Source organism: Mustela erminea, chromosome 3 (assembly GCF_009829155.1).
Source record: "Mustela erminea isolate mMusErm1 chromosome 3, mMusErm1.Pri, whole genome shotgun sequence".
Taxonomy (NCBI): Eukaryota; Metazoa; Chordata; class Mammalia; order Carnivora; family Mustelidae; genus Mustela; species Mustela erminea.
Window position 1 is genome coordinate 78,187,756 of NC_045616.1, and position 71,588 is coordinate 78,259,343.

The 71,588-nt window shown below is 38.7% G+C and overlaps 2 protein-coding genes and 1 long non-coding RNA gene across 5 annotated transcripts; 2 read left to right on the forward strand and 1 right to left on the reverse strand.

Annotated features, from left to right (window-relative positions):
- Window positions 1–14,023: 14,023 nt before the first annotated feature.
- Window positions 14,024–47,540, forward strand: MIER3 (MIER family member 3). Of its 2 annotated transcripts, none has more exons than XM_032336195.1 (13): window positions 14,024–14,130; window positions 15,579–15,603; window positions 18,639–18,784; window positions 28,246–28,380; window positions 29,986–30,106; window positions 31,302–31,387; window positions 31,587–31,659; window positions 33,154–33,305; window positions 35,651–35,732; window positions 37,128–37,222; window positions 43,081–43,208; window positions 43,292–43,434; window positions 43,539–47,540. In XM_032336195.1, exons 1-13 carry the CDS (start codon window positions 14,122–14,124, stop codon window positions 43,994–43,996), a joined length of 1,653 nt encoding a protein of 550 aa, XP_032192086.1. In that variant the 5' UTR covers window positions 14,024–14,121; the 3' UTR covers window positions 43,997–47,540. The 2 variants fall into 2 exon arrangements, with proteins under 2 accessions (XP_032192086.1, XP_032192085.1); XM_032336194.1 differs by having other exon boundaries at window positions 14,046–14,130; window positions 37,131–37,222.
- On the forward strand, window positions 22,137–25,559 carry LOC116586349. The gene is made up of 3 exons (XR_004283996.1): window positions 22,137–22,515; window positions 22,732–22,796; window positions 23,024–25,559. It is a non-coding gene; the product is annotated as an uncharacterized LOC116586349 (long non-coding RNA).
- Window positions 47,541–51,013: 3,473 nt separating the features above from the next.
- On the reverse strand, window positions 51,014–57,817 carry SETD9 (SET domain containing 9). Of its 2 annotated transcripts, none has more exons than XM_032336203.1 (6): window positions 57,694–57,817; window positions 55,918–56,285; window positions 54,613–54,736; window positions 54,214–54,329; window positions 53,191–53,296; window positions 51,014–51,498 (listed from the first exon to the last, which is right to left on the reverse strand). In XM_032336203.1, the coding sequence occupies exons 1-6, from the start codon at window positions 57,789–57,791 to the stop codon at window positions 51,411–51,413; spliced, it is 900 nt and encodes a 299-aa protein (XP_032192094.1). In that variant the 5' UTR covers window positions 57,792–57,817; the 3' UTR covers window positions 51,014–51,410. The 2 variants fall into 2 exon arrangements, with proteins under 2 accessions (XP_032192094.1, XP_032192093.1); XM_032336202.1 differs by lacking the exon at window positions 57,694–57,817 and adding an exon at window positions 57,273–57,465.
- Window positions 57,818–71,588: the final 13,771 nt, after the last annotated feature.

Sequence of the window (71,588 nt, forward strand, 5' to 3'; positions counted from 1 at the left end):
GAGGAAACTGAGGTTCAGATAAATTAAATGACTTACCCAAGGTCACATGCCAGTGACTTTTAGACTCAGGTCTGTTTTATTCTGATGTCCACTATGCTATATCTGGGTTGTACTTTTTCTCCCAAGGTACACTTCCCTGCTCCATAAAGTTATTGGCCTCTAACAATTTCTCCAAGTTAACCTACTTTGTTTTCTGGGCCAGTCCTGAACCTGTGCCATTAATTCCCTTGAACTCCTCCATGTGGCAGGGGCAGCAATTCCTATAAGCTCCATTTCCCAGGCTCTTAGGTCAGCTGGCTTCTTCTTGGCTTCAGGTAATGGGAGGCACTAGCAGAAAATCACAGAGAAGAAGAGAGATACCACGACACTCGTCCCTCTCTTTCTCTCTCAGGTTACATCTCCGGCACAGCTCGAGTTAGGCAAGTACACCATAGTTCCAGCTTCCTCCACTTACTGGGCCCTGGACTGTGGTGACATTGATTATTCTTTGTCTTTCCAGCTTAGGAATGGTAGTACTTTCTGCTTTTGCAAATCTCCAGATTACTTGACAGCCCTCTGTTTGGAATCTCAGCTCTTTTAGGACCTCCATAACCAATTCATGGTTTAATTTCCTCTATTTTATTTTTATTTATTTATTTGGATTTCCTCTCTTCAAATCTTAGAATGGTTTCTGTTTTACTATTTGGAACAGATGTACTTTCTAATCTTATATTTCATTAGGAGTGATGGTGAGACTTCTGAACTCAACGTATGTAATGCAGGACCATGTTATGGATTAGCTGATACTGCATTCAGGATCGGGCCCAAGATTCCTTGTCAATGTTTGTCTCTAATTACCACAATTTTTTTGGGGGGGGTCTCATTTTCCATTTGCCAAGTGTGCCAGTGTTCTAGCCCAGGTTCCTTAGAAAACAGAGCCTAAGGCAAGGATTAAGTGATGATGTATTTGGGAATAATTGGGCAATGCAAAGTCATGGCAACAAGAGTGAGGAAAAAGGGAAGTCAGATTGGGAAGGACAGGGAGCAATGCAAGGTGGTGCATAATTATGTTGTCATTGTTTCATGACAAAGTAACGGGAGGCCCAGCAGGTTGGCTGAGCAGGTGCATCTACTCAACTATGCTGGACATCTCAGGACAGGTTTCTAGGGTTCGAACTAGTACCCCAGAGTCATGCATCCAAAGGAGGGAAAAGAGGAAATCTAACTGCCTGACACTCTTCAGTCTCCTGTATCTGCATTCATCAAAATTTGCTTCATATAGAATCAAAACTTTCATGTTTCTGCCTTACACCATCCAGCCCCTCCAGTAGTTTACTCAAGAAGCTAGATTTCATGCTCTGCAGCTGGTGTATTGTCTGAGTACAGAAGGGGCAGGAGAAGCCAGATACCAGCATGCAGTTCCCTACACAAAGTTGGTCATCCATGGCAGAAGCTGTGAGTCTGAGAGGCAGACTGGGTGGAAAGAATCAGAGGGGGGCACATGTTATGGCTTGAATTGTGTGGACCCCCCAAATTCATATGTTGAATTTCTAATTCTGCAGTTTCTCTCCTGTGACTGTATTTGGAAATCAGGACTTTTTAAAAAGATGTGATTAAGTTAAAATGAGGCCATTAAGGTAGGCCCTAATCCCATCTGACTGATGTCCTTATAAAATGACTTTTAGATATACAAAGAAACATCAAGGATACATGCATACAGAGGGAAAGCCATGTGAGGACAGGACGAGAAAGTAACCATCTAGAAGCTAAGGGAAAAGGCTTCAGGAGAAACTAGATCTGCCAACATCTTGGTCTTGAACTTCCACTCTTCAGAACAGTGAGAACAGAACAGAAAATAAACAGAACAGAACAGAACAGAGAATAAATTTCTGCTGTTGAAGTCACCCAGTCTTTATACGGCAGCCCTAGAAGACTAATACAGCACATAATGCTTCTGATACAAACAATTCCAGAAAGTCCTTCTTTCTACATCTAAAAGTTCTGCCAAAGAATAAGCTTGTTCTTGGGGCACCTGGGTGGCTTAGTTAATTAAGGGTCCGAGTCTTGATTTTGGCTCAGGTTGTGATCTCAGGGTCATGATATCGAGCCCCATATGAGGCTGTGTGCTCAACGAGGAGCTGCTTGACAATCTCTCTCTCCCTCTGCCCCCCTTTCCTCCGTGCTTCTGTACTCTCTCTCTCTCTAAAATCAATCAATCAATCAATCACTCTTAAAAAAAATTAAAGAATAGACTTGTCCTTGTACAACTCTGACATGGTCATTTTGGCTTGAAATCCACTCAGTGGTGGGGAGGATTCATTTGTGTGTAAAGAAAAGGGTTAGGGTATAAGTATTTCAAAAGCTGAAATACAAGTTGGTGCGTGAGGAGAGCTGTTTTGCATTGTAGTTTTATAGTGAATTCCCTTACAGATTCCAGCACAGTGAGCTCAGTATGTCCCTTCCTCTCCCAGATGGAAGGCCAGGTAGAGCTGAGGTGGTTTGTGTGAATGAGGAAAAACTTGCATTTATGGGTGAGTGGAGTTTGCAGAGGGAACACAGAGGGTGGAAGCCAAAGAAGCATGTTCCAGTGAGTCATCAAGTAAGGGGACCTTGAGGAACATGACTGAGTGCTGTGACATCACGGGGAGTTAGGTGTCTGAGGTGGGGGAGGTGTCTGAGGTGGGGGAGGGAGATGGACCACAGCAAGTCAGAACAGGTGAGCAATAGGGCTGCCTGAATGCACTGTGAAGTCAGAGGGCCCGAGTCCCCGGCGGGACTTCCTGGCACGTGCATTATGGGCATGACAGGGGTGGGTCCAATCCAACCAAAGGCCAGGCACTGGATGTGATTTGTAAGTGGATTAACAAGTGAATGACTGCTGCGTCTAAAACACCCTTCCAAATGATGCATTAGGACGCATTGCCTATTATCATCATATTGTACACCTTAGGTCATTTGGAAGTGGCTATAGTTGAACTAGATGCTGATTCATTCATTCAGCACATATTTATCATGTCTGTGTGCACTATGTGCCAAGCAGTGTGCTAGGCCAAGTGTATGCAAAGAGGGACTCAGCTGGACATGTTCTGTGCTTTCTTGGTGTACTATCTCTTAAACACCATATAACTCAGATTATTTTACCTAATTGAATGATCATTACAATAAGTTGATATGATACACATTTTTTCTTTTATCCAGTTTCAAGGGTTAATCCCAAAGGGGTCCCTTAGTTTAGCATGTTTTTTGCTCCAAAAAGAGTTTGCTTAGTCTCATTCATAATTACCAAGATTTCAACCAAATGCTTTCCTTTTTTTTTTTTAAGTAGTTCTTGGTTTCCTCAATAACATCTTGTTATGAGGAAAAGAGCTCGGGCAGATTTGTGCCCAGATTTAACTCTATCATTTGCAAACTGGGTAAGTTTTAATTTCTGTTAGTTTCTATATCTATGATATAGAGAAGATACCCACCTCCAAGGTGGTTGAGAGGATTATATGAAATAATATGTACTTAAGGTACTCAATAAATGCTTATAATGTGGAATCATACTGCACTTACATTCAGATGTGGAAACTAAATGAAGAAAAAGGAAGATAAAATGGCATACTTTTTGATATTCCTGAAACATTTCTTATTTATTTATTTAAAGATTTTCTTTATTCTGAATTAATCTCTCCACCCAACATGGAGCTCAGACTCACAAACCAAGATCAAGAGTTGTGTGCTCCACTGACTGAGCCAGCCAGGCATCCACTTTACATTTTTTTAAATTTCTTTACTTTTTTTTTTTTATTAAGAGAGTGAGCACAGGGAGAGGGGCAGAGGAAGAGGGAGAGAATCTTATTTATTTATTTATTTATTTATTTATTTATTTGACAGAGAGAGAGATCACAAGTGGGCAGAGGCAGGTAGAGATGGTGGGGGGGAAGCAGGTTCCCTGCTGAGCAGAGAGCCCGATGCGGGGCTCGGTTCCAGGACCCTGGGATCATGACCTGAGCCAAAGGCGGAGGCTTTAACCCCCAAGCCACCCAGGTTCCCAAGGGAGAGAATCTTAAGCAGACTCCCTGCTGAGCTTGGAGCCTGACAACTTGGGGATTGTTCTCACAGCCCTGCGATCATGATCTGAGCTGAAACCAAGAGTTGGATGCTTAACTGGCCAAACCACCCAGGTGCCCCTACAATAATTAAAAAAAAAAAAAAATTGAACTGAGAAAAGAAGGGTTAGAAAACTACCTCATTGAGGCGCACCTGGGTGGGCTCAGTGGATTGGGCCTCTGCCTTCAGCTCGGGTCGTGATCTCAGGGTCCTGGGATCAGCCCCGTATTGGGCTCTCTGCCTGCTTCCCCCCCTCTCTCTGCCTGCCTGCTTGTGATCTCTCGCTCACTATCAAATGAATAAAATTTTAAAAATGAAAATCTAAGAAAAAAAAGGAAAAGAAAACTACCACATTGCGGTGCCTGGGTGACTCAGTGGGTTAAGGCCTCTGCCTTCGGCTTGGGTCATGATCCCAGGGTCCTGGGATCGAGCCCCGCATCCGGCTCTCTGCTCAGCAGGGAGCCTGCTTCTTCCTCTCTCTCTCTCTCTCTTTGCCTGCCTCTCTGCCTACTTGTGATTTCTGTCTGTCAAATAAATAATAAATAATAAATAAAATCTTAAAAAAAAACTACCACATTGAAAGTAGGCATAAAGCCTTTCAAAAAGTCCAATGGTGTCAATTTTCTTTCAGTACTAGATATCTCTTTAGATGAACACCAAGTGAAGGAGTTGACTTGTATTTTTGGGCCATGCTGTAGCCCTGCCCCCAAGATTGTACCTTTAAAAACCAGAATTGCACTCAGTACAGCAAGACGCTAACATTGTGAGAAGCCAAGCAAGAGTATAGAAAGTGCAAGTGTTCCATCTCAAGTTAACCCCAGAACATAGTCATTGAGGGGATAGAGAGCAAAGTCACTGGCATTCCTTAAATTGTGCATTTTCCCTTAAGATAATTTATAAGTCTAGTTCTGCTAATACCCTGGGAGATGATGATGATCCTCCATCTAGAGAAGACCCTCTTTATCCATTCCCTGGGCATTCCATTGCAGTTAGAGTTACTAAGATATAAGAAGAAATCTTAACAGAGCCCTTTTAGAAATACACATTAATGGCACGCCTGGGTGGCTCAGTTGGTTGGACGACTGCCTTCGGCTCAGGTCATGATCCCAGAGCCCCGGGATCGTGTCCCACATTGGGCTCCCAGCTCCACTAGGAGTCTGCTTCTCCCTCTGACCTTCTCCTCGCTCATGCTCTCTCTCACTGTCTCTCTCTCTCAAATAAATAAATAAAATCTTTAAAAAAAAAAAAAGAAATACACATTAAAATGAAGGTTTATAATAAGCTAATAGAACTTACTGAATGTGTGTTTGATCTTCCTGTCTCATATATTTTTTAGGTTAAGCATAGTATGAAGAATGGAGTATTTTGGTCCTTGTTGGGATTTTTTGGTATCAGACAGTATATTGTGGAGTATAGATAGTGAGAGGCAGAATAATTTTCATTTAATGACTTTCTTTCTTTTCTCTCCTGACCATTGTCAAAAAATGCATTGTTCTTGAAGGAGGGTTCTGGAAAGAACAAAATAAAGAAGCCAGCATTGATAGGCAATATTAATCACTATTTAAACAAGTATTTTCAACTAGTTTCAATACATATTGTAGGCCATATCTCCAAGAGGAAACTGAATTTTTTTCAGATTTCTACGTTTCTGTGAATACTAGATAGAACTCAAGGATAAAAATCCTTATGTTCCTTCATCTTATGATATTTTCCTACTTCCTATTAAAAAATAAAAGAAAAGCTAACTTCTAGACTGGTTATTTTTAGCAACACATATCTTTCTCTATCATCAAATATTACATTTGAACACAAATGAAATTAGTGGAATATTTCTGATTTTTTAGTCATAATTCTTTTATTTCCAAAGCAAATAACAAAGTTTAATACATATATGTACACATTTGCCAAAAAATTACTATGCCATTTACCACATCCTTTGCAATATAACTTATCAATTTTAGCTACACATTACATTGAATGAAAATAAATGAAGTAATGGGGAACTGCATATTGATTACTCTTGTTTTTTTTTTTTTTAAAGATTTTATTTATTTATTTGACAGAGAGAGATCACAAGTAGGCAGAGAGGCAGGCAGAGAGAGAGGAAGGAAAGCAGGCTCCCTGCTGAGCAGAGAGCCCGATGCGGGACTCGATCCCAGGACCCTGAGATCATGACCTGAGCCGAAGGCAGCGGCTTAACCCACTGAGCCACCCAGGCACCCTTGATTACTCTTGTTTTTATAACTTATGATACAATGAAGAAACTCTATTAGATGTTACATCATTTTAATCTTGAATTGCCTGCTTTTAGTAACCTGTTTTATAGTAACATGTTTTGTGATTTATTTCCCAATGGTTTTTAATATGCCTCAAAATAAGATTTAACACACTCATTAGAATTGGAAAATGAAGTCAGACTTCTTCTGAAAGCAAATCTGACCTGGCAGTTTGGTTTGAGAAAAGGGACAGTCTTTGCTAGTTGGGTTGTCTGGCAAATATTTCCCACAAACTAAATGGGCTGAATATACAGGTTCATGGTTTTGACAAAAATATATTTAAAACATGTGACAAGATAAAAAGGATTTTACTTAAAAATACTGTACTGGGATGCCTGGACGGCTCAGTTGGTTAAGCAGCTGCCTTCGGCTCAGGTCATGATCCTGGAGTCCTGGGATCCAGCCCCCCATTGGGCTCCTTGCTCGGCAGGGAGCCTGCTTCTCCCTCTGCCTCTGCTGCCACTCTGCTTGTGCTCTCTCTCTCTTTCTCTCTGACAAAAACAAACAAACAAACAAACAAACAAAAAAATTTAAAAATACGGTACTGACAAGAAAGTATGAAAATTAAGAATATTTCCATTTTCCCTCCCTTTTCTGAGTATGTTGGCTTAAACACGTGCCTCTAAGAGAGAGAGAGAAAAAAGTAACCAGTACTTATCAGTTGATAAGTCTTGGCAAAGTCTGTTTTGGTATTCATCAAGATTGAAGTGAATTATAATGAAGGACCATAAGGACTGGGTAACAAATCCTTTTGCAATCAGGTAGCTGTTAAGTCTTTGCTTTCAACAAAATTGAAGACAATCAGAATAACAGTGTAAGATTAGCAATAATGTTTGATGGAGATCACATATGATATATTACTAAGGGTTCAAAGAGTTCAGTGATGGTTTAACAACAAAACTCTTATTGTATGAATATAGTTTCTCAGAGTTTACTTCTTTTTTTTTTAAGATTTTATTTATTTATCAGAGAGAGAGAGAGGGGGAGAGAGCGAGCACAGGCAGACAGAATGGCAGGCAGAGGCAGAGGGAGAAGCAGGTTCCCCGCTGAGCAAGGAGCCCGATGTGGGACTCGACCCCAGGATGCTGGGATCATGACCTGAGCTGAAGGCAGCTGCTTAACCAACTGAGCCACCCAGAGTTTACTTCTATACACATAAAGAATAAGAATGGAACCAATGTTAAACTTGTTCTCATTCTAGTATCCTGTATAATTTGTCCACAGTACATGATCTAATTTTTTTAAGATCCCATTCATCTTAATAAGAGATTGATTTCAGTGCAATTTTGATTTCTGATCAATAAGCTTTAATCAAAATTTGTGATACATGTATATTGTTTTGATCAATTGTGAATTAATAATAGGACTAAGAATAATTGGACTGATAACTTAATCTAGAGGGAAATTATTAACTTTGAGTGCCAATTTACAGAGATATTTTTGTTGCAGAAAAAGATAGTGGGGCATCACCAAAAGATTTTTAGGCTTAAGCATATTACACGGGGATAAAATTCTTCGGATGAAATAGTATGGGAATATGAGATCTGAGAGAAAAAGGAATTAAAAATTTTCCAACTGTTAAAGAAGAAATATATTCTCTATTTTTTTAAAGTTTTTATTTATTTATTTATTTGAAAGACAGATCACAAGCAGACAGAGAGGCAGGCAGAGAGAGAGAGAGGAGGAAGCAGGCTCACCTCCGAGCAGAGAGCCCGACGTGGGGCTTGATCCCAGGACGATGGGATCATGACCTGAGCCGAAGGCAGAGGCTTTAACCCACTGAACCACCCAGGTGCCCCTATATACTCTATTTATAGAAGAGAATGATGGACATATCAAATTGCTATGGTATTTAGATTCCATTGCATACATTTTGCTTTATTTTTTAAAAAAGATTTATTTATTTATGGGGGTTGGTGGCAGAGGGAGAAGGAGAGAAAATCCCAAGCAAACTCCACTCCAGGCTTGATCCCATGACCCTGAGATCACAACCTGAGCTGAAACCAGGAGTCAGATGCTCAATCGACTACACCTCTCAGGTGCCATCCACCACTGCATACATTTTAAAGTGTTAAATAAAGACTTTATTTTTAAATGACCACCATTACAATACATTGGGAAGTATATCCTTTGCAACTCTTTAAACTTATAATGGAAAAATTAGATGGCAAGTTGGATATGTGCAAAGGGTTATAAATATTTACAATGCTTTTGAGAATATCCCTTAAATTTAAAGTTACTGAGTTGAAGATCTAATTGGGATCATCTTACAAAGGTGTGTTAGCCTGATGCATTGATCATATTTTAAGGACAGCCTTGAATCATGGGTCAGATAGATTCTCATGTCTGTGGACCAGGTTCTTCTCTTCTTTGTAATGAACTAAGGATTCACTCTCTTTTCATCTCTGTGAGTACTCTTTTCTTTTTCTTTTTCTTTCTTTTTTTTTTTCCTGAAGACAATCTCCCTTTCGTTAACAATTTTGGCTTAGTCAAAACGTATTATAGGGGCCCCTGACTGGCTCAGTCATTAGGCATCTGCCTTCAGCTCAGGTCATGATCCTGGGATCCTGGGATTGAGCCCTGAATTGGGCTCCCTACTCAGTGGGGAGCCTGCTTCTGCCTCTCTTACTCCCCCTGCCTGTGTTCCCTCTCTCACTGTGTCTCTCTCTTTCAAATTAATAAATAAAATCTTCATTAAAAAAGTATTATAATGAATTAGGCTGCTCAGAGACTAGTCATTCATTCTAACAAAAAAATTTTTTTTTTACTATCTCACAGAAGTGGATATATTTAGAAAAAATGCAAGTAGTCTGATCCAACAAAGCTGAATTGTTAGCATTGCAGTCTTATATGAAATCATTTTGAGAGGTAATATTAATTGGATACTCTAGGTTAGGGTCTGCAAACTGGAAACTCACAGCATGATTTACTTAATGTGACTTACTTGACCTAGACTGTGTTTAAAAATTTAATTAATTGACAAGTTTTTATTTTTTTAAAAAGATTTTATTTATTTATTTGACAGACAGATCACAAATAGGCAGAGAGGCAGGCAGAGAGAGAGGGGGAAGCAGGCTCCCCGCTGAGCAGAGAGCTCGATGTGGGGCTCAATCCCAGGACCCCGGGATCATGACCTGAGCCGAAGGCAGAGGCTTTAACCCACTGAGCCACCCAGTGGGTTTTTAAAAAAGTTTTTAAAAAGACAATTGATGGGACGCCTGGGTGGCTCAGTGGGTTAAGCCGCTGCCTTCGGCTCAGGTCATGATCTCAGGGTCCTGGGATCGAGTCCCGCATCGGGCTCTCTGCTCAGCAGGGAGCCTGCTTCCCTATCTCTCTCTCTCTCTCTGGCTGCCTCTCCGTCTACCTGTGATTTCTCTCTGTCAAATTAATAAATAAAAGCTTTTAATTAAAAAAAAAAGACAATTGACAAGTTTTTAAAAAGACTTAATAAAGATCCAACTTTCTAGTTGTTTTTGGAAAATTGAAATGTCTGGAAGCAGTGGGCCCACATCCTTACAAGAGCCGGTCTGAGATTAAGTTTATGGCTGCCCCATTTAGGCAGGATTATTATCTACTGGTTTGCTATTGCCCCCATTTTTGCCTTCATATTAGCCTATTTCACCCATTCATTATGCCTGCCTAACTACCATAGACATTAACATTCGATAGCCTATTATTTTCCCTTAGGTTAGATGGAATCTGTAGAAAGCTAAATATTTGCATTGCATTACCATGGCCCTAATAAAACTGCTTTCAGTAGGTCCTATGGCCATATAGTACTCTCATCTTTCGTAGATGGTCACTAAAAGAAACAGTGTTGTAAAACGTGCTAATGCTTTTGAGGATCTGGTAAAGGGTATGTCCCTCTAAGTTACTATGTAGCTCAGGCAAGATATTTCTTTTAAAGTGTGCTGAAAAGCTTTGTTGCCCTTGAAGAATTTGTAGATCTCTTTTCAAATATTTATTTATTTATTTATTTGCTTTTTCTTCAGAAAGCTGCAAGCCATATTTACGATTTAACTCTTGTATTATATTACATCTCATTACCTGAATAGTCTTGTAACTTTTTCTCTGGTGTTAACTTCCTGGTCCTCATTTTTCCTATTTACATTTTCTTATTTTATTTTACCTATTTTTAAAAGATTTTATTTATTAGACAGAGAGAGACACCGTGAGAGAGGGAACACAAGCAGGAAGAGTGGGAGAGGGAAAAGCAGGCTTCCTACCGAGCAGGGAGCCTGATGCAGGGCTCGATCCTAGGACTCTGAGATCATTACCTGAGCCGAAGGCAGACGCTTAATAACTGAGCCACCCAGGTGCCCTATTTCACCTATTTTTTGTAAAATGTCTCAAAGTACACATTTATAAACTTTTCTTGATTATTTCATTTCTTTTCAATTTTTTTTCTTTTATGAGAGTTTGTGTGCACACATTGGGGGAGGAGCAGAGGGAGAGGAGAATCTCAAGCAGACTCCTCGCTGAGCAAGCAAGGAGACCCACAACAGGTGGGGTTGGGGGGAAGGGGAGCTGCAATCTCACGACCCTGAGATCATCACCCAAGTTGAAACCAAGGCTGGATGCTCAACCTACTGAGCCACCCAGGCTCGTTTACTTCATTTCTAAAGATGGTTGGAGAATCTATTACATTTTGGTTCTCCTTGAAGGCTTACCATGGTTTCAGTTTTGAGTTTTCCTTCCTCTTGTTCCCGTCCACCACATACAAGAATACAGTTAGTTACGTTATAAGCTTTTGAGAGACTAGGAATATTATGGTGATCCTATAGTGCACAGTGTCCTGCGTAGGACTTGTTCTCTACATAATGTCATATGTTGTGTAGTGACAGAATAACAAAAAAACGGTAAAAAGCAATTTTTTATTCTACTTCCTGGAATGAGGAGAGTTTTTGTCTGTACTAACTCCTGGAAGTCTTGTCATCAAAAAGAATAAGAGGGGGCGCCTGGGTGGCTCAGTGGGTTAAGCCATTGCCTTCGGCTCAGGTCATTATCTCAGGGTCCTGGGATCGAGTCCCGCATCGGGCTCTCTGCTCAGCGGGGATCCTGCTTCCCTCTCTCTCTCTCTGCCTGCCTCTCCATCTACTTGTGATCTCCCTCTGTCAAATAAATAAATAAAATCTTTAAAAAAAAAAAGAATAAGAGATCCATGTACATAGGTAGACTTTACACACTCTATCATAAAAGGAATGTGTCATGTAAGACTGGGCAGTAAACTTTTCCTCTACTAATTAGAAGGTGAGAAAATAGCTTTGCTTCCTTAAACTGAAAATTTATTTAGCTTCACTATTTTTCTATAAATACTTATTTAGTACCCTGGACACAGATTACATAAACTATGAGAATATAAGCAGTCAAAATTACAAATACCTACATGGAATCTTCACAGTTTATTAAAAAAAAAAAAAAAGAATCTGCAGAAACTCTACTAAGTTCATGCAAATACATGAGTCTCTATACTTCCTGGACATGGCAAAATGGAATCTAAGACTACATTTATAGTTTGGATTAGCCAAGTTTTGCTATGAAGAAAATATTTTTCCTAGTATTAAGTACAAGGCAGGCTGTTGGAGACACTTTCTTCATGATTCAGATCCCTGACTTGGTCTGTGGTGGCTCATGCTGTGGTCAAGCATATCAGGGAACTGTTTAATGGCTCTGTCCACTGGACATGCTCACTGCATTTCTAAAGTTAATCACTTGCACTTAATTTCAAGCCTTTTTTTTTTTTTAACTTTGAAAACTCTAAACGCCTCATTGAGGACAGTACATATAACATGTGCCAAGCCTCTGGTTTCAAAGTTCAGCTTTGGCTGGACAAAAGGTCGAAAGATATCTTTCACAGCAGGGAAAGTGTAATTTTCCATGTCTTTACGATGTTTTGAAATGGTTGAGGTGATTTTTCCCTAAAATTTCCATAAATAAATAAAGTTTACCAGTGGAATAACTTTAATTTTTAAGATGCCTTGGCAGAAATGTTGAAAGTAATTCTTTCCCCTGCTATTCATAATCCAGTCTTCAGCCTCAGACTCCATATGTGCTCTTGGAGGGGAGAATCAAAGGTGACCCCAGCATAAAAGCAGAACTGTCATGTGTGGACTAAAAGTATGGGAGGTTCTCAACTTATGAGCAAAAACCTCAACTCTGTCATATAACATGCCATGTTTTAGCAACAATTGGAAGAACTCTAATGTCTGAGATCACTGTCCTCAGCAAGTCTCTGTAGGGTCCTGCCATACTACTCTGAGTATTTGCATCTGCCTTATCCATGGAGCTTACAAGAGACTTTTCTCTTCCACGTTTTTTAAAGAAGATTTTATTTATTTGACAGAGAGAGAGATACCACAAGCAGGCTCCCTGCTGAGCAGAGAGCCCGATGTGGGGCTCAATCCCAGGACCCTGAGATCATGACCTGGGCCAAAGGCAGAGGCTTAACTCTCTGAGCCATCCAGGCGCCTCTCTTCCACATTTTTTAAAACTTTATTTTCCATATATGTTGTTATTTCTGGCTTCCTGCCTCAAGACAATCCTGTACCACAAGGACTTGGCATAATGACTTGAACTTGCAGGATTTACTTCTGTGGGCTACCTGTGACTTGTTAGTAAATATTTCTGCACACTTGCTTAAAGTAGTTCAGTGTGGATATGGATCTGTCCGGAGTTAGTCTTACTTCTCCCAATGAAGAGCGAATGGCCAGAAGGCACGTGTTAAGAGTAGGTATATCTGTTAAGCCTTGTCCTCCCTTCTCCACCCGTCCACTTGCCTATAGGACTAGTTTTCTTTCTGACCATAAGCAAAAGTTTGGCCTTTTGGGTGGAAGAAGAGTTTCTGAGACTCGGTTCAGGGCCTCTGATATACTATTTTGCTCTTCCACAGGTCTATCAAGTGTCTACCCCTGGGTCATCCCCTGGACTATTTCGTAATTAACAACTCTTAGGATTGTTCTAATTTGGGGGGGTACATGCACGGTTTATTTTATGAACAACTCCTCTGAATTGTGCACGTCTCTTCAAATTCTTTGCCTTGATGATCTTTTTGTCCGTTCTTCTGTATGTCACTATCTCTGAAAGCCTGTATGGCAAATGACCACTTCCACCAGCCACTCCAAGAGCCAAGATATGCCGGTCTGCACCTTCCATTCCTCAGGTCTCTTCCGGGAAACCGCAAAATGCGTGGTCGCTGTCCTCTCATTCTGGACTGACCCTGCCGTCCATCAGTCACTTCTCCCATTTTCCAGGGATTTCTCTTGTCCGTCAGTCTAACGCATCGATCACCTTCTTTCTTTTTCACTTGGAGACGTCCGTCGAGTTGTCCCTCCACGTCTCCTGCCCGCCTCCTCCACGTCCTACCGGACTAGAGTGTCCGTCCAGCGATTCTCCGCTGCCCCGGCCGGCTCTTCGGCCTCGATTGCCTGGACGTGGGTCCGTCCCATGCCCGAGTTTCCATTCGTCCCCCACTTGCCTCCAATTCGGCAGCAACTTTACTCCTAGCCGAAAGGCGAAGGGCGGGTGAGCGCCGGTGCGCATCGGCCGGTCCGCAGGGGGCGCGGGGTGCGGCGTGGGGCTCCCGGCAGGGTGGGCGTGCGAGCGGGCCGGGGGCGTCGCGGGCCGCCCTGCCCTATAAGGGGCCGAGCCGCCTCCGCCGCCGGGCGGGTGCCGGGCGGACCGCGGCGGCGGCGGCGGCGGCGGCGGCTGCGATTGGCTCAGGCGCCCCATCCGGGGACTGGGCTCGGCGCTGCTCGTTCGCCCTAAAGGTACCAATATGGCGGAGGTGAGCAGAGAAACCGGGCAGGAGCTGCCGGGCTACAGCGGGCGCCCAGCGGCGCCCGGCGCCTCCGGAGCCGGTCTGGGAGGCCCGGGCCCTTTCCCGCGGCTCCACGGGGGGCGGCGCGGCGGGACGGGGGCTGCGGGGCGGCAACGGGCCGTGGCGGGGCCGGCCGGGGGGCGGGAGCGGGCGCGGGAGCGGTCTGCCTCCGGGACTAGGCCGCGGCGGCTCCGGCCCCGAGCCGGCTGCGCGACGGGGCCGGACCGGAGGTGGCGACCGGCGGCAGCGAGCCCCGGCCTGGGGACGGCGCCGTGCCGTGCTTCGGGGTAGCTGACGCGGGCCGCCGGAGCCTCCGCGCCGCTTTCTAGGGCCAGGGTGGGTGGAAACCGGCCGAGCTCCCCCCCCACTCCGCGGCCGGATTGCAAGGCGGGGAGCGGGCTGCGCCACTGTCCTGCGGGAGGAGTGCTCTGTGCCCCCGGCCCACTGGGTCCGGGCTGCGGCGCCAAGGAGCTTCTCGCTCCACTTTGCTCCGGGCACCGAGGCAAGCGGGATGTACGGTCGCCGGGCTTCGCGGTAGGCGAGCGGGACTCCTCGCCCCGCAGCCCTGGAGGTGCGGGAACCCCTGGGTGTAAAGGGGGCAATCCAAGACTCTCGACGTTATATCTAGGGGCTCTCGGTAACCCCACTTTCTTCTGGCCTGAAGGAGGGAGGCAGGGCTAGCAAAGCTGCTCCGGCCGTGTCCCCCGGGACTGGTGATCTGGGGGGAGGGGGTGGCGCAGCAGGAGCCCCTTCGGCTGGAGCTCGCTGGGGTGAGGGGCTCGCTGGCGGGCCTAAGGAGAGACTGAACATCCTGGAAGGAACTAGCATCTCTGGGACTGAGGGGCCGCGTCTCCAGTTTCGGGAGAGAGAATGGGGGGTTTGCGCTTTGGTTTGGGGGCGGGTGTCCAGTTTCGAGCTGGCCTACGCACAGGTCCGAGGACAGCCTCGGAATTGGGGCTCTCGGGCCTCAGGGGTAGACTAGGTGATCGGAGGACGATTCCCTTCCAGGAAAGGGTCTTGCTTTGGAAGATGGTGTTTGGGTCCGTGGAGAGCCGAGTGGGATGGGGGACTCCGCGATGCCGGGGAGTGGGGACCGATGCCGTGAGTCGACTGCTCTGGGTTTTGCTTCTCCGCTTTGTAACTTGCTGAGCTGCAAGGAGCGGCTTGGAGTTGCCTCTTAGACTCTGGGCTTCGTCCCGGGTCTGCGAGTTTGCACACTGGGGACTCGGGGAGGAAGGCGAGGCAGCCAAGAGGGGCCCGAAAGGGGCTGGGAGCGATTGGAGCGAAGCTACGTCTTGTACTTTTGGCAGCTGCGGAGGAGCTCTGGGCTCCGCCTCCTCTGCGCCCTGTTGCCGGCGCTGCCTCTTTCCCCCTTGGCTGCGCGATCTAACCGCACGTTTTCTTCTCTCTCCTAGGCTTCTTTTGGAAGTTCGAGCCCAGGTTTGTCCTATTTTCTTACCTCTTGATGGGTCCCAAAGGGTAATGGGGGGGGGGAGTGGCTCAGAGATATATTACTAAAGGTTTTCGCACAAAAAATTGTCCTGCGAGTTTTTTCATTTTTTTTTTAGAGTTTCAGCGTACATTTTGGTAATTGTTGTTTGAGGACGGAGAAGTTACACTTTTCTTTTTTTTTCTTGCATGTTTTAAAAAATAGCTTCTTACAAAGCTGCTAACAGACAAGTGTTCTTTTTAGTAATATATCTTTAGTTATCGCATACCGGTTTTTTTCTCCAAGCCTGAAACAGTTAATCCCGAATTAACTTTCCACTAACTTTTCCAGATTAGTTTAGGTTTTAATTTTTTTTTTTTTTTCAAGAAATCAGCTCTTTAATTTGTTGAAACTTTGGGATTGCTTACATCGCTTAGTAACTAGCCATGACTCCCCATCTCGCCTTATTTTGTCTCCTAAATTTTTTCATAATTGAGAAATGACTATAGATTTATTGAAATTGGAACTTGAGTGTTAGGTAAAGCTACCCACCTTAAAAGAAACAGAATTACAAGTTTGTCACGTGAAAGTGGTGATACAGAATTTTTGAGGTGAGACAACCTTAGATGATCTAGTAGTGTTTAACCTTTTAGAAATGGGAAACATTGTCAGGTTCTGATGAAAGCAAGGGACTGTCTCCTGAACTGTCTATGTAGCATTATTGCATACAGTTTAGGGTTTCTGGCTCCCTTGAATACCATAATGGAGAGGACAGTTTTGTTTCAGTTTCTCACCCCCTTTCCAGCCCTTTTTTGGCCGTCTCTTTTCCCTCTAATAGTCTCCAGGAAAAGTATCTCTGAACTACTCCAAGTCCCTTACTTTACACTTGAGAAGACTTTTAAATAACTCTACTGAGAGTCACCTAGTTAATAGAGCCTATAAAAGCTCCCAAATCTTCCCTTGCAGCATATTGCCTTAGTGAACAGCCCATTTCCTTGTGTATTACTTTGTGTATTTAGTTGACTTTTAAGGTCTCACTTGATTATCCTTCAAGGTATTAGAAAATAATTAGTCACAGAGTAGAAGAAATTTGTGGTTATTTTTTAAATAGCTGTCTACATCTTTACATTTAAAAGATTGTTTTAAAAAGTTTTTCTAATTTTTAGACAAACATTTCTTTGTCATAACTGATTTCAGGAACAGAGTATTTATATACATGATGCCAAACATCTGGATGATAATGGAATTTTTCCATTTTGCATCACTGTCTGTCTGCTTTTAAGAAGTTGCAATCCAAATAAAGAGCAAGAAGACATTGTGGCTTTGGTGTTTAAACAAATTTTTATAACCCGTTTTTAATCACTTAGCCAATTTTCAAGAAAATTTTAGAACTTAGAAGAGGCTCTTGAGGTCATCTAAGCCAACACTATGCATTTCACAAATGAAAAACTGGACTTGGGCCCAGAAAGTTTGAATGACTTGCCTCAGGTCTCAGCAGGCCAGGGACAAAGGCAGGAGTAGATCCTTAGGCCCTTTGATTTCTAGCCCTTAGCTGAATACCTTCCACTTTAAGAGGGAAGAGCACAGTGACCAGTGATATGGGGATTACAAAAGAGGACAGGGTTCTACCTTAAAGAGGTAGAAGAGTTACCATCTGTTTCATCCCTGACACTTTGGGTACCACAGGGGTTTCCAGAAATTCCTCAAAATAGGAAATTGATAATGGTGGATGATCTGCTTTTGAGCTCTTCAGTAACTATTCATTTTTCTCCTTAAAATTAAGTTAAACCGTCTGTATTTCAATGGGTTTGAAAATGAACTGATAATATCTTTCAACATTAAAAAAAAAAAAAAACCACCATAATGTAAGCTTCCTAAATAATTGAGTTCCACAGAAATTGTGTTATTTTTAGGACTAATTAGAGTTCTCCAAACTTAGAAACAAAATCATGGAATTACATCTGTATTTTTTCTCACAGTGAAAAATCTTTGCAGTAGGTCAGTACTTTGGGATGATCTCATACTGTCCTTAAATGTTTGAAATTCAAAATATTAAATAGCTTTATTAAAAACAGACCAAACTTTTTATGTTAGATGTATTTCCTTCCACTTTCCCCTTCCTCTACCCCAAGATTCTGGCACTTCTTTGCTTCCCTACTCCTATGTTAACTGGTCTAATTGAATTAGATACTAGAGAAAACTCTGTTTTTCATAGATTCAGTTTCATTCTCTTGGGATTATGAATTTTACTCATTTCTCAGCTTCATTTTCAGAGTATCCTGTAGACTTCACATTTGCCTTAGAAAAGCATTGCAATTTCATAAACCAGTATGAATTGGCCAGAACAAATTGCATCTTTCAAAAACCTATAGATATGATTTTTCTATATTTCCTTCGCATTATCTTAAAAACTAATTACCTTATTAGTCGTCCAAAGAAAAGCATGCTCTTATAATTTAATGCCTGTGTGGAGAGTTTGAAATACAGTTCTGGACATGAAAAGTGACATACTACTTTTAGAGACCTATTAGCTATATAGTTGCTTTTCAAAAACTTGAATTTTTTCCTATGAACCCGATTTCTATTGTGTTTTGTACCTTTGAGGGTTGTAAGTAGGGTAACATATATATTCTCTTTGCTTGAAGTATTGAGCTTTAGTGTATAACAGTTTCTTATGAAATCTTCCATTAACAAATAGTCTGTCATTTTTCTGTTGCTTTTAGACAAATGCATTAAACTGACAAGTTTGACTTTTAGAACATTTTTTTTAGGACTCCTCTTTAAATCATTTTGCTGCCAATATAGGTTCTGTTCTCATGGACTGGACTTTTATTAACGTGTTTTTAAATTACTCTGCCTTGTTCTTTTGCTGATTTAGATATCTTTTCAGAACTATATGGTCTTTATAACCTGTTAAGTATATAGTAAATGCATTTAATAAAGCTCACATATAAACATTAAAAGGAACTGGCAGAAGAACACAAATTATTTTTTCTTGTAAGTAGTGTTGTGAATATGTAAAGTGATTCAGTTTGTTTCATTCCAGTTGGGTCTTTGTCTTCTGAGGATCATGATTTTGACCCTACTGCTGAGATGTTGGTCCATGACTATGATGATGAAAGAACTCTTGAAGAAGAGGAAATGATGGATGAGGGTAAAAACTTCAGTTCTGAAATTGAAGACTTGGAAAAGGTAAAGGATTTTACTTTCATATTTTAATAAAAAACTTAGAGTAAAGATTTTGATATTGTATTATATATTATTTTATCATCTACCTGAAATAAAAATAGGTTCAGCGTCTTTGTTTTTGATCTTTTATGGACTGTCACTGATTTTCTCATTATTTTGAAGGAAAGCCTAATATGTAAATTTTCATTTAATCTTTAAAAATTATTTATAGCTCTTAATCTAATTTTTAAGTATTTGAAGCACAGTGAAGTAGGTATGTGTGGTCATCTTACAGATGAGAATCTTACATAATGAGATATAGAGAACTGTGGGTCCTAGACTTGTTGCTGAATTATAGTCCAGCCCAGTGCATTAAACCACATTATTCTACTGAGGGTAACACTTGAGTTTAATTAAACACCGCAGTAGATACAGGGAGAAGTCTCTTCCTTTTTTTTTTTTTTAAGATTTTATTTATTTATTTGATAGAGAGAGATCACAAGTAGAGAGACAGGCAGAGAGAGAGATAGAGATAGAGAGAGAGAGAGAGAAGCAGGCTCCCTGCTGAGTAGAGAGCCCGATGCAGGACTCAATCCCAGGACCCTGAGATCATGGCCTGAGCTGAAGGCAGTGGCTTAACCCACTGAGCCACCCAGGCGCCCCAGAAGTCTCTTCCTTTAAATAGCTTGTAATCTGGTAGAATACTGAAAGAATGTTGAAAGAGAAAAAGTTTTATTCTTTTTTTTTTTTTTCACGATTTTTTGAGAGAGAGAGAGAGAGAGACAGTGAGAGAGGGAACACAAGCAGGGGGAATGGGAGGGAGAGGCAGGCTTCCCATTGAGAGGGGTGCCTGATGTGGGGGCTTGGTCATAGGACCCTGTGGGATCATGACCTGAGCTGAGGCTGATGCTTAATGACTGATTAAAAAATAGAGTAGGGGTGCCTGAGCCACTTAGGTGCCCCTACTCTGTTTTTAATTGTAAAATAATAATGTCCCATTTTCCACCCCTCAGTCATCTTTTAAAAAGTTGGCAATAATAAATGTAGTTTGTAACTTCTTAAACCTAAAATCAATAGAGCTGGAAATGAACTGGATTTTATTTTATTTTTTTAAAAGGTTTTATTTATTAATTTGACAGGGATCAGAAGTAGGCAGAGAGGCAGGCAGAGAGAGAGAGAGGAGGAAGCAGGCTCCCCAGGAGCAGAGAGCCCGATGTGGGGCTCCATTCCAGGACCCCGGGATCATGACCTGAGCCGAAGGCAGAGGCTTTAACCCACTGAGCCCCCCAGGTGCCCCGAACTGGATTTTAAACACATATTTATACCAGGACTGTAGAGAGAGGTCTCCATAGGGGTGATTTGAAAAAATGTTGGATTGTAATTATCTATAAATTAATCTTTTTTTTTTTTTTTTAAGATTTTATTTATTTGACAGAGAGAAATCACAAGTAGATGGAGAGGCAGGCAGAGAGAGAGAGAGGGAAGCAGGCTCCCTGCTGAGCAGAGAGCCCGATGCGGGTCTCGATCCCAGGACCCTGAGACCATGACCCGAGCTGAAGGCAGCGGCTTAACCCACTGAGCCACCAGGTGCCCCTGTAAATTAATCTTATTTGCACATTTCTGATCAGCTCAGAATAACAAAAGCTTTCAGGAATAGTATTAAATAATAATAATCCTTTTTTGTTTGTTTGTTTGTTTGTTTTTTAAAGATTTTATTTATTTATTTGACAGATCACAAGTAGGCAGAGAGGCAGGCATAGAAAGTGGGGGAAGGAGGCTCCCTGTCAAGCAGAGAGCCCGATTCGGGATTCGGGATCAGATCCCAGGACCCTGAGATCATGACCTGGGCCGCAGGCAGAGGCTTAACCCGCTGAGCCACCCAGGTGCCCAGTCCTTTGAGTTTTTATACCTCTTTTTCATCACGAAGACAAGATACATTCTTTTCTTTTTTTTCCTGTTTTTTTTTTTTTTTTATATCTTATATATTCTATCAATATCAAAAGAGGTGGATTAATATCACCAATTTTTTTTTTAATTAAAAAAATTTTTTTTTATTTTTTAGTAAACATATAATGTATTATTAGCCCCAGGGGTACAGGGACAAGACACATTTTTATATAATCTCTTCTTCTGTCTTTGTAAGGCAGAGATGAATTCTTATTGCATAACTTCCTTCATGTTCATATACAGGGAAATAGAGGCAGTCTTGAGGATCTAGATCCCAGGCTTGCTCTGGTAGACCTGAAAATTTCTTTTTTTTTTTTTTTTTTTTAAAGATTTTATTTATTTATTTGACAGAGAGAAATCACAAGTAGATGGAGAGGCAGGCAGAGAGAGAGAGAGAGGGAAGCAGGCTCCCTGCCGAGCAGAGAGCCCGATGCGGGACTCGATCCCAGGACCCTGAGATCATGACCTGAGCCGAAAGCAGCGGCTTAACCCACTGAGCCACCCAGGCGCCCCATAGACCTGAAAATTTCTAAACGTGTTCATTCACTTGACAAATTAACCCAAGAAAATTGCTGTTAGATTTAATCATTTAAAAAAAAACAAACCAATTTACAGCTAAACAGATTTGAGAATATAGAGATAAAATGGTTGGGAAATAATTAAGAAAAGCTTAGGGTATTGCTGCTCCTTTCAGGGGTGATGATTAAATGGTATCTTTTGATAAGAAAAGATGTCCAAGAGTCTTGAGCTCTGCCTTGGCTTTATTCAGGCACTTCCTTCCCAGCTCTTATGATGGGTAGCCTAGAATAACTGAGAATTATAATCCAGCTAACATTATCTCTCTGTCGGGGCGCCTGGGTGGCTCAGTGGGTTAAAGCCTCTGCCTTCGGCTCAGGTCATGGTCCCAGGGTCCTGGGATCGAGCCCTGCATTGGGCTCTCTGCTCAGCAGGGAGCCTGCTTCCCTCCGCCCGCCTGCCTCTCTGCCTGCTTGTGATCTCTCGCTCTCTCTGTCAAATAAATAAAATCTTAAAAAAACAAAACAAAACATTATTTCTCTGTCAAATAAATAAAAATCTTAAAGAAATAAACACTGGTAATTAATTTTTTGCTTTGTAGTGGTATCTATCACTGAATTTGATAATTCAGAAAAATTAGGTCTTCATTTCAACTTTTCTGTACTTGGACAGTTTTGCTTCTTGGCATTTTATGACATTTTTGGAAATTTCAGAAAACTATAGGTGATCTTTTTTTTTTTTTTTTTTTTAAGATTTTATTTATTTATTTATTTATTTGACACAGAGAGAGAGAGAGAGAGAGATCACAAGTAGGCAGAGAGGCAGGCAGAGAGAGAGGAGGAAGCAGGCTCCCCGCTGGGCAGAGGGCCCGATGTGGGGCTCGATCCCAGGACCCTGGGATCATGACCTGAGCCAAAGGCAGAGGCTTAACCCACTGAGCCACCTAGGTGCCCCACTACAGGTGATCTTTAAACAGATTCAAGTGAAGACCTAAGAACTTTGTCTCCACTTAGAAGCCTAATCATTCTCTCATGGAACAATGGACAAGAGGACCTATTTCTAAGAGTGACTGCCCACTTCCTCTGAACTATAACTCTTATCTGTGGTAAAGCATAACTATGTAGATGTGGTCTCTATTCTTTGTTGATGTTTAATGAAATGAGAAATTGAGTAAACAGCAGATAAAGTCACAAATACAAAGAGTAAAGATCATTTACGGAAGAAATTTAAAATTATTTCTATATCATTTAAAGTATTCTTGTTAATCTTTTATTATTGGAATACTGATTTAGGTGTTCTTTTTTTTTTTTTTTTTTTTAAAGATTTTATTTATTTATTTGACAGACAGAGATCACAAGTAGGCAGAGGCAGGCAGAGAGAGAGGAGGAAGCAGGCTCCCTGCTGAGCAGAGAGCCCGATGCGGGACTCGATCCCAGGACCCTGGGATCATGACCTGAGCCGAAGGCAGCGGCTTAACCCACTGAGCCACCCAGGCGCCCCTGATTTAGGTGTTCTTACCTGTTCACAGTCTTAGGGGCTTGATGTTAATGTTTGTTTTTAGAAATTACAAGTAGTTTTTTTGTTTTGTTTTGTTTTGTTTTTTTTAAAGATTTTATTTATATATTTGACTGAGAGAGATCACAAGTAGGCAGAGAGGCAGGCAGAGAGAGAGTAAGGGAAGCAGGCTCCCTGCTGAGCAGAGAGCCCGATGCGGGGCTCGATCGCAGGACCCCGGGATCATGACCTGAGCTGAAGGCAGAGGCTTTACCCACTGAGCCACCCAGGCGCCCCTACAAGTAGTTTTTTATATTCGTTGTAAACTTGATAGTTTATAGACTATAAATATGGCTGTATTTTAATGCTTACAGATTTTTGGTACTAAGAGATAAAAACAGTTTTTGTATAGTAGAACTTTGGTATAGAGAATACATTTTGTGACTAGATATATGTTATGAAACATATAAAATAAGGTTTACATTGTGTCTTACTATAGTTTATTCATGTTACTGTTTTATGAAGTTTTAATTTAATAGTCTCCAGCTATAACTTTTAGAGAATTTCTTTACAATAATTTATAGATTTCTCACTTGATATTCATTGTGAAACGAGAAAGTAAAAATCACCTTTTCTTCCACTTACACTTTGGTATAGATCCTTCCTGTTTTGTGGGGTTTTTTTTTATTAAGTTTTTAAAACTACAGGTATACTGTTTTTGCAATGCACATTTTAAGATATTAGACTGGTGTTATATGAAAATTGTTCTACACTTCACTTAGACAATTTCTTTTGATCAATCCAGGAACACCATCAGGTGTATCAGGTAAGTATTAGCATTATTTCCTTGGTTAAGAGTCCTTGTTGATTGTGAAATCTACCACAGATGTAGAAATAATATAGATGGGGCAGGGAGGAACAGTACTATGGGAGATGTGTACATTGGTAGTGGGATGCATCCTGATTTCTGGTATGTGAGGTTATGCATCATAGGATCAAGGAAATTATGATACTTTTTTGTACAGTTGAAGAAATGTAGGTGAGAGGAGTTAGGTGATTTGCCTACAGTAACGGTTAGCAGTTAGTCCTCTGCCTCTAGATTTTATATTCTTCCTGATACAAAACCTTTGAGTTAGAAAATACTTCATTTATAAGGATGACTAGGCTCAAATACACCTTTTAAAGTTTAGGGTCAATGAAATGCCTGAGAAAAAGGAGAAAAATCTTCTACCTGGGATAAGGTGCTGGATCAAACTTCTAAGCTGTTAGATCTAGCCACACAGATCTCAGAGATGGAGATTTACTCATTCCATTTTTTTAAAAAAAACTTTTGTACTTCAGAGGGTTAAGTCCTTTATTAATTGGTCTAATAGAAAAGAAACCTCATTTGTGAAGTGTTACAGAGATTGGATTTACCTTTCCGAGTTTTGCTACACAAGTTTTAGTACAAGTAATTTCTATAATTTAGCATCCGCTCCCTTTAGGTAACTAGTGTCATTCCTTGAATGTGTTGGTGAAGTTCCACTAAGATTGTCACCGTCTTCCTCAATACATGATCATACTTTTGTCTTTATAGAGAAAGTAGGGTTTTCATGAGTCACTACCTGGAATCTCCTGTGTACCCCACACATACAAATTTAACTTTTAAACTCATTCTTTCTTCTCCCCCTCTGTCCCAAGAGTATATGCCACATCCTAGGCTAACTCGTAATTCCATCCCTCCCGCCCTGAGCCTGTTCTTCCCACTTATTCTTTTATTTCAGTATAGAAAATCCTACTCATATGTTTCCTAAATTGGGGAGAAATTTTTTTTAACCCTGTGTTACCTTTAGTGATTCTTGTTTTATAGTGTGTATACTTTCTCCCTCCATTCAGTCCATTCAGAGTACCTTCTCCCCTCCATCAATTCAGCTTTGTTTCTCCCAGCAGGCTGTAGGGTCACCAATAATTCCTGCTTGACAGGTACAGAGAATTCCTGTCTCTCTTTATTTTCACTTGATTTTTCTTTGATATTTGGCCTAAGTGACTGTCTCTGGTATCCACACTTGCTTCTTCCTTAGCTTATGTAATTCTGCTTTCTCTTAGTTCTCCTCTCTGGTATCTCCATCTTTTGTATTTATGGGCCATTCTTTCTTTGCCCGCATTTTAACTGATGGCATTTCCCAGAGTTCTAGCTTTTGTCTTCTCACTCTATATGCCTTTTCTGGGTGACCTCATTCAAGCCCATTGCGTCACCTTTGCCTTGAATTATTATTTACCACCCCATTGTCCACCTTCAAGTTTGTCTGATGTTTCTGTCTCATAACAGTACTATAGGTATTTAGCCTTCGCGGGTCAGAAACCGGCAATCCATTTAGACTCCTCTGTCACTTTGATTCATTTTATCAAGTAGGTAAAGAAATAAATTATTTTCTCTTAATTTCACTCAGATAATTCCCTTCCTTAATTGGGGCTCTCATTATTTTCAAAATGTATATTGTACTTAAAATTTTCCAGACATAGCCCATCATCTTCTAGGGTGATATATCTGGAAGTTCTTCTGATACTCCCTTCTCTTTTCTGTCTGTCCTCTCACCTTTGGCTTTAGGTATCATCTAGATGCTAACAAATGCCAGATTTATATCTCTAGCCCATCCTGATCCTGTGAACACTAGGCTGCTGGCCAACTTAACTCTTCTACTTAGATGTTTCTTAGTCCTCTCCAACTTAACTTTTGTCTTCTGCAGAACTCTTGTTTCCTTCAGAAACCCTTCCTTCAGTCCTTTGTTTTTGTTTTTTTTTTTCAAAGGTTTTATTATTTGACAGAGAAAGAGAGAGAGAGAGAGCACAAGCAGGGGGAGCAGCAGGCAGAGGGAGAAGGAGAAGGGCTCCCCTCTGAGCAGGAAGCCCAATGTGGGACTCAGTCCCAGGACTCTGGGATCATGATCTGAGCTGAAGGCTCGTTTAACTTACTGGCCCAACCAGGCACCCCTTCTTCAGTCCTTTCTATCTCAATAAAAGTTACCACTTTTACTCAAATAGAGTTGCTTAAATAGAAATCTGGAGAGGCATTGTTTTCACTCCCACATCCAGGAGCTCATTTGATTCCATCTTAGAATATATATCATCTATTTACTTTTCTCCATGTTTATATCCTACCTTAATCCATCATGGAACCCTTAGGTGGTCTCCCTGCTTTTCTCTTCTCTTTCCATCTCCTCAACCTTTTCTTTATGTAACTCCCCAACATTTAAGAAAAAATAAAGTCATGACACTCCCCCTTCATCCCCCCCCACTTTTTTTTTTTTTTTTTAGTTTTCATTCACTTCCCATTGCCCTGGGAGTAAAGGGCACTCTCTACCTTCCCTTTGACCTTGTGAAAGTATACATTATTCTGTATTTCAGGACCCTGCTTATTTCCTTTGGATTCATCATAATTGACAGTTTTGTATTTGGGTATTGTCATTATCCCCCGCCACCCTCTTCCCCTACCACCCTGGTCGCCCAGACTGTGCATTGTAGAAGGGCAAGACCTCTTTTTCATACCAGCACTTGGTACAACGGCTTACTGGCACCCAGTAACTGCTCAGTCGGTGTTTCTTATGACACACCAGAAGACCCTAGTACATAGCTCTCATCTGTCGAATGATGCTTAGCTTGGTCTTTGCCCCCTATGTGGCACCTCCCTAATCTCATGTATGCCATTATTCCTGCAGTTTAGTTCTTCCCTTCTCTTATCTATCAATGTATGTACCATTTTTGGAATTGATTATTGCAGTCACCACATTGTATTGTCATTGTTAACTTACCGGTTTCTTCCATCAAGACTGAACTCATTGAGAGCAGGGATTTTCTATAAATCTCTGTATCTACAGCTAGCAACCTCTGCATAGTACCTAGAACCCAGTAAATGCTGTGTTGATGGAAAGGTGGACTATTAGTGTATGATGCATGAAAATTGACATAGAAACTATGAGGTTTTGAAGAACTACTACAGACAGGTGCAACACAACGCAGTCTCCTCTTAGAACTGATACGAGCCAAAGGGAATAGGCTGCATGGAATCTGCAAGGAGCAGGGTCAGAGAGACTGAATCTGGTTCTGGGCACATTTGAGGGGTTCTGTTCTTTGGTTTGAGAGAAGAATAATTGATGAGGTTTCCCCATGGCATGGATGACCTTCCAACTCCATTTCTGCTGACTCCATGCTACTAAAACAGCTTTTTAACTGATTTCAATCCCAAGCTGAAAGGATTTCATGAGTGACAGGATTGGTACGGTCACTGGAAAGGCATAGGTCTCCTACTGCAAATTTACAAAGTCAAATTCTGTTATAAACCTTATTCTAAGTTCATTTAGCATGAATCTGTTTGAATCAGGCACAGTGAAAAATACTAGTTCTAGACCTGTAAAGGTGAAAGTCAGATTCTTGGGTACCTCCCCGAGCCTGGCAGGCAGTATGTTTCTAGAAATCACAAGTGGCTCATTTCAACTCACTTTGTGATCTGCTGAGGACATGTTTTACATACTCCGCTTTAGCATTTTCATGCTTTTGCTTCATGACTTTGACATTTTGCCTTAAAGGGAAAACTAAACCTATAGGCAAGCTTAATGAATTTCTTAATAGATGAGCATAAACATTTCTTAAAATGTTGAGCAGATTAATCTAATCTATAGATTTTTTTTTGTATTTATGTATTTGAATAATTATGAATAGTTGTAAACACTTTAGTAGTTGAATTAAGATATTTTTGAAAAGGTGATACACCACTTATTTTCAGATGGATTAGTTGGGGGGAAAAGTATACCAAAATGTGGCATAGCATAGGTATTCATAACACAGGAAGCACTGCAGCCAAAGTATTTACTTTTATCAAAGCATTGCTGCAAGTAAGTGAACTGGCACTGGGATTTGAACCCAGAACTAAACCTCCGTTTTGTCACCTCTAAGATGGTGGTAATGATACTAACTTCATTAGGTGTTTATAAGAGAGAAACTTAAAACAGTTATACAGAGTACAGATAAAGTGTTAGTAATATAAAAGGATAATTTTGAATAGTAATGTATAAGTATTATTAGTATTAGTGATTGCTTAGCAGTGATTGCCCTTCAGCTATCATCTAAGTAACATGAAGAATAAAACAAGTGATCAGTTGTTAAGTCCAAGGAAACAAGCTGAATATTACATGAAGTTATTGATTGATTAATTGTGACTTCTTTCAAGGTAAATCTTCATACTAATGTGAATGTTTTTAAAAAAAGATCACTAAAGCAAATATTTGAGGAATTTTTTTAAAGAGTAAAACGCTGCTGGAAATAAAAATGAAGATATTAATCATTAGGGTTTTTGTTAATATATTAATAATACTCTTAAGTGTTTGAGCCTGTTTTCTAGCAATAGTACAAAAAGAACAACTAAAATTTGGCTTTGATATGATACTGCTGTTTTTTTGAAAATGTGTTTTATGAACATTAGTGGCATCACAGTTTATCTGTGCTTCTGTATTGTGACATCTGCTGAGCTTATGTTTGTGTCCTGGCTTGAATAGGAAGGAAACATGCCTCTAGAAGATTTACTGGCGTTCTATGGCTATGAACCTACAATTCCAGCAGTGGCAAATTCCAGTGCAAATAGCTCCCCAAGTGAACTTGCTGATGAACTACCAGACATGACACTAGACAAAGTGAGTACAGGCGTTTAGTGAGTTGGGGGAAATTGGAGGGGGAGACAAACTCTGAGAGATTGTGGACTCTGATAAACAAACTGAGGGTCTTAGGGGTGGTGGGGTGTGGGTGAGCCTGGTGGTGGGTATTAAGGAGGGCATGTATTGCATAGAGCACTGGGTGTGGTGCATAAACAATGAATTTTTAGAACACTGAAAAAAAATAAGATAAAAATAAAATTTTTAAAAAAGAAGAAAAATTCCAGATCCATTACCATTGGGTGTTTTTATTAGTTTCCTTTTAACTGAAAGCATTTTATATTTCTGAAATGTAAATTTCTTATTGACCCATTGCTCTTTATCCTTATTGTGACTGATTTAAATATTGTTTGGCTTTGATTACACTGCTTTAAAAGTGTTAATGGCTTCTTAATACTTTGTATGTTTGAGTGTTCGCCCATAAAGTTTATCTTTCCTATGTTGACGTATTGTATCTAAACTTAGATTTTGCCTGTTTTTGATCTTCTGAACTCTTGAATCTATTGATTAATAAATCCCCTCCAGAAGCCTTCAAACCAAGCTGGCTTAGATGTGGCATGGTTGGAGAGAAGTTCTGTTTTCTTGGGCTCTGTGAGTGGCAGCAGCCACAGCAGCCAAGGTCTTGGTGATATATCTGTAACATTGTTGGTTGCAGGGAAGGCATAGTCCCTGCTGAGGAAAGTTCATACAGCCACGGTCTCTGCTAACTTTCTATGGTCTCTGGAAAGCTTTCCTTGCCTTTCAGATCTCAGACAGGGAGAGGAATCCACATCTTGGAACCTCTTCCTGTGAGTTTTGTTGTTCCCCTTTTTCAGTCAGATGTGGTATTAATGTACCACATCTTAATGACTGTAGTCACCCAGGAAATATTGAGTGCCTACTATGTACCAGAACACAGATGACTATATCCTTAGATAAAAGTTAATTCAAACCTGTTTCTTTTAAAATTATATCACTAGTCAGAGTTTTTCATTGGTTAGATTTTTTTTTTTAATTATTGGAGAATAAGAGTTTGGAGAATTTTTTGGTTTTGTTTATTTATATTGGTAGAAAGTGAGTTTAATTTTTACTCACATAGAAATAAGATGATTTTTGGGGTGCCTGGGTGGCTCAGTCATTAAGTGTCTGCCTTTGGCGCAGGTCATGATCCCGGAGTCCTGGGATCGAGCCCTGCATCAGGCTTCCTGCCATTCCTCTCTTGTTGTGTCTCTCTCTATCAATAAATAACATCTTTTAAAAAAAAAAAGATTATTTTTGTTGTAAATTTACTAAAAATTAGCCTGCAGGTTCAGATAAGCTTTCTGCTCCTCTGTGAGTTAGGCAGACTTAATCTGTTAATAAATATTATACATAGTTAAGTACCAAGTGTTATTAAGTTTTTATATACATGAAGTAAATTATAGGAGCATTTCATACTTACTTTTCTCAAAACTAAGGGGCTTTCAACAAGTTTTTAATTGTATCATAATACATAGTGTTTATAAATAATATGAAGTTGATGAAGTATTACTCTTTTTTTAAATGAAAAAAATTTTTTTATGAGATGTAGTAATTTCTAACTCCAGCACTGCATTCTTATTCTTATAGGAGGAAATAGCAAAAGACCTATTGTCAGGTGATGATGAGGAAACTCAGTCTTCTGCCGATGACCTGACACCATCTGTGACTTCCCATGAAACTTCCGATTTCTTCCCTAGGCCTTTACGATGTAAGAAACTCAGTTGTTACTGATTAATAGTAGCACCGATGCTCTGGCTCAAGTATGTTTTATGGCATTCACTAGTTTGTCAGACATAAAACAAAACAACAAAAGAGTTCGTCAAAATATTCTAAGTGTTTTACTTAATGGAAATATAATTCTGTTACAATCCAAATACGATTGTAACTTTTTATTGGGGTAAAGTTGAACTAACATGTTTTATTTATTTATTTATTGATTGATTTATTGATTTTTTAAAGATTTTATTTATTTATTTGACAGAGAGAAATCACAAGTAGGCAGAGAGGCAGGCAGAGAGAGAGAGAGGAAAGCAGGCTCCCTGCTGAGCAGAGAGCTCGATGCGGGACTCGATCCCAGGACCCTGAGATCATGACCTGAGCCGAAGGCAGCGGCTTAACCCACTGAGCCACCCAGGCGCCCTAACATGTTGTTTTAAAACTTAAAACATTTAGTTAGTTTTGCAAAGCTATTTTCTTTCCCAATATTCATCTGTTGCTATGGTAACCAATCTTAGTTCTTCAACCATGAAATTTTATGGACATTTCTTGACTTGTTTTAGAAGGCCCTTTACTCTCCTGGTTTTGAAAACCATCAGATGCTCAATAAGTATTTTTTGTCTTTTTAGTGATTTAATTCTTTTTTCTTCTTTTTAGTTCTTGGTGTTACCCCTTAATGTATATCAGTAATATTTAAAACGACTTTGAAGTGAAATAATTTCTTACCTATAGTCTTGCTTATTTTTTTAGGTATTTTGATCATAGAAGAACTATTCACTTAACAAATAAATGCAAATACACATACAGGTGTATGTGCGTAAAAACAGTTTTGATGGACTTAATATGCACCTCTTTGTTTGTGTCCCATTCTGGGTTAGCATAAAAGAACTCTACTGCTTTCTGTTTTTTTAAAAGGTGAACATAGTGGTTTTCCTTTGCCTTTGGAAACTCTTTGATAGTAGACCAAAAAAATCTTAAGGATACTATACACTTTCTTAGTATTTTCAGTGTCTTGTTTTGACTAGTGTTAAAATGTAAATAGTAAAATAAGTTGAATATATTTGTGCTGATCTCATTCATTCAACAGATTTTTTATAAAATACCATGTGCCAGGGACATGTGCTGCAAAAACAAGCAGTAAAACCCTTTTAAAAATTTGATTTTTTTTTTTTTTTTTTTTTTTTTAGCAAATACTACATGTGATGGAGATAAGGAATCAGAAGTTGAAGATGTTGAAACAGACAGCGGTAACTCACCTGAAGATTTGAGGAAAGTAAGTTGAGTTACCATCATAATAACTTAGTGGATAGTTTGGACTAAAGTAGCTTTTAAAAACATTTCTGAAGTAACTTAAGATAATTTTGCTGTTGTGAGATGAAAGTTCTTTCAACTTGTAGTAACTCATTAATGAGTTGGAACTGGTTTTTCAGTGTATTTTTATAAGTTGTTTTTACTTCTGAATTTTCTTGTAGGAAATAATGATTGGTTTACAGTATCAGGCAGAGATTCCCCCTTACCTTGGAGAGTATGATGGTGATGAGAAAGGTAAGATTCTTGGTTTTGATTTTGATACTATTTGGTAGGCCAAACTATCCCTTCATATGTTTGTTTATTTGTTTATATATCAACCTAGGGAGTATACATCATTTTTGGGGGAAGATTTTATTTATTTATTAGAGAAAGAGAGAATGTGCAAGTAGGGGGAACTGCAGAGGGAGAGGGAGAAGCAGACTCCCCACTGAGACAGGAGGCCATTGTGGGGCTCAATCCCAGAATCATGACCGGAGCCAAAGGCAGATGCTTAACCAACTGAGCAACCGAGGTGCCCTCAGCCTTGGCAGTGTAAAGATAGATTTGGAGTCAGTGAAAGTTTAGGCCTGACTCAGGAATAATATATCAAAATTAACAGATTTAGAGAACCACTTCTGTCTTTATACAGTGCTTCTTAGCCCTATGGGTATGCTAAGGCACCAGGTAAAGTCATGGAATGCCTCTGCAGGTACATCTGTTTGACCTACATCCCATTCTAGTAGAAGTGGGTAGAATCTCATAACCTGAGATAATGAGCACATTAGAGATAAAATGCTCTTGCAAAGAAAACTCTTGATGAATAAAGACTCTAGAAGAAATTCTTCTGTACGAGCCCTGAAAGCGAAGGTGATAGAACAATTCTGTTTCTTTTTTTGTACACCCCTACTTAAGTGTAATTGGTTTTTCTTCACATTTTTGGTAGATCCCAGTTATAAATGGTTCTGAAAATACGGCAGAAAATAAAAATACAGATACATTTCCCTAGCTGAACTTGGGAAGCCTGGAGATTTGACCGTACACATTTGACTTTCCCTAAGGAGTCAGTTTGTCCCTGTGACATCATGGGGCCAGAGCAGCACAGCGACACAACTCTTCCTTAGTTTTTCTTTTTCCCTTTGCTCTGTTAGGTTATCCTCCATTTAAAGGAAGGGAAGATGGGCTACCCTAAGGTTGTTAGCATTGGCAGCTTCAGCAACAATATTTTTCTAAATTGCTCTCAAAATGCTGTTGTCTCAGGGAAGCAAAAACAGTAGTTGATCTTGAGATGGCCCAGCTTTTCCATCCCCCCGCCCAAATGACACACACACCCTTGAAGTCAAGAACATGCTCAGCCACTATCTATAAAGGCATAGAGTTCAAGAAAAACTCTAGTGAAGCTATTACAGAATTTATACAGGTTATTTTTTCCCCCTCATTAGAATATAAAACACCCTTCTGAGTTTTACATTAGATTTCACTAGGCATAGAATGCCTTCTCATTGGATAGTGAATCCTATCAGCGAGAAAGCTACTTGCTCTAAGCATTGAAACACTCAGCCCTCAATAAAGTTAAAAAAGTTTTTTTTATACCTTTACCAATTAAAGAGTCATCTTGTGAGACAATCAAATTGCTGCCTCAAAGTTAGTTGTGTGTAGTGTGTAGCCTATCAAAGAAGAGGAAGGACAATTAATATACATCTAGGAGTATGTTTACTATTTTTAATGTGTTAATGGAATTTTCTTTGTTAGTGTATGAAAATGAAGACCAGTTACTTTGGCGTCCTGGTGTGGTTTTGGAGAGCAAAGTTAAGGAGTATCTTGTTGAGACCTCATTAAGAACTGGAAATGAAAAAATAATGGATAGGATATCTGCAGGAACGCACACAAGGGACAATGAACAGGTATACTTCCACTTCTGTTGAAACAGCAGCTAATTAATCTCTCTTGGTTTTCTTTTCTTTTTCTTTCTTTCTTTCTTTTTTTTTTTTTTAAAGAAGGGGGACAGGGGTAGAGGTCAGAGAATTTTAAGCAGGCTCCTTGCCCAGCCCGGAGCGGATGCGGGGCTCGATCTTTATAAGCCTAAGATGACCTGAGCTGAAATCAGGAGTCAAATGCTTGACCGACTATGCCACCTTCTTGACTTTCTTATATATGATTCAAGTATTTCTTACATGTGAACTGGATATCTCTTTCGCTATAGATTTTTAAAATTTGGAAAACGCTGGTTAAGGAAAAGTCCCATGACCTAGTGATAACCACTCCATACTGTTTCACATTTTTTCTTCTGGTCCTTTCTTCTGTGTGTATGTGCATATCTTAATTTGAATCACTTATTTTCCTTGCCTTTGAGAATTCTTTAGTATCTCTTCCTGATGACTGTATATTCTTCGATCCTGTAGCTATAATACAACTTATTTAAACATTCCCTATGGTTGGACCTTAGATTTTATAATAAAGGTATTTTGTAGATTATTCTTGAATTCTGTTCAGGAAGTGTTGAAAAGTATTACCTATTAAGATTGTATAAATATGCTCTAGGAGCATTTTTTAGGCACTGTGTACCTATAGTTGCAGGATACTCTTGATTATATGTGGAATGGGACTGGGAGTATTGCCTAGTAAGGGTCTTTTTTTTTTTTTTTTGAATGCCCCTGGTATTGCCATCTGACATTATTTTGCCCCTCTTGTATACTTTTCACTCTGTATCTTTAGCCTCAATAATCCTAACTGAAATGAATATCCAGAGAGAGTTGGACTCAGACTTGAATTTCCAAGTAACATACAGAAGTCGTTGTAGCTGAATTTCGGAGTAGCTTTGCAGCTGTCAAAAAGAAACCCCCCCAGGTTTTTGTATTGATAGTCTATTAAACTATAATTTAATTTTGGAAGAATTAATACCTTTAAAACACTAAACCTTCCAGTTCAAGAACATGGTCCGACTCTCCATTAATTTTACCTTTTTTTAATCACTCAAATGTTTGTGTTTGGGTATCATGTAGATCTAATTAAGTTAATTTGACAATATCTTAAATATTTATGTGTATTTAATACTTTTGTTAATAGGAACTCTATTATAATTATATATTGTTAATATAGAGAAATAATCAATTTTTTCAGAATGTATTTTCTCTCAAGTAAAATTAATTTTCAGTTTTTACCCTGGGGATAAAAATATATGTTTATAAAAAATAAAAAATTATAAAAAAAATTTTTTCAGTTTTATCAGGCTTTCTAGTCTTAAAGTCATTATTGAATTATATATTGGTTCCTTCCTTAACCATTTATTAGATCTCTTATTCCTGTTAACTGTCTTACTGCATTAGCCATAATGCTCCTCTCAGAGACTTTTGGTAGTGATAGTGATTTGAGGTCTTCTTTTGATGGAAATTCATATATCTAAGGTTTTTACATTAAGAATAATAACCAGTTCTTGGTTTGATGGAAGCTGTCTTTATTATACTAAGGTAGTAACCATCTACTTAAAATGGTTTTTGTCTTTTATAAAATTAGAAATGGATACTGATTTATCAGATGCTTTTTTAGCACCTGGATTGTTTTTTAATGATTATGTTCTGAATATTAACCTATTGATAGATTTACTGATATTGAGCCCTCTTTGCCTTTCTTGGAAATTACTTGGGAAGGTGGATTATTATTTAACTTTCATTTAAGTTCTGTCTGCTGCTATTTCGTATATTTGTAATTCCAAACAGATTTAATGAGAAATTCTAATTTTAAGAAAAATGACACCCTTCATAGTAGACCATGAGACCATTATAAACCCCAGTACTCAAGTACCCATACTTCTCTTCTAGGACTGCTCCTGTTCCCTCTTATTAACGCTCTAAAAGGCAGGAAGTAGGTGATGTCAAGAAATAAGACCATAATTCTAATTTTTCCGAACTAGAAAAGAATCATCTAACATAGGGAAATTGCCCAGCTCAGATGGCCTGGCAATTAAAAATAAATAAATAAAAAATGATACTGGCAGGTGACTTCTGAGAGGTAGAGTGAAAATGAACAAACTTTTGGGATACGAGAGTCCATCACCAGGATAGTTAAGTAGACTAAATGTTTGGGCAAAGATATCCCTAAATGTCTTGCATTTAGATAGCATTTCAGACAGTATTTGTTAGGACTTTTACTAGTCTCCCCCCTTTTTTTTGTGTCTATTTGTTTTAATGCTCTTAAGTGTGAATTTCTGGTAGTTTTTATTGGATAGGTTTTTTTTTTCTTTCTCTTGTAGGCATTATATGAACTTCTCAAATGTAACCATAATATAAAGGAAGCAATTGAAAGGTACTGCTGCAATGGAAAGGCATCTCAAGGTAAGGCACTTGGGATCAAGAGAGAGAAGTGATAGGTGATGCTCATTTGGGGATTAGAATAAGCAAAGTATTGTAAAGGATGGAGCAGTCCTATAATACTTTTGTAAGATCTCTGTTCATCTTCATAGCCAATAATTTTTTCCTTTTCTTGCCCTCTATTTTTAGACGTACGAGAGATTGTTCAAATACAAATTAGTTACCCCCTGTCACCTCCACTTTCTTGAAGAAATAGTTACAGAACAAAGCAGACCCCAGAGATGACAGTATACCCAAAGTAATTAAAAAGAATGATTTTATGATTTCATTGAAAAGAAAAGTTGTTTTTTTTTAAACCAAACAGGAAATGAAAAGGAGATTAAAGATTTAAAAAAGTATTATAATATATTCCATAGAATTTATTATGAAGAAGGTATTTTTAGTAATCATGTAATAAAATTTTTATAGTACTTAGGCTTTGTTTTGTGTGTGTCAGGGAAAAAGATTACCTTTAATTTCAGTAGTTTTGTCACTATATAAATAATTGCATGCACCATAGCTTTCATTAAGTAGATACAGAGTGAAATAATACTCAGTAATATTATATAAATGATTTGGAAGAATAGAAAAGCTGAAAACAGTACATTTAAACTTGTAGGTTGAGATAGTCTGTAGAAATGTTTTCTTGTAGAAGTTGGTTTTTTGATAAAATTATTTTTAAGCTTTCCTAATCTCAAAAACTAAATACTGGTTTTTTTCTTTAGTTGAAACTATGTTTTATCTTTATGATGGACTGCTCTTAGGGAGGACCTGGTCCCCAGTGTCTTCAAGTGAAGAACTTCAAATTTCCTCTGCCCCAAACAGATTTGAGGTCACTCATATTAGCATCTTCTGAGCAGTTGAATGGGATTTAGTCTTTGAGAGCATGGGCTGTTTCATATTCCCATTGGGTTTCCAGAGTGAAGCACTCTGCAAACTGACTTTAAATAAATATGTATTGGTTACTTATGGTCTTTAATTAAAAGCACTATCGTTTTGATATAATACCCAAAATAAGGCGCTTTTTTTCCCAATAAAGGCGATAACTTTTTTTAATTTGAAAAAATGCTCATTGTTTAAAAAAATTAAAAAAACAGTATAAATGATAGAAAAACATTATATTCTTATCCTCCCATGTAGAGAAAAAGAACCCATTGTTTATATTTTGGTGTTGTTGATTTTTAAATAAGATTTGTATTGTGCATACTTTTGGTAATCCTGATATCTTCTGCATACAGAACTGTGTGTATGTGTACATGTGTGAGAGAGAGGGATAGTTAGTTAATGGCATTTTATAGGGGAAATGTACTGAAAGTGTAAATTAGCAATTCATGTAAAAGAGCTCTGAAGCCATTAAAGTTTCTCTCTAAATCTCTTTAGAAGGAATGACCGCATGGACGGAAGAAGAATGCCGGAGCTTTGAACATGCACTCATGCTTTTTGGAAAAGATTTTCATCTTATACAGAAGAATAAGGTAAGTTAGGCAAATTAGTATAGATCGGTTAGTATAGACAATGAATAAAAGCCTGTAAGTTTTAAGTCACTTGGGTTTGTTAATGCTTTCCTGTCATTAGCATTTCTTATGTTGCTCTACACATGACTGGGATTGGCTTTCACGTGGGGTGGTTGAAAGAGGACTCACCTATCTTTTGACATACATAGTTGTTACACTCTACTCACGGAGAATGGATTGACTATATTTTCTACGGAGTCTAACTCTTCTGTTTGCCTTGACTTTGATTTCTTTCTAAGCTCTTAAGAAGTTTGTGGCCTCAAAAATGTTTCTCTTTAGCAGCCAGAACCGTAGTTGCTGAAAGAAGAATCATTGGTTAACTAAAACCAACTATAAATATTTTAATAACATCAAATGCTGGCAAGGATGTGGAGCAACAGGAACTCTCTATTCATTGCTGATAGGAATGCAAAATAGTATGGCCCCTTTCAAAGAGACAGTTTAGCGGTTTCTTACAAAGCTAACCATATTCTTACCATAAGATGTAGCAGTTACACTCATTAGTATTTACACAAAAGAGTTGAAAACTTATATCCACACAAAATGTTAATAGCACATTTAATCATAATGGTCAGAACTTGGAGACAAGTAAGATGTCCTTTGAGGTGGATGGATAAATACATTGTGACACATCCAGACAATGGCATATTATTCAATTCTAAAAGGAATGAGCTATCAAGACACAAAAAAACCTTGGGGGAACCTTTAAATGCATATTATTAAGTCAAAGAAGCCAATCTGTAAAGGCTATATTACAGTATGATTTCAACTATATGACATTCTGGAAAAGGCAAAACTGGGGAGACAGAAATCAGTGGTTACAAGATTTATCATAGAGGGAGTGATGAATAGACACAGTATAGAGGATTTTTAGGATAGTGGAACTATTTTGTATGATACTCTAATTGTGGATATATGTCACTATATATTTGTCAGTAACTATATAATGTTTAGTACCTGAGTGAACCCTAATGTAAATGATGGACTTCGGGTAATAAAGATGTGCTGGTGTAGAGTCATTGTAACATGTACCACTGTGGTGGGAAATTGATAGTGGAGGCAGCTCTGTGTGTTTGGGAGTAGAAGATGGTTATGGTAACTCTGTACTTTCTGCTCATGTCAGCTGTGAACCTAAAACTGCTCTAAAAAATAAAGTCAATTTTTTTAAAAGTGTGTGTGCACGTGTATATCCCAGTAGTCTGGAATAATTAACTTTCATTAAAGTATGGTTTATTTGTTATTATCACTCTACATCATAAAGGAACGTAAGATTTGAAGTGGGTGGGTAGGTCAATATTTTATTCCTTTTTCTTTTCATTATAATAGACTTTATTTTTTAGAGCAGTTTTTGGTTTATAGAAAAATTGATCAGACGGGCGCCTGGGTGGCTCAGTGGGTTAAGCTGCTGCCTTCGGCTCAGGTCATGATCTCAGGGTCCTGGGATCGAGTCCCGCATCGGGCTCTCTGCTCAGCAGGGAGCCTGCTTCCTCCTCTCTCTCTCTCTCTCTCTCTCTGCCTGCCTCTCTGCCTACGTGTGATCTCTCTCTGTCAAATAAAAAAAAAAAAAAAATCTTAAAAAAAAAAAAAAAGAAAAATTGATCAGAAAGTACACAGAATTCCCATATGTCCTTTTATCCCCACAAACATAGCTTCCACTATTATTAATATCTTACATTAGTGTGATACATTTGTTACAATTAGCGAACCAATATTGGTACATTATTATTAACTGAAGTCCATGGTTTACATACTGATTCACTTTTTGTGTTATATGGTTCTGATAGGTATGTAATGACTTGTGCCATTACATATACATTGATATCCATCCACCATTATGGTATCATACAGAATGGTTTCACTGTCCTAAAATCCCTTGTACTATAACCAATTCCAATCTATTCCTCTCTTCCTTCCTCCACTCCTACCCCAGCATCTGGCTTTTTACTCTCTCTATACTTTTGCCATTTCAGAGTGTCATATGGTTGGAATCATATAGTATGTAGCCTTTTCAGATTGGCTTCTTTGATTTAGTAGTATGCATTTAAGGGTTTCTTTATGTCTTGTCATGACTTGATAGTGCATTTCTTTTTATCACATTTCTTTTTATTCCATTGTCTGGATATACCAGTTTATCCATTCACCTTGAGGCGCATTATGGTCCCATTCAAGTTTTGATAGTTATATGCTGCTATAAACATCTGGTGTGAAGGTTTTTGCATGTTACTTGAGTTTTCAACTCCTTCAGCTAAATGCTAGTAAGTGGGATTGCTGGATTCCATGGTAAGATTATGTTTGGTTAGAAACATAGAAAATCTTTAAAATGTCTGCTAAAATGGCTTTACCATTTTGTATTCCCACCAGCACTGAGAGTTCCTCTTGCTCCACATCCTTCCAGCATTTGATGTTGTCAGGGTTTTAGATATTGGCCATTATAATAGGTGTGTAATGTGTCTTGTTTTCATTTGCATTTCTCTGATGACATAAGATGTGGAGTATCTTTTCATTTGCTTATCTGCCATCTGTGTCTCTTCTTTGTGAGGTGTCCATTAAGGCCTTTAGCCCACTTTTTTAATTGAGTGGTTTGTTGCCTTATTGTAAAGTTTTAAGTGCTCTTTTTTGATATTTTGGATAATAGTCCTTTTTTTTTTTTAAAGATTTTATTTATTTATTTGACACACAGAGAGGATCATAAGTAGGCAGAGAGGCAGGCAGAGAGAGGAGGAAGCAGGCTCCTGCCAAGCAGAGAGCCCGATGTGGAGCTCGATCCCAGGACCCTGAGATCATGACCTGAGCCGAAGGCCGAGGCTTTAACCCACTGAGCCACCCAGGTGCCCCTGGATAATAGTCCTTTATCACATATGTGTTTTGCAATTATTTTTCCCTGTATATGGCTGTCTTTTCATTCTCCTAACAGTGTCTTTTGCAAAGTAGAAGGTTTTAATTTTAGTGAATTTCAACTAATCAGATTTTCTTTTGTAGATCATGCTTTTAGTATTACATCTAAAAAGTCATTGTTATCCCGAAGGTCATCTAGCTTTTATGTTATCTTCTAGGAGCTTTATAGTTTAGTGTTTCACATTTATGTCTGTATTCCATTTTTAGTTTATTTTTGTGAAAATTGTTAAGATCTGTGTCTAGTTTCTTTCTTATCTTTCTTTCTTTCATGTTGTTTTGTTTTGTTTTTACATGTGGATGTCCAGTTGTTCTAACACCATTTGCTTAGAAGACTATCCTTCATTGCATCACCTTTACTCTTTGTTAAAGTTAGTTGACTGCATTTCTTTGGGTCTGTTTCTGGGCTCTCCATTCTCTTTGTGTTAATTTGTATTCCCCCTCCCCCTCCCCAGTAGCACACTGTCTTGATTACTGTAACTTTATAGTAGTAAGTCTTGAAGTTGGGTAGTGTCATTCCCCAACTTTGTTTTCCTCTTTCAATATTGTGTTGGCCACTCTGGTTTGTTTGTTGTTGTTGTTGTTTGCCTTCCCACATAAACTTTAGTGTTAGTTTGTATATTTCCCCAGTAACTTGCTGGGGTTTGGGTTGGGATTGTCCAGAATCTATAGGTCAAGTTGGGAAGAACTGACATCTTAACAATCATGAGTCTTCCTACCCATGGATGTGGAATATCTTTCCATTTATTTAGATCTCTGATTTCTTTAATCATGGTTTTATAGTTTTCCTCACATAATATCTTGCATGCAGTTTGTTAGATATATACCTAAACTATTTCATTTTTGGGGTGCTAATGTAAATGCTATTGTATTTTAAAATTTCACATATTGGTGGTTTATTGTTGGTATATCGGCAAGGAGTTGATTTTTAGATATTAATCTTATATCCTGCATCCTAGCTACAATCATTTATTAGTTCCATGAGTGTTTTGCTGATTCTTTGGAATTTTCTATATAAACAGTTATGTCATCTGTGAACAGAGACAGTTTTAATTCTTCCTTCTCAGCTCGTTAACCCTTTATTTTTTTCTTGTCTTACTGCATTTGCTAGACCTTCTAGTAAGATGTTGAGTAGCTGAGAGCCTTTTTGTATGTATGAAAACCTAATGTTTTCTTAAAGACGAGATGAAGTACTTAATTTACTGAGTAGATAAAACTTTTTTCAAGGGGGCGCCTAGGTGGCTCAGTGGGTTAAGCCTCTGCCTTTGGCTCAGGTCATGATCCCAGGGTCCAGGGATCAAGTCCCACAACCGGCTCTCTGCTCAGCAGGGAACCTGCTTCCTCCTCTCTCTCTGCCTGCCTCTCTGCCTGCTTGTGATCTCTGTCAAATAAATAAATAAAATCTTAAAAAATTTTTTTTCAAGAAATCTTGGTTGTTTAAGTCAAAATAAAACACAAGTTTTTCAATGACTAGTGAAATCTGTCCATTCATTCCATAAATAATTAAGTTCTGCCATTTACCAGGCATTTTAATTGCTAGAGATACATTAGTGAGTAAGACAGGAAAGGTCTCTCTCCCCAGAAAGCCTATGTTCACCACAGAAACTTAAAGTGAGTGATGTTTATTGAAATATGTACTTTATTTCTTCACTTAAAAAGCTTGTTCCTTATGTTATGAACTTATTATATCATTCTCATTAATCAGGATAGAGACTCTGAAACTTCTTCATTTGATGCTGATTAAGTAATAGAGAAAGTGCTTATTAGATAAGGATACAGAATTTTGTCTGTATGCCTGAACTCATACCTGTAGCTGTATATAGTTTGACCAGCCCCAGTCTGAATGTGGGGCCAAGTTGGCAAGGCTCTTATTTTTTTTATTGTTGTTGTTGTTATTTTTACCAAACTCTGTTGGAGCTATGAACCAAACCCATGTTGAAGGAAAATACCTGCCGTTAGCTAGCAGATCATCTTAAATCGCAGATGCAGTTGAGTGCTACTTCCTTTCCTAAGGGTTCTGTGTCTCTTTTGCATTATGGAACCCTTTGATAATCTGATGATACTGCAGCTCTTCTCCCCAGAAAAGTACAGCTGCATATTATTTTGGAATTTAATGGATGCCAGTGAATATCATTCATGGACCCCTCAGGGTTAGGAAGGACTGTTGGCTTCAGTCAGAATCATAGTGAGAGTTCAGTGCGGAAAAAGTAAAGGTTGCCATTGTTTTAAGATTTTCAGGAAACATGTAAGATCATTCCTGGATACACATTTATTTTATAAATGAATACATTCTAATTTAAATAACGAACTTTGAGCTTTTGAAGGTATCCTTATTATTAAATAGTTTAAATGTAACAACATTTTACTAGTAAAATGTTCAGAATTTATAATAGGGAGGATAGAAAGTAAGACCCATAGATTGAAGTTACAGTGTTGTAAAAAAACAAACAAACAAGAAAAACCCAACATGGTGGGGCGTCTGGTTGATTTGGGTCATGATCCCAGGGTCCTGGGAATCAAGCCCGAGTTGGGCTCTCTGCTCAATGGGGAGTCTGCTTCTCCCGCTACCTCTGTTCTCCCCTTGCTTGTGCAGCTGCATGCTCTCTTTCTATGTCAAATAAATAAATAAACTCTTTAAAAAAAGATGTTACTGGGCGTCTGGGTGGCTCAGTGGGTTAAGCCGCTGCCTTCAGCTCAGGTCATGATCCCAGAGTTCTGGGATCGAGTCCCATATCAGGCTCTCTGCTCAGCAGGGAGCCTGCTTCCTCCTCTCTCTCTCTCTCTCTCTCTCTGCCTGCCTCTCTGCCTACATGTAATATCTCTCTGTCAAATAAATAAAATCTTAAAAAAAAAAAAAAAAAGATGTTACTGAAAAATGGGTTGGGTCTCTTGGTTTCTATTTAAAAATTTTAACTTTTTTTTGTTAGGTGAGAACTAGAACAGTTGCTGAATGTGTAGCATTCTACTACATGTGGAAGAAATCTGAACGTTATGATTACTTCGCTCAACAGACAAGATTTGGAAAGAAGCGATATAACCATCACCCTGGAGTTACGTAAGTACTATGGGGTTGATTTGAGAGACTTCTGTTTTTAACTGTGATAGGCAGTCTTGAAGTTACTGGGCTATGTTTTTCAGGGACTATATGGATCGTTTGGTAGATGAAACAGAAGCTCTGGGTTCGACAGTAAATTCTTCAGCCTTAACTTCTAATCGACCTGAGCCTCTTCCTGATCAACAACTGAACATTCTCAACTCTTTCACTGCCAGTGACTTGACAGGTAAAATGGCATCTTTTTGTGTTCATTAACTTAGCGCAAAATTGGGTCATCTTCGTTTCAGGACATGAGACCACTTACTTAAACCATTTTCCATTTCTTTTTAGCCCTGACCAACAGTGTGGCAACGGTCTGCAACCCCACGGATGTGAATTGTTTGGATGATAGCTTTCCTCCACTGGGCAACACACCCCGTGGACAAGTCAATCATGTGCCTGTCGTAACGGAGGAGTTACTCACCCTGCCGAGCAATGGGGAAAGTGATTGTTTTAATTTATTTGAGACTGGATTTTATCACTCGGAGCTAAACCCCATGAACATGTGCAGTGAAGAGTCAGAAAGACCAGCAAAGAGATTGAAAATGGGCATTGCTGTTCCTGAATCCTTTATGAATGAGGTTTCTGTAAATAATTTGGGTGTGGACTTTGAAAATCACACACATCACATCACCAGTGCCAAAATGGCCGTCTCCGTGGCTGACTTTGGCAGTCTGTCTGCCAGTGAGACCAATGGTTTCATCAGTGCCCATGCTCTGCATCAGCATGCCGCGCTTCACTCTGAGTGACAGGAGTGAGGCGCCCAGAAACAGTGGGTGTGCAGTACCAGTAAACTTGAGGAAAGGATCAGGTTTGCTTAGTCTTTCACTGGAAGTTTGAACCTTTTTCAGTATGACATCAGTGATGTCAGTATGTATAGAACTATATCTTGATTTATCAAGAGTATTTTCATTTTTCAATCCATAAATGTGGAAATGAACTATGATCAGCAGAGTTGGGAACTAAGATTGAACTCTGTGGTGCAGCTTTAAGCTCTGCTTATCTCTTCCTCATCCCCCAGTACCTCTTCTCCACTCCCTTCTTTTTCTATTCTTTTCAGTTCCCCACTGCCCTCACTCCCAGTTTCAAAACCTGTAGACAGAGGCCACCAGCTCAAAACCAGCACAGATGTTCTGAACTGAATGGAGTGGCTTCTTTTCGTGTAAATTCCTTTTGCCATAATGGATGCAGTGGAATAACAATGTTTACAGGTACCGATCCCAATCCCTGCTCAATGTAGCATTTTTTGGTTTTATTTTCTTAATTAAATAAAAGCAGGGGTAGGTTTCTTTAAACTGCACAAACATGCAAGGATTTTTTTAAAATGGAAACTTCTCTCATGTTATTCAACTAGAGCACTTCAGTTTACAAAACAGCAAGTCCATCTTTATGGAAGCCAGCACGAGGAACTGCGTGCAAATTATGAAGACGCTTGCTTGGATCCTGTTTCAAAATTCTAGACCAGGGCTACCTTACACAGAATCAGTCATTTTACTGTGGGAAGCGTACTGTGTACCTTATTTATTGGCTAAAAATTTGGCATTTAAAGATGTGGTATTCAGATGGGGTTTTGTCCACCATTGTCAAGATTATAATTGTAAAAATCATACTGGTCATTGATAATTAGTTTATCCTGAGGCAACTGACTTGCAGGACACAGTCTACAAAGTCTAGGATGTTGCCACGCAGTGGTTTACATTTTGGGACACTTCTTAAGTTGTTTGTAGCACTGCAGTTCAAAGTGTTAATATTTTGGAGGGACTTCTAGATTTTACACTTAATGCAGTAGAACCTTGAAGTATATTTAAACTTTTTTGTTCAGCTTGAACAGTTGGTGAGAAAAATGTGAGTTTCTATCTGCAATAGCATGGTACTTTACCACTTTAAGTTTCAAAAGTGATAGACGTTCGGATGCATCTCAGACTTTTATTTTTATTGCAGACATTGTGAATGAGAAGCCATTGTCCTAAACTTTGGCCATTTTTGCTCTATAGATACGCATCTCTAAGTTAAAAGGTGAATTCAAACAATGTGTATGTAATACAGTATTAGGGTGTAATAAGCCTCGCTTTTATAGTTCAGTTAAGACAGAATTTTGCTTTTTTTTTTTTTTTTTTTTTTTTTTGCGTACTGTCTTAATTTCCAAATTCTACTAGTTGTCTTGCTTTGCAAAAACCTGAAATGTTTGGCTGCATTGCTCATATTTGTAAGAGTAAGTCGCTTCAAGGTTGTGCTGAGGAGTAGATAGGTTGTAGTGACCTTAGTAGTGATGGAAAGGGAGGGTATTTATTATACAAACTGTGAACTGCAATGACATCCTTAGTTTTGGATGATGTGTATTCTTATTTTTCTTTGCAGCATTTTAATGAAGATTGCTTTGAAGTGTTTACGCAGTAGCATATTTACTATAAAATTTAGTTTAGCACAGTGGACAAAAGTAGTTAAATTAATAACTTAAAATCAGTATCTAATTTATACATCTAAAGTCTAGCATTCCTGTGTGCACACAGTAAATAATGGGTAGCCTGGGCTCTGTGTTTTTTTCAGATATTTTTATCCAAGTTATCAGCTTCTTATTGCTGTGGTGTTGTGCTAAACTTTGAACCTTATTTCTTCTGTTAAAAATCAGTATACCTTTTATAATTTAGTAAGATACTGGCCATAATCTTCCATTGTTTTAACTTTGATTTTTACTCTGGGTTTACAGTGGCTGGTTTGTATAAAGTAATTTACACAAAGATGACTGAATGCTAATACCAGTTGCACTTAAATGAACATGCCCATTCTCAGTAGCTGATGCAGTAACATACTCAGTTTATCTATGCATTGCTGGGATCTTGATATAAGATGGAAACAGTGTTTCTTATCTAAAGTTTTGATTATCAGCAAGTTGAATGGACACTTTAGTTATTTAAATAAAGATTTTTGACCAAAATCCAGTAAATGATATGAGAGAAAAATAAATTCCAGCTAGTTTAATAGATTTTTAAATGTCAATCTGATTTTAGCCTCTTAGAGAGCGCTAACTAGCTGGTAACGTTTACTTTTAATTCCTTGTTAAAATGAGGCAATAATTTGCAAGATTTTTGTATATATATATGTAAATTCTTCATATCTTTTTAGATCTAATTCAATATTTTCTGACTGCTTCCGCCATGTATAATACCATTTTTGTGCATGCTTGATGTGACATTCATAAATTGTACCACTATGACTTTATCCATGTAAAATAGCTATTTATTGAATTTTCTTTTGAACGCTGGGTTTACTGGTTTTTTTCCCCCTCCAGTTAAGCATTTTAACAGAGAATTTGTTACCGTTTATTAGAAGAATTGCGTTTGAGAGCATGAAAATTACTGATTTGCGATTTTATGAAGAAACAATAATGCCTTTATTATCAAGTGTTAAGCACAATTCTTATAACAAACTGTGATAAATTCTTTTTTTGCCACATTATTTTCTTAAGAACAAACCAAAAATCCATGGTGAGCTGTTGCATTGTTGGCTGATGTATCTTTTATGTACAGGGAATTTGAAGAGGACCTGGATTCATTTAGAAGTGTAACTGGTGCTGTGATTATAGCAATACTTTACTTTTGTTAGTTGTACTTCATCTTTTCCATGCTAGCTTTTTAAGTGTTTAGTTTTCCTCTTGTCATGGTCAACTGCTGAATTTACTTGAAGGATGTAGAATACTGTTTAAACAATACTAAAGTGTGTACAATTAGGTCAAAGAATTGTGCAATTGTTTCCTTTTTAATTTTTAAAATTGAGGGTCATAAATATTTGAGAACTTCAGATCTAATAGAGCATAGTGATACTATTTAATTTAACCAAAGTCTCTAGTGAATATTTCAACTTTGAATGTAAACTAATGAATAAACCTGACCACCAAGGAGATTGTTTGCCCAGAGTTTCAAAGCACATTGTCTACAAATGGAAATTGAAATAATTTATAAAAATATTGACATTACTATGTTTTTTAAAAAGTTCTTAATTTTTTCACTAAAAGGAGGAAACTATTAGTTTTATTGTTAGGTAGATATTAAAATTCCTCTTAGATGACCAGTGATTCCAATTGTCCCAGTTTGAAATAAGTACCCTGTGAGTATGAGATTAATTAGTGACAATCACAACAAGTTTTAGTAACAGATGTTCAAGAGGAAGTTGCTATTGTTGCATTGATTTTAATATTTGTACATAAACACTGATTTTTTTGAGCATTATTTTGTATTTGTTGTACTTTAATACCTGGTGTACAGTTCCAGAAATAAAAATCTGGAAATCTTTTTTTTTTTCTTGGTTCGTGTGAGTATTTGCTGCAATTAGATACTTATTTAATAAATCTTAAGCTATAACACATGGGTGGAAACTTAACCACTTTTCAGCTGGGATTTTGCTGTTGTAAATAAGTATGTGACAAAGTTAGTATATAAAATAAGTTTTCTTTAAATCCTCTATAACAGATTTTCATTTATGCTAAACCAGCCGTCCCAGAGTGAGGCTTATTACACTTTTAATTCAGGAGATATTTACTGAATGTCTTGTGTTTCAAACACTCTTCTAGGTAACTTTGTCTTTTAGGAAGACATGGTATCTGAAATTTGATCGGATGTTAGTACTTGACAATATATTTATGGTAAACTTGTCTTTATAGTTTAGTAGACTCTAGAAATATATTTTTTTTAACATTTTTTAATTTATTTGACAGAGATCACAAGTATGCAGAGAGGCAGGCAGAGAGAGAGGGGAAAGCAGGCTCCCTGCCGGGCAGAGAGCCCGATGTGGGACTCAATCCCAGGACCCCGGGATCACGACCCGAGCCGAAGGCAGAGAGGCCTTAATCCACTGAGCCACCCAGGAGCCCCTAGAAATATTTTAAACCTTCATCTTTTCAAGCCGATGATCTCGTCTTAGTCTAATTTCACAAGTTTGTCCCCATATTTCATTTGCTCTGAGTGGAGCTTTATGAAGTCCATTCTTTTTTTAAAGATTTATTAGAGAGTTGGGGGGGGTCAGAGGAAAAGGGAGACAGAATCTAGTCCATTCTTAATATGCAGTGATCAGATTGCACACAAGGTTCAAATTTTGTACAAGGACATGAAGAGGATAAAATGAAAGCACATACTCTGACTCTTTTGCTTTGATTACTTGTCTAAAACCGCATTCCTCCAAGCACAGACACCACAGAAACTTAAATGTGCAGGCCTCTGGGGGGACCACATACACAGAAGTGCCTTCAGGTGGGGCCGAACACCAGTGTTTTGAATCCTGCCAAGAGCAGCTGCATACCATGTGAGAGCTACAGAGTACTTCAGGCTTTTAGGGGAGGGAGGAGAGTCTTGAAGCAGTATTTCTCGTGACTTGTAGACCTTATCCTTGTTGGCCATAATTTCCATCAATGATAGGCTTTGAGCTTGCTGCTTCTCTGACTTCTCAAAGAATCTGTAAGTTGGATATTTCATTATATACACTTTGTCTTCATCCCTAGGATAGGACTGTTTACCACTTCCCATCTAGTAAGTGTTCTCTAACCCTTTTCCTCTCTTTCCATGTCTATGGGGATTCTCTGACAAAGCTGGGCACGGGCACTGAATTTGTGATTCTAGATCAGGAGTGCTCATGTGTTCCTAGGTTTAATACACTAGTTGACATGCACTTTAGAGAGAGACACAGCTGTTGGGTAACTCGGTTTTGATGAGGCATTTACACGGAAGCAAAGCCTCTATTTCCATGAAGTTGTTTCATGGAACTCATGAAATGTTAGAACTCATAAAAGCATTTCAGAAGTATGTCAGAAATGAAACCATCCGTTTATAAGTCTAAACAATTATTTCGGTAAGAAAAATAGATGTTTCTGTTTTAAAATGCCTATGTTACATTAAAAAATTTTTTTCACTCCTCCAGTGCAGACCAAATTATTATACGAGGCAAGCTTTATTCTCCACCATGAGCACTTTATGAGCAGAAACCATATTTTATTCTTTGACTCCCCCAGAGCCCTTCACGTAGTAGACATTTCCTAAAAGCTTGATGACATCGTCTACCCTTCAACTAATGGTGACTTTGCCCCTAGCTTTAAAAGAAAAAAACTTAAGACAAAAGCTTAAAGAACAAAGAAAAACCCAGATTGAGCAATTGACATTTTATCATATTTGATATTTTTCTATATAACATACCTTTCTTTTCCTCCTGAAGTAGTTTTAAATTTACATTGCAAGAGTTCACTCCTAAATACTTTAGCCCACCAGATACGTCCACAGGAGTTAGTATTTCTTTCTTTCTTTTTTAAAGATTTTATTTATTTGACAGAGAGTACAAGTAGACAGCGTGGTGGGCTGAAGGAGAGGGCAAAGCAAGCTCCCCACGGAGCAGGGAGCCCAATGTGGGGTTTGATCCCAAGACCCTGGGGTCATGACCTGCTCAACTGACTGAGCCACCCAGGAGCCTCAGGAGTTAGTATTTCTGTATTTTACTTAAGGGTCTGTGTAACAGGATCTTCTTTGGTCAAGTGGTCAAGTAGATTGGCTTTTTTTTTTTTTTTTTTTAAGTAAAATTAGTCTCCTGTTTTCCCAGCATCTTGGTGACACAAATAAAGGACAAATGACGCTGAGAAAAGGAATCGGATGCTGTCAAAAATATACATTTAGTATCTACACGAGATAATCTAATAGAGAAAAAGAAGGAAAGCGTAATGGGAATTTTCAGGGCTTGCAGCTGGGGTCTGTCAATTTCACTAGGCTGGTTGGGCAAGGTGACTCTCTGAGGGAAGACCTTTGCAGGCACAGAAAACTAGAAGTCTGAAGTGCAAGTGTGCCCAGCAGGTTTCGGGAGTGGTGAGGAGACAGATGCACCTAGGGTAGAATGAGCAGGAGATAAGGTAAGAGGTATTGAGTGGCTATGTCATGTATGTGAAGCACTTGGGCATTTCTTCCACCATATGAGGAGTAATCAGAGAGTTTTGAGCAGAGGCTGGTCAAGATGGGAGTTATATTTATAAGAACCTTTCTTGGTGATCCATTCTGTAAAGGCAGCAGGAGTGGAAACAGGGGAGGCAATTAGGAGACTACTGAAATTAAAATAAATGAAGTGAGAAAAGCTGTTGATGTAGCAGTTTAGGTGGTTAGAATATGGTTATACAGGTTCCATGTTAGAAATCAAGGAGTCCAATAAAAAATATCCTCTTCATCCAAGTTTGGAACTGAGAGTTCAATGCAGGAGTCAGGTCAATGCAGATCAAATTAAGTATCATGAGTGAAACTCACTGGAGAAGGTTGCTTCAGAGCTGTGGGCAGGTCAGCTCACTAATACTCTACCTCTGGATAGACTCACTGGCTGGGTAGAGAGCCCACAGAGAAGGAACTAGCGGGGTCTGGGCCGTGGGTGCCTAGTTCTCCAAAGAGAATCTCATCAAATCACTCTTCCTGCAACAGACGCAGAGAGAGGCCAGGAGCATCACTAATGTCAGCACTCCCCACTGAAATAAGAGAATGGGAATAGGTGTCCCTCCCACCACCACTATCTTTTAACTGTATTTCTATGCTAAAACCATCTCTCTCACTCTTTTAAACTTTGTATATGTGTGTGAACATGCAAATAAGAGTAAATTCCAATTCCCCCTTACCTAGCTAAAACAATCCTTAAATCACAGACACACCTACACACACACACACACACAAAATTCATGACAACACAACATACATTTTTTGCTTTGTGTTTATTACACAAAATATTTACATAAATATTTTATGTCAATTTATTATTTATTATTTTCATTTTTTATTTTATTTATATTTTTATGATTATTACATAAAAATAAGTTTTTACAGAAGTTTGTACAAATCAACAGTGTAAGAAATGAAAATTCCAGCTTGGCTGGAATTTTATAAAGCACCACAGAGATATACAAAATAAATGAAAATTTGAATTTAAAGTTCAGTAGGTTTTAACTTAATAAGCTACTGTATATTTAAGGGAAAGCCAATTAAAATTGGAATTGTATTCCAAATTTGAAATTGCAATGAAGCACATAGCTTTTATCATAAAAACAAAAATACCCCCTCCAATTAGGCCTCAAAATATTTGTCCTATAGGTTAAACGATGAACAAAAAACATTTAGAGTGAACTCAATAGCTGGGTAGAAAACAATTTCTAGCTCACAGTTAGCTAACAATTGTATAGTAGTTTGAAAAAAGCTCTTCTCCTTGTTTGATGTCCCTTAGTGCTACAAGAATGACACATCGAAGTGGGCTGAAAACAAAAAGAAAAATACACAAAAGTCGTAAGTATTAACAGATCCAAGCTCATATTTTTAATATAACCATTATAGATCTTATAATTTTACTCAAATTTCTTACTATTGTCTTAGTTATTTGACTTCCACGAGGAAACAGCTCTTATCCCTGATGGCATTATTATCTTATTTACTTATTTAAAAACTTATTTATTTACTTATTTTCCCTGATGGAGTTTAAATACCTATGTCTATTCCTTAGCATTAAAAAGACCACAAATATGTTGTTTTTATGTTCAGGCTCCCCAAACTGGTTATCATAAAAAGCATTTTAAAATGACATTTATTATAGTTTAACATTTAAAAATTAATCTTTATCTTTGTATTCTGCAAAGCCAGAAACATTACTTAAAATTAATTGGAATTTTGAGGACCTGGGTGGCTCAGGTGGTTAAATGTCTGACTCTTGATTTCTGCTCAGGTGTTAATTTCAGGATTGTCAGTTGGAGCCCTGTGTTGGGCTCTGTGCTGAGCACGGAGTCTGCTTAGGATTCTCTCTCTCCCTCTCTCCCTCCTCTATCTCTCTCCCTCTCAAAAAAAAAAAAAAAATCAGAATTCAAAAAAATACTTTTATGGATACCACAAGACATATGTAACCTTTAATGTTCCTACTCAGTTAACGTTTCCTGTACTTGTTGAACAGTAATGACATTGTACTCCACCGTATATGGCTAAAACACTCAAACTATTAGCTATACAAACACACATGAATAGAGACAGAGAAGTTATTGAGTTTTAAGTAAAGAAAATAGTCTAAGTTTTAAATCTCATTCATCTTAAAAGGACAATTTAATGGGGTACATATAAAAGTTTGCTAGTAGTTGGCAGCTCACTATCATAATGATTATATCTTCCTATAGCATCGCTGATAAAAAACTCTACAGAATTACTTATATGTAGAAATTGATACTTGAATTCTTTCAGCAGACTTTCCACTTCATGAATAGAAAATAAACCTTATATTACAAATATGTACCTTCTGAATATTTATCTTATTTTCATCGTTAAGTTTCCAAACCTAATACTGAAATGGGCAAAAGAATTAATAATGTAATTTGGCTTTTTTCTTTAACTGGGTACTCTCAAGTGAGATGAAGAACATGATCCTTAAAATGATTAAAGTAAAAAATGTATTTGAAGAATTTGTAAGAAGAAAAATAACAGAATCACTTGAAAAAAATTTTAAGGTTGATACTTTTAAAGTACCATACAGAATAAAAATGGGTAATAAGAAGAAGAATGAGCTAGGTTAATGGAAAATTTTAAATTTCAAGTAAGTGTACATTAACACATTCAGGTATAATGAAAAATCAAAATTTAAGTCATAATTTTTCACTAAAAAAATTTCCCCTAATTCTATAGAGCTTTTTCTTGGAAAAAAAAATTTTTTTTGAGGTTTATTTATTCATCTATTTGGGGGGGTTACATGTGAGCTGGGGGAAGAGCAGAGGGGGAGGGAGAAAGACAAGGAGACTCCTCACTGAGCAGCCGAGTGTGGAGCCCCATGCAGGGCTTCATCCCAGGACCCTGAGATCATGACCTGAGTCAAAACCAAGAGTCAGTAACCAACTGAGCCACCCAGGTGCCATAGAAAACATATGTTTTTTAAGTATAGCATAAGACAGGAAAGAGGAGAAAAAAAAACTAACCTTTGTTTGTCACAGCTATAGGCAATGTTTGGAAGATACTGCTTCAGCTCTATAGGGAAGACTGCAGGCACATCAAATTCTTGATAGCAGACATTAGCTGCTCTATCTAGGAATAAGTATATAATTTTTATGAACAACCATTTTATAAGGTTGTGAAAAACAGTACTGAATTATGACACTTGTGTGATTTTCCAAATTATAAGAACATGCTCAAATAAGTAATCACTATTATGTTCCAGGCATTATTAGATTATATATACATACATACATATATATACACATATTATTTACTTTTTGAAGAATTTATTTTATTTTAAAGAGAGAGTGCACACGTGTGAATGGGGGGAGGGACAGAGGGAGAGAATCTCAAGCAGACTGCCTGCCTAGCTCAGAGACCGACTGGGGGCTTGACTTGGGGCTTGGTATCACAGCCCTGAGATCATGACCTGAGATGAAATCAGGAGTCACACATTCAAGGGACTGAGCCACCCAGGCACCCCTATTACTTACAGAGGCTCAGAAAGGTTAAAGGTTAAGTAGAAGAGTCAGGTTTCAAGTTCACATCTCCATAACACCAAAACCTATGCTAAATACAGCCAGATCAAACTTAAAACTTTTGGGGAAGTCAAGCCCTATGAGAAGGTAAGTGACTCATGCACATAGCAAAAGAAAGGGATACCAGTCTAGTTCAACCTACCAGGCTCTACTGAGGCACTGAAAGAATGATCTCTAAATGAACTATTAAAAAAAATGCTACAATAATGATGATCAAAAGAGCAGTTATCAATTGCCTATATTTATTGCAAAACCAGAAGAAAAACAATAAATTATTCATTACTTCCCCAGATTCTTTGATCATTTCTTCCCCAGATTCTGCCCCCAGAATGTTATAGTTTACTGATGGGCTTTGAATAGCTGAGATGTTAAATATAACTGCCTTTGGCACTCAGTCATAGGGCAAAGGAGGAAAATGACCACTGCTGTATTTTTATCTTGTCTCACAGACCCAGGATGCCAACTTACCATTTGAACAATTGTTGACATACTGTCCTACAGCCAGTGGATTACAAATTTCTGATGTTAGCCATGTACTATCACTCATTTTGAAAGGACCAAGTCGATTTCTCCCATTACAAGATCTGAAACAGGTGAAAAAATTACCTAAGGGATTGTTCTTTTATATCTTACAATAAAACCCAAAAGTATAAAAGTAACCCTAAAACTGAACAAGTCCAGGTTCTCTTAAAAAAGTTTTTTTTTTTCTTTTTTTTTTTCCTCAAAAAAGTTTTATCTAGTCAATAGGGCAACTGAGTAGCTACTTAGCAGCTGCTTAAACAGATTTTTATTTAAAGTAAAAAGGCTAGTGGTCATAATCATTTTGTGGTGGTCCTATATTAAGTTTGAACATGGGTACCAACTTACCTATATACAACTTTTGATATTCCTTTGTCATTTCCATCAATGAGTACCCCATCCAGGCATCTAAAAATAAATGGATTTCCAATGGACTGGAAAAAGATTGGCTCATACTTCTGATATACTGTACCTATTATACAATAAGATAAAGATATAACATGTAAATATCATAAACATCTGGAAACATAAGTAAAACATGAAAGAAATTGTTTTAATTTATCCACCCTTTTTCTAATATTTTATCTCCAGTCTAAATGATCACATTCTCTTTGGTTACTTTCCTCCTTGGAAGAGTGCTCAATAGTAAGTGGAGCAGAGGACCAATTTGTTCACACAGCCAAATAAAATGTGACTATTCTGGTTGATTAAAATGTGAACACCACATCTGAGGTTCAGTTTTACAAAGTCGTGGGTTTGTTTTGTTTTGTTTTGGCTTTTTAAAGTAGGCTGTGATTTGACATCTATTAAAAAGTCTTTTAAGAAATGTACTTTGTTAAAAACTGATTTAATAATGCAGAAAGAATGGGAATGAATGAGTCTGACATTCAGGTTGTTTCTCCTTTCATTGGCAATGGAGGAAAGGACAAAATATTTACTGGACCTGTCCTATGTTCCAGGCATGCTATTTTATTAAATTTGTTTTAGTATTCATTTGTTGCTGACTTGTTCTATTTAGTCTTTACAGGTTAGTTGTGTAGGAGGAAACCAACTTTCTTGCTTAAGGATATACAATCAGAAAATAGTAGAATGACTTTTTGAAAACATAGGTCTACTTAAGCATTCACACATATTTTGTACCACACCAAATTTTATCATCTTAATTCAACAAATAACATACTCTCCTGAGCATTCTAGTCAATGGTCTTTTTGCAAAGCAGCTGCTTTACTTTCAAAGTGTAGAAATGGCAGGAAGGTCTTCATTCAATGATTCATAGGCTTCTATCTTTCCTGTTTTAACCCATACTACTTTCACCTTTAGTTACCAATTATGTAAGCCAACTGACTTATTCTCTAGTGCTTTCTAAGTAATTCATCTTATCAAAGTAGGCTATACTGTATCCCACATTTAAATATTTCACATTTAAACATTAACTACAAAAATTTCCTTAAAAGAAAAGAAATACTCAAGGATGTTTTCTAACACATAAAATAATTTATGGTTAATTTCTAAATCAGAATTTAAGAATCTATGGAAATTTGAGTTTTCAATTCAACCCCTTAACTTGAAGGATTATGCGACTATATATTTACTTGAACTTATATTAATGGGTAAATAGAAAACTCTTGGCAAAGCACTAACTGTGTGATTACCAGGATACATAGATACAACCGCGCCTTTTGGTACCCATCCTCTGGTAACGAAGACACCTTTTCCAGCAGATACCAGTGAGCTAGTTTCTCGGGCAACACTGAAACCCAATGTCTTATAAAGAATTTCTTCTGGTTTAAAGGTATTTTGCTGTTGATGTCTGTATTCAAGCAGTTTCACCCTTGGATGTTGAACTGACAGTAGGTTGTGGTATTTTGATTTAACAGTTTCTGGAAGCATAGTCAAGATATCTGATTGCTTATTGAAATCATTTATGAATAGAGCCTGGAAAACTTTCAGTAATGTTTCTAGGACATCTTCATCTGAGATAACTTTGTCTTTGGATTCCTCTGGAACATATCGGAGGGTCCTGAAAATGGGAAAAATTTCTGTTCACTACCCTTCAACTGACAAAAGCCACACTTCATGCCTTCTGAGTCACTGGCCTTAATGATGATTATTCTCATGTGTCTGAACAGCATAAAACTGAGAGGTTCAGCGAAGAGTTGTTTAGCGGTAGTTTTAGTGACCTAGCTCCAGACAATGCCTACCCATTAACAATAGCTAGTATTTGTGAAGGCTCTAACTGTACCAAATGCTGTTGGGTCCTTACATTCATGATCTCTTTTTTTGCAGATGGGGAAACTGAGGCTTGGAGATGTTGGGGAATTTGCCCAACATCCTAAAGCTGTTAAGTGAGAGAGCCAGAAGCTGAAACAGAGCTAGTTCTTTTTTCCACCACACACATAGCCATTATGTGAACATCACATAAGAATCCACATATTGCAATGGCTCTTTTTGTAGGCGTGTAATTTTAAAGACAAGTTTAACATTATACACTGTCACATTCTTTCCTGGGAGTACTGACTTCTTCAATGGCTGCATCATTTTTATTTGCATAATGGTATTTTTACTTCTTAACAAAAAGTAATTCCCGCTTCACAGTTCTATAATAAGGATGGCCCTGAATTCACGTATTCGCCGACAGAAACTTTGGAAAGGCTCTTTGGTTATTAACGGGCTTTCAGTGGAGCTAGTGTGCCCCATTTAAGTGAGCATTACTGAACTGCTTCCAGATCGCTAGCACGCCACTTATTAGAGCCTGCAATGACACTCACTCCACAGCCACCCTCTCAGATCCCTGTTTCAGGCATGAGCTAATTTAAACCCAAGACTCCAATGTGCTTTTAATGGCATTTTGCTCGTTTTTACGCGTGAGTCCAAGCTGCTATCCTCAAAGCCAAGCTGGGCTGTTTTCACCAGGTAAACTATGGAGCTGTGAAAATAAACCTCGATTTGGCTTTTTTAAGGACATTCAAGCTCCTAACTATGCCTTGGCGGAGAGAAGACCACGCACCCTCTGGCTTCGTTCTTTTTCAAAAGTCTCTCTTTTTTCTGCCGGCACAGAAGCCGGAAAGAACACGCGCCTCCGCACGTGGGCAACGCCCGCCTCGCAGACCTGGCAGCGCGGGGCACCATGGGAGATTAGGCCACAGGCCCCACCCACCACAGGCTCCCCGCCCCCGTCAGTATCCCAGCCCCCCTCCGGACTCCACCAGCCTCGGACTCCACCAGCCTCGGCCTCGCCCTCTTCGGGCCCCGCCCTCTTCGGGTTCCACCAGCTTGGGGCCCCGGGGCCGGCTAAGCTCCGCCCGCCCGAGACTCGGTCCGCCGGAGGCTCCGCCCATGTAGGGCTCACGGGCCTCGGGTCCAGCGGCCCGGGTGGCGTCGCGGTGCTGAACGAAGGCGCCCCTGGTCTGCCGGTCTCGCCCTCTCACCTAGGGTTGTGGCTTAGGTTCAGCGCGATCCAAGGAACGAAGCGGTACTTGTAACGGCGCCATCGCTGCCGCAGGCCCCGCAGGAGGCGACCCGGCATGGCTGTCCCGCGGCGCTGTGACGAGGGCAGCGCGGAGAGGTGGGTCGCGGTCTCGGGCCCGCCCCGGCCCGGGGAGGAGCGGGGGACTGGCCGTCCCGCCCCTTCTGCGTCTCCGCCTTCAGTTCCGAGCTCTGTGGCCCTGGTACTCCTTTGGATCCTCTTGCTGGTGTCGTCTGTGCCTCTCCTTTATTGTCCCCAGCTGGCTGAATCAGAGGTGCGTAGAGCTGAGGCAAGCCCTCTCTCCCCATTCACTCGTGTATTTACACACACCCACACACACCCACTTAGGACAAGTTTAGCTCACGCTTAGTTCCAGTGGAGGCAGACTTCAAGAATCTCGCAACTGTCTTCAGATCCCCCAAGTATTTGTTAGAAATTAAATGTGTCGGTGCCATTTCCTCAGGCCGGAAACTGCTCTCCTCTTCTCTGGCGGAGAATGAAAGCGAAATCCTAAGCAAAAGTCTAAACAGAACGCATGAGACCTAGTGAAAATTCAGGTAAAGTCAGGTGGCTTTAGGACTAATTTGTTCAAACACAAGGAGAGAAAGAATATCTGCCAAAGTCTCCATTTCACTCTTATCTAATGCAAAATGTTGGCAAACTCTAGAGGCTCAGGTGTTGTGTTTGGTGGATTGGCATCCTGCAGATTTACCGGATTTGCTAAATGGGGTCAATTCAGTTCCAGGTTGTATTAATAAATGGCCTTCAAAGAAAGTGATTTTTTATGGTCTCTAAACTTAAAAGGAACCGAAGAGAACTAGTAGTATGTTTACTTATAATAATACACTTTTCAAAAAAAATTTTTGTATATATTTCCAGTGTTTTAAAAATTTTTATCATGTAGTGTAATCATCTTTGTTGTCCATCCAGTTAAGGAGACCATTTTGCATAGACCCTATTTATTATTGATTGATTGATGTATAATGGTTTATAACATTAGTTTCACATGTGCAACATGATTCCATGTTTGTATATATTGCAAAATGACCACCACAATAAATCTGTTTAACGTTGGTCATCATACATAGTTATAATTTTTTTTCTTGTGATGAGGACTTTTAAGATCTACTCTTTTAGCAACTGTCAAATATACAGTATTGTTACCTATAGTCACCACACTGTACATTATATCCCCAGATCTTACTTCTCTTGTAATGAGCCCCTACCCTCCAACCCCTGGAAACCTCTCACAACCATCAGTCTGTTGTCTCTGAGCTTGTTTTATTTTGTTTTTTTAGATTTCACATATAAACGAAGTCATATGTTATTGGCCTTTCTCTGTCTTCTTTCCCTTAGCATGATACCCTCAGGGTTCATCTTTGTTGTCCCAAATGGCAAGGTTTCCTTTTTAAGGGCTGGGTAATGTTCCATTGTATGTGTCTCTCTTTGTGTGTGTGTGTGTGCGCGTGCATATACACATATACACACATATACATACCTTGATTTCTTTATCCATTCATCCATTCATGGACACTTCAGTGGTTTCTGTGTCATGGCTGTTGTAAATAATGCTATAGTGAACATAGGGGTATATATATCATTTCTAGTTAAGTGTTTTCATTTTTTTGGGTAAATACCCAGCTGTAGAATTGCTAGATCTTATGGTAGGTCTATTTTTAATTTTTTAGAAAAGACTTTCCTTATTTGTCAGAAAGAGAAAGAGAGAGCAAGGGAATACACAAGCAGGGGGAGTGACAGGCTGAGGGAGAAGCAGACTTCCCGCTGAGCAAGGAGCCCCCTGGGAAACTCAACCCCAGCACCCTGGGATCATGACCTGAGCCAAAGACAAATGCTTAACTGACTGAGCCACCCAGGCGTCCCTATTTTTAATTTTTTGTGGAACTTCCGTACTGTTTTGCATAATAGCTGCACTGATTTGCATTCCTACCAACAGTGCATGAGATTTTCCTTTTCTCTACATCCAAGCCAGCACTTGTTATTTCTTGCCTTTTTCAGAATAGCCATTCTAACAAGTGTGAGGTAATATTTCATTGAGGCTTTGGTTTTAATTTCCCTGAAGATAAGTAGTGTTGAGCATCTTTTCTGTGTCTGTTGGCCATATGTATATCTTCTTCAGGAAAAAAAAAATCTGCTTGGGTCTTCTGCCAATTTTTTAAATTGGATTTTTTTTTTCTGTTGTAGGATTTCTTTATATATTTTGGGTATTAACCTTTTATCAGATGTATGATTTGCAGATGTCTTCTCTCATTCCATAGGTTGCTTTTTCATTTTGTTGATGGTTTCATTTGCTGTGCAGAGGCTTTTTACTTTGATGTAGTCCCACTTATTCATTTTTACTTCTGTTGTCTTCACTTTTGGTGTTAGATTAAAAACAACAACAACCAAAAAACAGTTATTGTTAAGACTGATGTCCAGGAGCTTACTGCTTATATTTTCTTCACTGTGTAAGAGTTTTATGGTGTCAGTCCTTAAATTCAAGTCTTCAATCCATTTTGAGTTCATTTTTGTGTATGGTGTAAGATAGTAGTGCAGTTTCTTTCTTTTGCATGAGGCTGCTCACTTTTCTACCACCATTTGTTGAAGAGACTATCTTTTCCCCATTGTATATTCTTGGCTCCTTTGTCATAAATTATTTGACCATGTAAATATAGGTTTATTTTTGGACTCTGTATTCTCTTACATTTATCTGTCTGTTTTTATGCTAACACTGTATTATTTGGTTACTGTAGCCTTGTATTAGACTTTGAAATCAAGGAGCCTGATCCCTCTACATTTGCTCATCTTTGTGAGATTGCTTTGACTGTTTGGGGTCTTTTGTGATTCTATATGTATTTTAGGATTACTTGTTCTAGTTCTCTGAAAAATACCCCTGAAATTTCAAAGGAATTTCATTGAATTTGTGGGTTGCTTTGAGTAGATGGAAACAGTATTAACAGTATTAACAGTTTAGTTCTTCCAGTCCATGAACATGGAATATATTTCCATTTATTTGTGTCTATTTCATTTTCTTTCATTAATGCCAGTTTTCAGGGTGCAGATCCTTCACTTCCTGGGTTAAATTTATTTCTGTGTATTTTATTTTCCCTCTCCGCCCCACCCAGAAGTAGGGGGCGGGGAGAGGGAAGGAGAGAGAGAGAGAGATCTTTTTGTGTCTGGGGGCAGGGAGAGAGAATCTTAAGCAGGCTCCATGACCACCAGCATGGAGCCCATTGTGGGGCTCCATCTCATGACCCAAAGATTATGACCTGAGCCAAAATCAAGAATCTTACACTTAACCAACTGAGCTACCCAGGTGCCCCTGTATTTTATTCTTTTTGATGCAATTGTGAAGGATATTGTTTTAATTTCTCTCTCTGATAGCTCACAGATGTCTCATCTGTGTAGACACAACAGATTTTTTTTTTTTAAGATTTTATTTATTTATTTGACAGACAGAGATCACAAGTAGGCAGAGAGGCAGGCAGAGAGAGAGGAGGAAGCAGGCTCTCTGCTGAGCAGAGAGCCCAATGTGGGGCTCGATCCCAGGACCCCGGGATCACGACCCGAGCCAAAGGCAGAGGCCCCAACTCACTGAGCCACCCAGGCGCCCGACACAAAGGATTTTGTACACTGATTTCATAACCCTGTAACATTACTGAATTTATTAGTTCTAACTGTTTTTTGGTAGAGTCTTTAGGGTTTTCTAGATGTATTATCTGTATATAATATCATGTAATGTGCAAATAGTGACAGTTTTACTTCTTTTTCAATTTGGATATCTTTATTTGTTTCTTTTCTAATTGCTTTGGCTAGGACTTCCAGTACTATATTGAATTTAAATTTATGGTATTAAAGTTACTTTTTAGTTACCTAAGCTGTTTATAAAAACAACATTCTCCTGGTAACAAATAGAAACATGGTAGATAAAGCTAAAATCTCCTTTAATCAGACCCTGTGACTTGTACTTAGGCCAGTCCTGGTCCTCACCTGGTCTCCTCAGAAGTTATCAGGCTGATGTGTTTTCTGTAAGTCTTATTTCTGTGTATTTGTATACCTGTGTATATTTCTACAGAAAATCATAGAAATATGTGGAGTTTTTTTAAAGTACTGTAAATACCTGTAACTTCTTTAAATTCAAAATATATTTTGGAGTCTCTTCATATTAGTCTGTATAATTATACTTTATTATTCTATTTATTTCTAAGGTTTGCCATCAAGTTTAATATTTACTATAGTTTTCTTTAGGTATTCTTTTGAGTTTAAAAAGTTCTCTAGTTTTGGTTGGTCAAGAATTTTTGTCCTAATTTTAAATGGTGAATATCACATGCTTTTCTTTGCCATTTTTCTCTGTTCTTCTGTTAATGTAATGAATTACAACAACACATTGTTAAATCTTGCACCATCCTTAAAGTCTTTATGAGTAATACTTTGGTTGTACCCTATAGGTTTTTATATGCTTTTTTTGTCTTACATTTATTTTGAAGTGTGTTTTAACTTTTTAGTCTCATGGTTTATTTGCAGTTTTGTTTTAGGGTTTTGGTGTTAGGCTTATGTTGACCTCATAAAATGTGTTGAGAAGTATTCTCTTCTCTACTTTCTAGAACACCAATAAATTTGTATATAAGTACTGTTATTCCTTCTTTGAATGTTGATAGAATTCACCAGTGAAACCATTGGGCTTGTCATATTCTTTGTTAATGAATTCATTTTTAAAATTGAAGTAGAGTTGTCATACAGTATTATTCTTGGGTGTACATAGTGATTCAATATTTATATACATTAGGAAATGATCACCATTATAAGTCTAGCTACCATCTGTCCCCATATGGAGTTGTTACATTATTATTATATTTCCTATGGTGTACATTGGATTCTTATCTTACTTGTTTTATAACTGGGAATTTTGTACCTTTTATTCTCCTTTCCTTATTTTGGCCATCTCTCCTTGGCACCACAAGATTGTTTTCTCTATCTATGAGTCTGTTTCTGTTTTCTTGCTTTATTTTTAGGCTCCCCATATAAGTGAAATCATTTGATGGTTGTCTTTCTCTGACTTAGCACAGTACCCTCTGGGTCCATCCATGTTGTTCGAAATGGCAAGATTTCATTTTTTTATGGCAGAATAGTATTCCATTGTATGTTTTTATTTATTTATTTATTTATTTATTTATTTATTTATTTAACAGAGAGAGAGAGAGAGAGAGATCACAGGTAGGCAGAGAGGCAGGTAGAGAGAGAGGAGGAAGCAGGCTCCCCACTGAGCCAAGAGCCCAGTGTGGGGCTCGATCCCAGGACCCTGGGATCATGACCTGAGCCGAAGGCAGAGGCTTTAACCTTCTGAGCCACCCGGGCGCCCCCCATTGTATGTTTTTATACCATATATTCTTTTCTTTAAGTTTAATTTTATTTTGTCAGTGTTCTAAGATTCATTGTTTATACACCATATACTCTTTTTTTTTTTTTTTTTAACACATAATGTATTATTTGCTTCAGGGATGCAGGTCTGTGAATCCTCAGTCTTAATACAGTTCACAGCTCTCACCATAGCACATACCCTCCCCAGTGTCCATCACCCAACCACCCTATCCCTCCCTCCCACCCTCCAGCAACACTCAGTTTGTTTCCTGAGATTAAGAGTCCTCTATGGTTTTTCTCCCTTCCCAGTCCCATCTTGTTTCATTTTTTCCCTCCCTCCCCTCCCGACCCCCACCCTACCTCGCAAATTCCTCATGTCAGAGATCTCATATGATAATTGTCTTTCTCTGATTGACTTATTTCGCTCAGCATACTACCCTCTAGTTCCATCCACATCATTGCAAATGGCAGGATTTCATTTTTTTTTTTTAAGATTTTATTTATTTGACAGAGAGAGATCACAAGTAGGCAGAGCGGCAGGCAGAGAGAGAGGGGGAAGCAGGCTCCCTGCAGAGCAGAGAACCCAATGTGGGGCTTGATTCCATGACCCTGAGATCATGACCTGAGCCAAAGGCAGAGGCTTAACCCACTGAGCCACCCAGGTGCCCCAGGATTTCATTTTTTGATGGCTGCATAGTAATCCATTGTATATCTATACCACATCTTCTTTATCCATTCATCTGTTGATGGACACTTAAATTGTTTCTATATCTCTGCTGTTGTAAGTAAAGTTGCAGTGAACAAGGGGATTCATATATCTTTTCTAGTTACTGCTTTTGTTTTCTTCCAGTAAATATCCAGCTGTGGAATTGCTGGATTGTATGGTATTTCTATTTTTAATTTTTGGGGGAACCTCCAGACTATCCATTGCAGTTGCACCATTTTGCATTCCCACCAGCAGTGCCCAAGTTTCCCCTTTTTCCTACATCTTTGCTGACCTTGTTATTTCTTATCTTTGATACTCACCATTCTGACAGGTACGAGGTGATATGTCATCGTAGTTTTGATTTGAATTTCACTGAAGATTAGCAATCTTGAACATCTTTTCCTATGTCTGTTCTCCATCTGTATGTGTTCTTTGGAGTAATGTCTGTTTAGGTTCTTTACCCATTTTTAATTGGATTTTTTTTTTAATTTGGATAGTGTGTTGTATGAGTTCTTTATATAGTTTGGATATTAACCCCTTATCTGTTTTATCAGTTGCAGATATCTTCTCTTATTTAGTAGATAGGGTGCATTTCATTTTGTTGATGGCCTCCTTCCAGTTTTGAAGGAGTGGCTTTATGCAGAAGTATCCTGTCAGGTCCAGTTGTGCAACCTCACCCCCCACCCCTCATTACTTGAGCCAGGTGCCCTAGTGGTCTCCCCTCTTTGGGTTGCAGGTACCTTCCTACTGTAGCTGGGTTGCACTTGGTGGTGGATTCACTGCTGTGAGGGGCTGTTCCCCAGGGCAGCTTTCCGTGCGGCTTAGCCATGTTGGCTGTGGATGTGCTGGTGAATGGGGCTTGTCCCCAGCCTGTCTGGCTGAGAGTCGAGGCCATAATTACTGTTAGTGTGCTCATGTGCAGGGTTGGCCCCTCATGCAGTTGGCTGTGAAGTTCTGGACCAATAGCTGTGGGCATGTGTGTGGATGGGGTCGGCCTTCAGTTTGGTTGGCTGTGAGGCCCAGCTGTGACTGTTGCAGGTGCTCTAGTGTTTGGCTCTTTCCCCTGGGATGGAGGTTGCTTGGTAGGGATGGGGTAATGGGGAGGCTGGGACTCTGGTGCAGCTGCCTCCACCTGCAGGTGTGGCCAGGTGGGGAACTGCTCTGCAGGGGGCAGGCTGGGGCAGGTAAGTTGGGCTGGTGAAGTCTGCAGAGGAAGGCTGCGGCCCACTGATTGATGCTAGCACAGTAAGTCGAGGGTTGGAAATGGCTGCTGCTAGGCTGCACCAGCTAGTCTGTGAACACTGTACTCTTTGGAGAATGTCCTAAAATTGGTGAATGGATCTTTCCATATAACCCAGGTGCTTTACCAACTGCTGCCTCTTCTCTCGAACTTGGAGTGAGTGAAATTATTCACCTGCCCTTTAAGTTTCCTACTGCCTTCTGGATCTCCCAAACAGAAGCACCGCTGGTTTGCAAACACATTTGTTATGAGCCTCATTTTTCCCATGCATGTTTGCATGTTCCTTGACTGGGGCTCTAGATGTGGGGCTTGGATCCTTTGTTCCTCCTCAGGGGCATGTATGTTTGTGTTATCTCTCCTGCAGGCGGATCACTGTGCAGGGGTGGTGGATCCTGGCTAGATCACATCTCTGCTCCTCCCACCCATCTTGATGTGGCTTTTTCTTTCTATCTGTAGTTGTGTACTATCTGTCCTGGTAGTCTTCAGTTTGTCTTCAGACAAACTGTATGTAGTTATAGAAGTTGTTATGTCCTCGGAGGAAGTGAGCTCAGGATCTTCCTACTCTGCCGTCTCCATCCCCCCTCCTAAATTCCATTTCTTTGAAAGATACAGTGCTATTGAAAATTTCTGTTTCATCTTCTTTCAAGTTTGGTAAGGTATTTTTCATGGAATTTGTTCATTTAGTCTAGCAAATTGGCTGGCATAAAGTTTTCATAAATATAATCTTATTGTCCCTTTAATGTCTATATGAGCTATAGTGAGAACCCCATTTTCATTTCTGATTTTGATGGTTTGTGTTTCCTTTCTCATTATAACTGGAAGTTTCTTGTTGTTGTTGTTGTTTTCAAAGAAAGAGCTTTTGGCTTTATTAATTTTCTCTTCTGTTTGCCTAAAATTAAATTTTGTTAATTTCTGCTCTGTATTATTTTATACATTCTACTTTCTTTGGTTTTACTCTTTTTTGACCTTCATAAGTAGATCCTCACTGATTTTAGATCTTTCTTTTTTTCTTTTTTCGTTTCATGTTTTTATTTTAGTTCTGGTTACTTAACATTCCTTTGGCTCTTTGGGGTCTTTTTGGTTCCATATAAATTTTAAGATGATTTGTTCTAGCTCTGTGAAAAAAGTTAATGGTATTTTGATAGGGATCACACTGAATGTATAGATTGCTTTGGGTAGCATAGATGTTTTCACAATATTTGTTCTAATACATAAGCATGGAATATTTTTCCATTTCTTTGTGTCTTCCACAATTTCTTTCATGAGTATTCTGTAGTTTTCTGAGTACCGATCCTTTGCCTCTTTGGTTGGATTTATTCTTTGGTATCTTATGGTTTTGGGTGCGATTGTAAATGGGATCGACTCCTTAATTTCTCTTTCTGTTCTCTTGTTGGTGTATAGAAGTGCAACTGATTTCTGTACATTGATTTTATGTCTGCCACTTTGCTGAGTTCCTTTGTGAGTTCTTGTAATTTTGGGGTGGACTCTTTTGGGTTTTCTACATAGAATATCATGTCATCTGCAAAGAATGAAAGTTTTACTTCTTCTTTGCTGATTTTGATGCCTTTTATTTCTTTGTGCTGTCTGATTTCTTAGACTACGACTTCTAGTACTATGTTGAACTACCATGCTGATAGTGGACATCCCTGCCATTTTCCAGACCTTAGGGGAAAAGCTCTCAGTTTTTCCCCATTGAGAATGATATTTGCTGTGGGTTTTTCATAGATAGCTTTTATGATATTGAGTTATGTACCCTGAATCCCTACACTGTGAAGAGTTTTAATCAAGAAAGGATACAGTACTTTGTCCAGTGCTTTTTCTGCATCCACTGAGAGGATCATATGATTCTTGTCCTTTCTTTTATTCATGTATTGTATAACATTGATGGAATTGTGGATGTTGAACCACCCTTGCAGCCCAGGAATAAATCCCACTTCATTGTGGTGAATAATCTTTTTAATGTTCTGATGGATCCTATTGACTAGTATCTTAGTGAGAATTTGGGCTTCCATGTTCATCAAGGATATTCGTCTATAATTCTTCTTTTTGGTGGGGTCTTTGTCTGGTTTTGGGATCAAGGTAATGCTGGCCTTATAGAATGAGTTGGGAAGTTTTCCTTCCATTTCTATTTTTTGTAACAGCTTTGGGAGAATAGACATTAATTCTTTAAATGTTTGGTAGAGTTTCCCTGGGAAGCCAACTGGCCCTGAGCTCTTGTTCATTGGGAGATTTTTGATTACTGATTCAATTTCCTTGCTGGTTATGAGTCTATTCAGGTTTTCTATTTTTTCCTGTTTCAGTTTTGGTAGTTTATACATCTCTAGGAATACATCTATTTCTTCCAGATTGCCCAATTTGTAGGCATATAGTTACTCATAATATGTTCTTATTATTATTTGTATTTCTTTGGTGTTGATTGTGACTGCTCCTCTTTCATTCATGATTTTATTTATTTGAGTCCTTTCTGTTTACTTTCTGGTAGGTCTGGGTAGGGCTTTATGGATCTTATTAATTCTTTCGAAGAACTAGCTCCTAGTCTCATTAATCGGTTCTACTCTTCTTTTGGTTTCCATTTCATTGATTTCTGCTTTGATATTTATGATTTCTCTTCTCCTGCTGGGTTTAGGCTTTGTTTTCTGGTTTTTGTCCATCTCCTTTAGGTATAAGAATAGGGTGTATATTTGAGACCTTTCTTGATTATTGAGAAAGGTTTGTTTTGTTATATTCTTCTCTTAGGACCTCATTTGGTACATCTCAAAGGTTTTGAACAGTTGTGTTTTCATTTTCATTTGTTGCCATGAATTTTTTTTAATTCTTTTTTTTTTTTTTAATTTTCTGGTTGACCCTTTCATTCTTTAGTAGGATGCTCTTTAGCCTCCATGTATTTGAGTTCTTTCCACCTTTCCTCTTGGTTGAGTTCTAGTTTCAAAGCATTGTGATCTGAAAATATGCAGGGAATGATCCCAATCTTTGGTACTGTTTGAGACCTGTTTTATGACCCAGGATGTAATCTATTCTGGAGACTGTTCCATGTGCACTAGAGAAGAATGTATATTCTGTTGCTTGGATGGAATGCTCTGAATGTATCTATGAAGTCTGTCTGGTCCACTGTAATATTCAGAGCCCTTGTTTCCCTGTTGACCATTTGCTTAGATGATCTGTCCTTTTCAGTGAGTAGGGTATTAAAGTCCCCTACTAGTATTGCATTATTATCAATGTGTTTCTTTAGTTTGGCAATTAATTGGTTTATATAATTGGCTGCTTCCATGTTAGGGGCATAAATATTTACAATTGTTATATCTTCTTATTGAATAGACCCTTTAATTTTGATATAGTGTCTTTCCTCATCTCTTATTATAATCTTTGGATTAAAATCTAATTTGTCTGATATAATGATTGCTACCCTTTCTCTTGATGTCAGTTATCATGATAAATGGTTTTCCACCCTGTCACTTTCATCTGGAAGTGTCTTGGAGCCTAAAATGAGTGGCAGACAGAATATCAGTGGGTCTTGCTTTTTTATCCAATCTGGTACCCTGTGTCTTTTGATTAGGGTACTTAACCCATTTTCATTCAGAGTAACTATTGAAAGATAGGAATTTAGTGCCATCTTATTTCCTGTAAAGTCACTGTTTATGTAAATTGTCTCTGTTCCTTTCTGGTCTATGTTACTTTTGAGCTCTCTTTTTGCTGAGAGGATTCCCTTTAATAATTCACTTTTTTAGTGGGGTCTTTGTTTGGCTTTGGAATCAAGGTAATGCTGGCCTTGTAGAATGAGTTTGGAAGTTTTCCTTCCATTTTTATTTTTCAAAACATTTTGGAAGAAGTGGTATTAACTATTCTTTAAATGTTTGGTAGCATTCCCCTGAGAAGCCATCTACTCCTGGAGTTTTGTTTGTTGGGAGACTTTTAAAAAATATTTTATTTATTGATTTGAGAGAGAGAGAAGGTGAGAAAGAGCATGAGAGGGGAGAAGGTCAAAGGGAGAAGCAGACTCCCTGCCGGAGCTGCAAGCCTGATGTGGAACTCGATCCCGGGACTCTGGGATCATGACCTGAGGCAAAGGCAGTTACTTAACTAACTGAGCCACCCAGGCATCCCTTTTGGGAGACTTTTGATTACTGATTCACTTCCCCTGCTGGCTATTGGTCTGTTCAAGTTTTCTGTTTCTTCCAGTGTTAGTTTTGACAGTTAATATGTTTCTAGGAATATATGCATTTCTTCCAGATTGCTTAATTTGTTGGCATATAATATTTCATACTATTCTCTTAAAATGGTATTTCTGTGTTGGCTGTTTTCTCTTCCCATTCATTCATCATTTTAACTATTTGGGACCTTTCTTCTTTTCTTTTTGGTAAATCTGGCTAGGGGGTTATTAGTTGTATCGATTTTTTTTTTTTTTTAGTTGTATTGATTCTTTTTTTTTTTTTTAAGATTTTATTTATTTATTTATTTGTCAGAGAGAGAGCGAGCGAGAGCGAGCACAGGCAGACACAGTGGAAGGCAGAGTCAGAGGGAGAAGCAGACTCCCTGTGGGGCAAGGAGCCCGATGTGGGACTCGATCCCAGGACGCTGGGATCATGACCTGAGCCGAAGGCAGCTGCTTAACCAACTGAGCCACCCAGGCGTCCCAGTTGTATTGATTCTTTCAAAGAATCAGCTCTTGGTTTCATTGATCTGTTCTACTGACTTTTGTTTGTTTGTTTCTATATCTTTTTCTTAATGCTCTAATCTTTATTATTTCCCCTTTCTCCTGGCTTTAGGTTTGATTTGTTCTTTTTCTAGCTCCTGTGGGTGTAAGTTTAGGTTGTGTATTTGAGATTTTTCTTGCTGCTTTAGGTAGGCCTATATTGGTATATACTGCCCTCTTATGACTGCTTTTGCTGCATACCAAAAGTTTTGGACTCTTCTGTTCTCAATACTATTTTTTTCCCATCTATTTTTAAAATTTCTTCTTTAATTTCCTGGTTGACCCCTTCATTCTTAAAGAAGGTAGGATATTCTTTACCCTCCATGTATTTGTGGTCTTTCCACATTTTTTCTTGTTAATTGACTTCAAGTTTCATTACATTGTGGTCAGAGAATATGCACTGTGTAATCTTAGTCTTTCTGTACTTGTTGAGGTCTGATTTGTGACTCAGTATATAATATTCTGGAAAATGCCCCTGTGCACTCGAGAGGAATGTGTATCCTCCTGCTTTAGGATGAGATGTTCTGAGTATGTCTGTTAAGTCCGTCTAGTCCAACATGTCATTCAAAGCCATTATTTCCTTGTTAATTTTCTGCTTAGATGATGTATCCATTGCTATAAATGGGGTGTTAAAGTCCCCTAATAAAATCGTATTATTATCAGTTAGTTCCTTTGTTATTAACTATTTTATGTATTTGGGTGCTACCAAGTTGGGTGCATAAATATTTACAATTGTTAGATCTTGTTGAATAGATCCCTTTATTATGATATAGTGCTGTTCATCTCTTGTTACAGTCTTTGGTTTAAAGTCTAGTTTGTCTAACATAAGGATGGCTACTCTGGCTTTCTTTTTCTTTTTTTTAAGATTTTATTTATTTATTTGACAGAGATCACAAATGGGCAAAGAGGCAGGCAGAGAGAGAGGGAAGTAGGCTCCCTGCCAAGCAGAGAGCCTGATGCGGGGCTTGATTCCAGGACCCTGAGATCATGACCTGAGCCGAAGGCAGAGGCTGAGCCATCCTGGCGCCCCTGGCTTTCTTTTGATGTCCGTTAGCATGATAAGTGCTTCTCCGTCTGTCCCTTCACTATCAGTCTTCAGGTGTCTTTAGGTGTAAAATGAGTCTCCTGTAGGCATCATACGGATGGGTCTTGTTTTTTATCCATTTACATGTAGAATGATTATTGATAGGTATGAGTTTAGTATCATTGTATTACTTGTTAAGTATTTATTTCTGAAGATTTTCTCTGTTCCTTTCTAGTTTTGTCACTTTTGGTCTTTCTTTCCCATTCAGAGTCCCCTTTAAAATTTCTTGCAAGGCTGGTTTATTGGTCAGCAACTCCTTTAGTTTTATTTGTCTGGGAAACTTTTTCTTTGCTATTCTGAATGACAGCCATGCTGGATAGGATATTCTTGGCTGCATATTTTTTTCCATGCAGTACATTGAATATATCCTGCCACTCTCTCCTGGCATGCTAGGTTTCTGTAGAGAGATATGCTGCTAACCTTATTTGTCTTCCTTTGTAAGGTAGGGATTTCTTTTCTCTTGCTCCTTTTACGATTTTTTCCTTATCTGTGTATTTTGCACATTTTACTACTATATGTCTTGGTGTTGGCCTGCTTTTGTTGATATTGATAATTCTTTGTGCCTCCTGGATATGGATATGTGTTTCCTTTTCTGGGTTAGGGAAGTTTTCAACTATAATTTTCTCAGGTAAACCTTCTGCCCCGTATCCCCTCTTTTCTTCTTCTGGGACTTCTATGATATGAATGTTATTACACTTTATGCAGTTGCTGATATCCTTAAGTCTCCATTTGTGATCCAATATTTTTCTTTCCCTCTTCTTTTCATCTTAATTATTTTCAGT

What these genes read in the sequence shown, in the direction of transcription:
- MIER3 (XM_032336195.1), top strand. An exon ending in CACCTGAAGATTTGAGGAAA is followed by an intron (nt 31,388 to 31,586) that starts GTAAGTTGAGTT and finishes ATTTTCTTGTAG; the next exon opens with GAAATAATGATTGGTTTACA. An exon ending in CAATGGAAAGGCATCTCAAG is followed by an intron (nt 35,733 to 37,127) that starts GTAAGGCACTTG and finishes AAATCTCTTTAG; the next exon opens with AAGGAATGACCGCATGGACG.
- SETD9 (XM_032336202.1), bottom strand. Translation starts at nt 57,394, where the DNA reads ATGGTGCCCCGCGCTGCCAGGTCTGCGAGGCGGGCGTTGCCCACGTGC. An exon ending in ATATCAAAAGTTGTATATAG is followed by an intron (nt 54,330 to 54,612) that starts GTAAGTTGGTAC and finishes CACCTGTTTCAG; the next exon opens with ATCTTGTAATGGGAGAAATC. An exon ending in TGTCAACAATTGTTCAAATG is followed by an intron (nt 53,297 to 54,213) that starts GTAAGTTGGCAT and finishes ACTTATTCCTAG; the next exon opens with ATAGAGCAGCTAATGTCTGC.